Source organism: Delphinus delphis, chromosome 11, assembly GCF_949987515.2.
Source record: "Delphinus delphis chromosome 11, mDelDel1.2, whole genome shotgun sequence".
In the NCBI taxonomy this organism is placed as follows: domain Eukaryota; kingdom Metazoa; phylum Chordata; class Mammalia; order Artiodactyla; family Delphinidae; genus Delphinus; species Delphinus delphis.
In genome coordinates, this window is record NC_082693.1 from 40,483,994 (window position 1) to 40,554,427 (window position 70,434).

Consider the following 70,434-nt stretch of genomic DNA (forward strand, 5'->3'; position numbering starts at 1 on the left):
CAGCGTGACACACTTAAGTCCCACTAACACACTAACCCTACGAGTACCATGTGGGTGTGGCTTTTTAATCCTTTCACGTGTGTTGAAAGATACAACTCTTAACGCAGATTTCCGGGATTAACATTAGTCTGGGTGGTAAGAAAAGCTGAGGACAAGCCTTCAAGCTTCAAGTCACTCTGTCTACAAGAGGCGGGCAGGTCAGGCGTGGGTCAAGGCCGGGGAGGACTACACCTCTAGGCCACAGCAAGTAGGGGCTGAGCGCGACGCCCCAACCGAAGAAAACTGCCCCACACCGAGCGGTCTCCTGACACCCCGAGCAGGTGCCGGCCTCCGAAAACACGTGTGGGAGCAGTGAGGACAGAGCTCCTGAAGTAAAAAGGAACCGCAGGTAACTGTTACACCCCGCTCTCGCCAGAATAACACCTCCGCGATACTAACTCGCCACACCGGAGTGCCCCGGCACAAGATGGCGGCGTGTCACGTGCGCAACGCGGTGACGTAGGACGGCGGCTCGCAAGGAGCGACGGCCCTAACCTCACCCCCCACGCTTAGTTACTCAGTTTTGCCCCCCTTCCCTCCCCCGCCCCCGGCCTGGTGTAGATCATGCCGCCAGTGGCGGCCCTGACTGCCGAGGAAACGGTAGCCTAGGACAGTTAGCTGTTACGTGACACTGATTCTCCCCGCCCCGCCTGACCCCCGAGAAAGAGGCACGTCCCCGCCAAGTGAGGGGGTGGGGAAGTGGGTAGTGAATTCGGATCCACCTGGGAGGGGGGAGTGGAAGTTCCCACCCCGGACTGCGGCGAGGCGGCAGCCACAGGTAAGCAGGGGGCGGGGGTGGGACGGGCTCCCGTGTCCCCGGGCAAGGGGAGGGCGCGGGGGCGCGGCGCCGGCGGGGACGCCAAGCCGGGTTGCGCGCCTGGTGGGGGTCGCGCGGGGCGGCCAAGGTGGGGGAGGGGCGCGGAGGGCGCGCGGCGGAAGGGGGAGGGGCTGCTCGCGGTTCCGGTTCTCCTGCCTTGGCGCCCGGTGCCCCTTCAGTCGACGGTCTCCTCCTTCCTCCCTCTCGCCTGCTGCCCCCCCCAATGAAAAATAAACCGAAGACCTCCTGCCGCAGGGTGGCTTTCGCCTCTGAAGCCGCCGCTCTGTGGCCCAAGGCGAGCGCCCTCCGTCGAAGGTCTCGGGGTTGGGGCGGGAGCCGCGGGGAGGGCGGCGTGGCCTTGGCCTCCGCGCGTCTTCCGCCGAGCGCGGCCCGCGACCGGTTATCTCCGCCCGGGACCCCGCAGAGCGCGCCGGGCGCCCTCGGGGTGCGGGGCCCAGGACGCTCGCTGTGTGGGCAGAGCCAGCCCTTATCCGCTGGGAGCTTCCAGTCGAGTGGGGAGACGTAGAATAATCACACACACCCTAAATAATCACGGAAAGGTGCAGCCGGCAGGCGAGGAAGGGGAGTGTGGAGTGACAGAGCTCGTCTGTTTACCCCCGGACAGACGATCAAACTGAGCAAACGTTCTCTTTGATTTTCTCCTGTATCACGAAAGTAAGCATGGTATTTCATAGCGTCAACTACGCCGTGGAGCGTCCCCCTTGATCTCTTTACAGTTATTGTAGATGTTAATCACTAGTTGTTTTGTCAGCTTTTGAGGCGTAATGGGCTAAAATAGTCATTGGGAGCCTTTACGTTTCTGAGGCTTATTCATCATAGATTTGGCAAGCATCTGTCAAACTGGCCTCGTTTGTGGTTAAGAGTTTGTACACTATGTTTGCTTATGTTCGCAAAATTCGTTTTATCCTGAAAATTTCATTACCAACAGAAATATGCAGTTTTATTAAAATGCTGTTTTTCCTATAGACTTTATAATATGCAGTTTACTCGGTGTCTCAATTAGAATCACTACTGTGTTGCTAAGACGAGTATGTTAGGTCTGTTATTTGCAGTTGTCCTTTAAGGTTCGGCTTCGTCTGTGCTACATCTGTGCAGTACTACCGTATCGCCAGTAGGTGGTAGTACTTTCAAAAAATGCTTTTTTTTTTTTTCTCATGTCATCCCATTTATTTATACTAATGAATTTTCAGCTCTAAAGTAGGGTGTTGTGCCTGAATTTTCCTGTTCCTAAAGCTAGGCTGGAGTAATTGTCTAAAGATATTTTGTTAACCATTATTTCTATCAGTTTTAAGTAGGTAAACCCAACTAAACACATTGATTTATTCAGCAGTAGTTAAGTGCAAGGTATTATATTGGGAACAGGAAGTGGTCTTTGACTCCCTAGAGCTTGCATTCTGGTAGAGAGACAGAAAACAGGCCATTACTATACTGTGATAATAAGTGCCATGAAAGGTGGGGGAAGCATGTGCTGTGGGGATACAGCCAAAGCTTCTAGACCAGTCTAAAGGAGTCATGAAAGTTTGCCTGGAACTATAGCTTATAGGAATAGGCCGCTTGAAGAGGAATAGTGTTTCTGGCAGACGGAATAGCATACATGAAAGCCTGAAGGTGAGAGAAAGCAGCGCAGGCACATTTGAAGATCTGAAACAAATTCAGTATGACTAATAGCAATTTTGAGGGGAGATTGTGAGTTAAGTTGTGGAAATGTTGAGCAAGAGACTTCTTGCCCACAGGCTTCTACATCATCTGTAGGTGGAGAAACTTAAGACCCTCTTCATTCATCAGATGAGAAAACTATATTTGTTGATGTTTACTATTTTACTGCATACGTGACAGTCTGCTGGGCACAGAGCATACATTCACAAGATAGAGGCCCTGTTCTTAGGCACCTTAAGACTGGCGAAAACAGACATGCCTATAAACACAGTTCAGAATGTTAAGTAACCTCATTAGAAATATCTGCAAGGCACAGTGGAACAAGCATTAAGGAAGGAAGGACCTAGAGCAGTTGGGAACATAATGTTTGGGATGAAACTTTGAAAATGAGGAGTTTGCCAGGTGGACGAGTTGGGGATGTGAAGGTATTCTTGGAAGAGGGACAGTGTGGAATGAAAGAACATGGATTTTGGCTTAAAACAGTTCTGGCTTCAGATCTTGCATTCACATCTTACTGTGAGATCCACAGAAATGGCAATTCCTTTGATCCTCAGTTTACACATCTCTAAAATAGGGAATCCAAAAACATAATAATAAAGAATCCAGGTGATGATATATAAAGAACTCTTAGTTTAGTGCCTAGCATATGTTCGTTTCTTAACAAGCTTTCTTAAAGTGCCATGCCTTTACTTTAACATTCTTCATATGTCAGCAGGATCGCAGCCTGCTGTGATTTAGCTCCCCAAATTCATTCCCATTGATGGTACTTTTTTTTTCTTCTTTCAGTCTGTTTATTTTATTCATTTGAAATCCAGTTCGATTCTTTTTTTTTTTTTTTTTTGCCACGCTGCGTGGCTTGCAAGATTTTAGTTCCCCAAACAGGGATTGAACCCTGGGGCCACGGCGGTGAAAGCACCGAGTCCTAACCACTGGACTGCCAGGGAACTACCCCATTGATGGTACTTTTGAAGCTGTGTTTCACTGCCCACTTGTGATTCTGCCCAACTTGGGATTGTTTCATGTTAAGCTTCCATCTGCTGCCTTGGGCTTACTTTATTTTTACAGAAAATGTATGCATAAAATTCTGTGTTGAGCAAGTTTTTAACAGATTGTTAATCTTAACCTTAATTTTAGGAATAATAGCTTTAAAAAGTAAGCAAATAAAGGTTACACATTCTGATAACGTCACTAAAAAACTATGTATGTATTGTTAATAATGAGCCGAAGGTATAAAGGCTGCTTTCATTTTGGAAAAAAACCTGATTGGTTAATTCCTCTTTTAAAAAATCATAGAGGGCTTCCCTGGTGGCGAAGTGGTTGAGAGTCCGCCTGCCGATGCAGGGGACGCGGGTTCGTGCCCCGGTCCGGGAAGATCCCACATGCCACGGAGCGGCTGGGCCCGTGAGCCATGGCTGCTGAGCCTGCGCGTCCGGAGCCTGTGCTCCGCAACGGGAGAGGCCACAACAGTGGGAGGCCCGAGTACCGCAAAAAAAAAAAACAAAACAGAAAATAGACTGTCTTCTTTTCTGTAGGAAATATAGTTGTAGTAATTGTCCAAAGTGTTATTTGCTGACTGTAGTGGCTTTTACTATGAAATGTCAGATGTTTTGTTGATGATGTTAGTTTCCATTAGATATAAAATTTCTTAATAATATTCTTATGGGGGAAAATCAGTGAGTCACAGTGAAACAGAAAAGTATCATTTTCAGTAATTTAACAAGGTATTATAAAATCTTTTATAGTTTCTTTCAGTGCTTTAGCACTACATCTTTTTTTTTTCTCTCTGCTCTATATTCTTATGTCTTCTGAAATGGAGTGTTTAAAAAGGCATTTTCAGTAGCGATAGTATGTAGAAAGTATAAAATTCCATCTTTGATGCTGTCTGTATGTTCAGTCTTTGGAATTACACTTCTCTTAGTGTAGATTAAAAATCACTGCACTCTTCCTAAAGAAGGGACTATATATAGCTTAAAAGCAGTTCAAGCAGTTCCCTTAAAAGCAGTTCAAACAAGGGGAACACTAGATGAACTTGTCAAAATTTAAAGTTTTAAAATCATAGTTACTGGAAACATTTGTATCAAAATGAAAGAAATAAAATTTATATGAAGAAATAATATAGGGTAATAAGGAAAACACAAGATCTGATAGATGGATGGACAACTAATATGAACAGAGAGCTCACATAACTAATAGAGAATTAAAGAAATGTAAAACAATGTACCATTTTCCATCTATCAGGTTAGTCATGACTAAAAAATTCACTGGACTTCCCTGGCGGTCCAGCGGTTAAGACTTCACCTTCCAATGCAATGGGTGCAGGTTCGATCCCTGGTCAGGGACCTAAGATCCCATATACCTCGGGGCCAAAAAACCAAAACATAAGAAGCAATACTGTAACAAATTCAATAAAGACTTTAAAAAAAAACCCTGAATTCTTAAAAAAAAAAAAAAAAATTCCCATTGCTTTCTCATGTGCTTCTGGTGGATTGTAATTCTTTCAGAAAACCTTAAATATTCATTCTCCTTAACCAAGTAATTCTCATTTTTAGAATATATCCTATGGAAATAATTTTAATTACAGAAAAAGCTTTATATGCTAAACATATTAATCTCAGTATTGTTTTGTTTGGTAAAAAAATGTGAATTATGTACATTCACTGGATGGAATATTATGTAGCATTTAAATATGTTTCTATTTGAAACCTAGAAAATATTTGTGATAAATGAAAACAGGATACAAAATTGTACGTGCAGTATGTTTATGATTTTTTAAAAGTTGTGGAAAGAGAAGACTGAAAAGAAATTAGACAATATTATAATTAAGTTTTTATCATCCATTCTCTTTCTGTTCTATATTTTCCATGTTAGAAAAAAAGGCTCATGACATATTTAGAGGGAAAAGCATTAGAAGCACTTTATGTTTGAGGTGATTTTATACCTTTTCTCAATGGCTAAAAACAGTAGCATCAATCCAGAGTTAAGAATGAATTTATTTTCTGCTGTCCAAAACGGGAAAAAAAAAGAGAAGAAAGAATATGCAGGCTTAAACTTCACAATTATTAAATTAATGATGCTAAGGGCTAAGTACCTAGTTGCCCCCTCTCTCTCTAAAAATTCTTTGAATTGTGGTAAAATACACATAAAATAAAATTTACTATCATAACCATTTTGAAGTATACAATTCAGTAGTGTTAAGTACATTACATTATTGTGGTGCCAATATACAGAACTTTTTCATACCCATTAAACAACTACCCATCTCCCCTCCCTCCAGTCCCTATTAAGCACCATTCTACTGTTTCTATCGGTTTGACTACTAAGTACCTTAAATAAGTGAAAGCATTCAGAATTTGTCTTTTTGTGACTGGTTTATTTTACTTAACGTATGTCCACAAAGTTCATTCATGTTGTCACATGTGTCACAATTTCCTTTCCTTTCTTTTTAAAGCTGAATAATATGCCATTGTATATGTATATCACATTTTGTTTATTCGTTCATCCACTGATGAATATTTGAGTTGCTTCCACCTTTTGGCTATTGTTAATAATTCTCCTATGCACATAGGTGTACGAATATCTCTGTAAGACCCTGCTTTCAATTCTTTTGGATATACACCCCAAAATGGGATTGCTGGATCGTATAGTAATTCTATCTTTAATTTTTTGGGTTACCACCATATTGTTCTCCATAGTGACCGCACCATTCTACACTCCCAACCAACAGTGCACAAACGTTTCAGTTTCTCCACATCATTGCTAACACTTACTTTCTGTTTTTTTTAAAAAAAATATTAGCCATCCTAATGGGTGTGAGGTGATATCTTAATGTAGTTTTGATTTGCATTTCCCTAATAATTAGTGAAATTGAGCATCTTTTCATTTGTTTGCTGGCCGGCCCTCTCTCTTTTTATGTCTTTTCACATAATTAGAAAAACCTTAAATTCTACCCAAATCTTTTACCAGCCTCTTTCTACGTAGTTCTCCTATTTGACATATTCCATCTCTCATAACCCATTTATTCTCATTCTTACCCAGCCTACATGTCCTGCAATTGATTCTCTAGATCATCTAGATCTTCAGAAACTCCTTAGTTATGGTTTCATTTATTTATTTATTCTGTTCAACCTTTGCTCAATAAGTTCTCTATATTAAACTATGTATGCAATTAGAAACTGTTCCCTAGGGGACTTCCCTGGCAGTCCAGTGGTTAAGACTCCGCACTTCCACTGCAGGGGGCACAGGTTCAATCCCTGGTCGGGAACTAAGATCCCACATGTTGCAGGCCAAAGAAAGAAAAGAAAAGAAAAACTGTTCCGTAGAATGTAGAAAAGAATGCTTGGGCTTCCCTGGTGGTTAAGAATCCGCCTGCCAATGCAGGGGACACAGGTTCGAGCCCTGGTCCGGGAAGATCCCACATGCCATGGAGCAACTAAACCCGTGCGCCACAACTACTGAGCCTGCGCTCTAGAGCCTGTGCTCCGCAACAAGAGAAGCCACCACAATGAGAAGCTCGCGCACCGCAACGAAGAGTAGCACCCGCTTGCTGCAACTAGAGAAAGCCCACACGCAGCAACGAAGACCCAAGAAAGCCAAAAATAAATTAAAAAATTTTTATTTTAATTTAAAGGAAAGAAAAAAGAAAAGAATGCTTGTGTTCCTGCACAGAAGACTATCTTATGTATACCATTTATTAAATTTAAACATGTTCATGTGGATCAAAATTCAAAAAATTTAAAGGAAAATCTCTTTTCTCTCTCTGTACCGTAGCTACCAATTCTCTTCCGTGGAGGTAACCAAGTTACCAATTTTCAAGCAACTATAGAGTATACTATCCATATTCTGTAGCACTTTTTATTTTCCATTTTAAAAGCTCTTATCATAGGTCACTACACACCCAGAGCGAAGGTGTGGAAACATGAGTCTGGATAAATTGAGCTCAGCCCTTAGTATAGAAAAGCCTGTTTTGTTCCTCTTAAAAAGTGTGCATGTTAAGAAAAGAAATGTCTTAAGATTTTTTGAAAATGAAGTTAGAAAGCATCTTTTAACTTTTTTTTTCCCCTTACAGTTGATTATGGAAGATTCTCACAAGAATAACGCTTCAGAGACAGCACCTCAGTCTGGTTCAACAGTTCAGGGAGCTCATATTTCTCATATTCCTCAACAGGTAAGGCAGGAACGAGCCAAAACATTGAACCAGTTAGGAATATTTGTTATGCAGATTAAGCTGTTGTTGCAGATCACCAATTACTAACGTTCAAAAAAAGAACCAAGCAAAAGAGAAAAAAACCCCCGTAAAATGTTGAAATGTATGGAAGGAAGGAATTATCTGATTTAAATATCTTGTCAAGATCATTCAGTTTTATTTTCTGTTATAACATATTTAGTGTTTTAACATGTATATACTTCTCAAAACTTGGGGAGGTAGAGTTCATTTTATGCGGTACATGATTATTTTAGGTTTTTTTTCAGACTAATTTTGTTGCTGCATAAGACAAATGAAAAATTATTTGGCCCTTTGGGCTGACTTGAAATAGAGACTAATAGTTTCAGGAGGCAGACCATCTTCAATTCAACAGATGTATTGTGGATATAAAAGAAATATTTTTGCTGAACTGGAAAATAGGCATATTCATTAGAGAATTTAAATTGACAGACATGCATATTGCAGAACTGATGATATTTTTAAAATTTCAAGTTGTCTGATCCATGCACCTGACCCACTTCAGGGAAAACAACTGAAACTATGTATTGCCAGTGACAGGATTTGAACTTTCAAGTAAAAATTAGAATTTTGGATAACTTGTATTCACCATCATGAACTTGACAGCTTCCCAGTAGCTACCAACTTTTTCGTTACAAAATTGTGTTACAAAATCACGCATGGTATAAGATCCATTCAGAATGCGAGATACACCAATGGATTTTAATGTTAACAGAATATACAGAGTTCAAATTGTACATTGCAGACAACCTTTAAGAAACTGCAACCTGTCAAGTTTTAATGTGGTTTCAAAGGAGAATATCCATAGTTATCTGGAAAAACAATTAAAACACGTCCCCCCTTTTCTGACTACATACCTGAGTGAGGCCAGACTTTCTTCATATACCTCAACAAAACCACATATGGCAAATATTTAATGTAGAAGCAGATAAGAGAAATCAACTGTTTTCTATTAACTCAAACATTAAGGAGATTTGCAGAAATGTAAAACTGTCATTTCTGTCACGAATTTGGGGGGGTATATTTAGTCATATTAGTGAAAATATATCATTTATGTTAACATGTAATGGATTTATGATTGTTGTTTTTATTTTTTTATTTTTTATACATTTATTTTATTTTATTTTTGGCTGTGTTGGGTCTTTGTTGCTGTGCGCGGGCTTTCTCTAGTTGCTGTTTTTAAATGAACTGTTAAATAGTTTTAAAATTTCTGTTTAAATTTTAAATGTAAGTATTAGATTAAAAACTGACATAAATGAAATTTCTTTGGGGTCCTTAGTAATTTTTAAGAGTATAAAAGGGTCTTGAGATGAAAAAGTTAGAGAACCAAGCAACTAAAGGATTAATCCTTCAAGCTTGAGGTATCCTTCTCTTATTTGGCTATATCTGTGAAGAATAATGATATCTTCCCTAGATGGTACTGGAAAAACAATGATAGAGTCTTTCATTTACCTTCTGTTAATAGGGCCCTTCACAGAAATGTTTTAATTCAGTTGGCTTACATACACATTTCAGTTATGTTGGTTAGATGTGAATGTTTTACAGGTTTCCTCAGAAGCATATTTACAGAGATAGAATAAGTACATTTCTAGGCGGTAAATAATTTTATAGTGATTTTAAAAAATAATGTCACTGACTTGCTATCCAAATTCTTGTGGCTTGACTGCTTTATTAGAGGCTAACTTCTGTAAGGAAGAAGTATCTAATAACAGTAGTATTTATTCAGTCATTCAGTATAAGGTGGGGATATAACAGTGAACAAAAGTTTCAGCTCTCATGGAACATACATTCTAGTGTTGGGGAGAATAAAATGTATCAGTTCGTAGTATGTGCTGTGGAGGCTGATAAAGCAGGGTAGGAGGAATAGGGGGTTGTTGATGGGGATGGGGACTTGCCTTTTTATGTAAGGTGGTCTGAGAAGTCGTATCTGTGGAAATACCTCTTCAATTATATGCACCAACAGCTGTAAACTCTGAGACTGATATGTGCTTGGCATGGTTAAGGAACAGCAGGGCAGCCAGTGTGGTAGGAGAGGGATGAATGAGGGGAGAGGGATACAAGATGAGGCAGAGAGGTTTGGGATGGCAGAGGAGAGTGCCAGATAATGTAGGCCTTGTATGCCACTGTAAGATTTCTGGCTTTTAATCTGGGTGAGATAAGGAACCTTGGGAGTGGTTTTTGAGTAAAAACCTGATTTGACTGATATTTTACAGAGAAAGCACTTTGATATTTTAATAGGATTCCTCTGGCTGCTTTGTGGAGTGGAAGTAGGAAAACCAGTTAGGAGGCTGTTACATTGATTGTGCATGAGACAGTAGTGGCTTGGACCAAGGTGGTATTAGTGGTGGTGGTGAGATAAAGTTAGATTCTGGGGCTTCCCTGGTGGCACAGTGGTTGAGAGTCCGCCTGCCGATGCGGGGGACACAGGTTCGTGCCCTGGTCCGGGAAGATCCCACATGCCGCGGAGCGGCTGGGCCCGCGAGCCATGGCTGCTGGGTCTGCGCGTCCGGAGCCTGTGCTCCGCAACGGGAGAGGCCACAACAGTGAGAGGCCCATGTAACGCAAAAAAAAAAAAAAAAAGTTAGATTCTGGATATAATTTGGTTGTGAAGCCAACAGTGTTTGCTTTTTAAAAAAAAAAAAAATTTATTTATTTATTTGGTTTCACTGGGTCTTAGTTGCGGCAGATGGGTTCCTTAGTTGTGGCATGCGAACTCTTAGTTGCAGCATGCATGTGGGATGATCTAGTTCCCTGACCAGTGATCGAACCTGTGTCCCCTGCACTGGGAGCACAGAGTCTTATCCACTGCACCACCAAGGAAGTCCCCCAGTGTTTGCTTTTGGATTGGATGTAGGTGTAGAGGGAAAAAGGAGTCAAGATTGACTCTACAGTTTTTGACTTGAATAACAGTAAGAATGGAGTTGCTGTTTACTGAGATGGACAACATTGGCGCATTTTTTTTTTTCTTTTTGGGGAGATGTTGGCAATCAGGAATTTAGCTTTTGGGCATGTTAAATTTATGATACTATTTGTTAGTTTTCTTTGCTGCAAAACAAATTACCACAAATTTAGTGGCTTAAAACAATACAACACACATTTATTATCCTAAAATTTCTCTTAGTTGGGTTCTGTGCTTCAGAGTTTCACAAGCTGCAGTCAAGATGTTGGCTAGGGCTGGCTTCTTACCTGGAGACTAGAATGGAGAAGAATTCACTTCTAAGCTCACTCAGGTTGTTGGCAGAATTCATTTTATTGCAGCTGTAGGACTGAGAACTTTAATTTTTTTAGCTGGAGGCCACCCTCAGCTCTTAGAGGTCGCCTGCAATTCGCTGCCACCTGGTCCTCTCCAATAAGTAGTTCACAACATGGCAGCCTCCTACTTGAAGTTCAGCAGGAGAGTGAGAGTGAGTCTGCTGACAAGACAGAGTCTTATATAATATAATCAAGGGAATGATATCCCATTCCTTAGCCATAAAATGTGACATAATCACAGCGATGACGTCCCATCATCTTTGCCTTATTCTGTTGGTTAGAAGCAAGCCACAGATCCCTCCCACACTCAAGGGGAGAGGATTACACAAAGGCATGAACACCAGAAGGTGGGGACCATAGGGGCCGCCTTAGAATTTGTCTGCCAAACCATACAAGTAGATTTGTCCAATAGGTAGTTGGATATATATGGTCTGGAGTCCAGGGGAGAGGTCCAGACTGGAAATGTAAATTTAGGCATTGTAGATATATAGGTGGTATTTAAACTCATTGGGTGATTTCTGGCTTCTCTTTAGGACATAGAAAGCTGGAAAGCATATTGCTCCCACTGTAAAACAAGAGTAAGCTATAATATACAAAAATCATAACTTCTTTCAACACATTAGTAGTGGCATGTGGGCATGGCTCACCTGTAGCAGTAGCAGAGTACAGGAAGAAGGCAGGGCTGTCATACAGGGGGAAATAAGAATTTAGCTAAATTGAGGCTTTGCCGGTGGCACAGTGGTTAAGAATCCACCTGCCAATGCAGGGGACACGGGTTCAAGCCCTGGTCTGGGAAGATCCCACATGCCGCGGAGCAACTAAGCCTGTGTGCCACAACTACTGAGCCTGCGCTCTAGAGCCCGAGAGCCACAACTACTGGAGCCCACGCGCCTAGAGCCCATGTTCCACAACAAGAGAAGCTACCGCAATGAGAAGCCTGCACACCATAATGAAGAGTAACCCCCGCTCACCGCAACTAGAGAAAGTCCGTGGGCAGCAACGAAGACCCAGTGCAGCCAAGAATAAAAATAAAGTAGATACAACATTAAAGAAATTAAAAATGGTCAGAAAAAGAGAAGAATTTAGCTAAATTTTTATTGAATTGCTAAAGTCTAAGTGTAGGCTAGTATGAGAACATAGAACCCTTGGGAGCTGCAGACACAGGGTAGGTAACACCCACTCCAGGGATCCCCAAGAGTTGCTCATGAGAAAGATTAGGGGAAGCAAGGGAGACAAGAGAAAGCCTCTCTAGGTGGTACAGGCCTGCCTGGACCCTTCTTCCCTGTGGAAAAGAGCTTTAAGCCACTGGGGGAAGGGAATAAACCCCATTTTCCAGTGTGGGTAGAAGTGAAAAGAAAAAGAAAATACATAAACCCTGAGGGAAGGGCAGAAAATTTTCCTGGGTTCAGACCATTAGTTTTCCTACTACTTGGAGAAAGCCCTACCCCCTGAGACTGAGACTAGGCCAGGATAACAGAGCAACTTCTCAGGCTCCCCTTAGCTCCTCCAGCAAGTAAAGCAATAGCAGTTTATCCCTGGGGAGGACTAAGAGTATGGAGAGACACTCTGGGTCAGGTGCACAGAGAAAGCCTAAAGCTGAGGGTGGAGCAGGATCACTGAGAAAAACCCTCTGGCAAACCAGGCCCCACCCTAAGCAGAAGGTCACACTAGAGGAATTTAGAGCTGGTTGTGTACTTAAGGTAATCATAACAAAACCCAAACCCTGCTCAATTCTTGGATAGATTGACTCATCCCTCCCCCAGCCACCACCTGCACTAAAAGCCTAGTAGAAGAAGTACTGAAGAACTACCACGCCATTTTTAGGCATGAATACTGTTTCCTCAGTCTCTACTATCTTACTACATATGATGTCCATCATTCAGGCAAAAATTATGAAGCACATACAAAAAAGCAAGGAAATAATCACCCGCTGTCAGAAGTAAAAATGATCAGTAGACTCAGGATGACTAGTTGTTAGAAGTATCAGATAGTGAATTTAAAATAATAATAATATATTAAAGGCTATAGTGGAAAAAGTGGACAACATGTATGAACGGGAGGTAAATTTCAGCAGAGGAATAGAAACTGTATGAAAGAGTCAAATGGAAATGCTAGAAATAAAAATTGTGACATAGATGAATTATGTTTTTGGGCTTATTAGTAGATTTGACACAGCTGAGGAAAGAATCAGTGAACTTGAAGATAGGCCAACAAAAATTATCCAAACTGAAAAAAGAAAAAAAAGTGGGGAGAGAAACAGAACAGAGCATCTGAGAGCTGTGGGACAATATCTAAATATTTAACATAAGTGTAATTAAAGTCATGGGACTACATGACATTACTGGGGGTGAGTGTAGTCAGAGATGAGGTCAATGGATTTGACTCTGGGACTTTCCAACATTTGGGGGTTGGGGAGATTGAAGAGGGATGGCCAAAGCAGTAAAAAGAAAATCAAGAGAAATGGGGATCATGGAAATTAGGAACGAGGTGATGATCAACTATGTAAAATGCTGCTGGTAGGTCAAATGAGGAGTAACAGTAACTGTTATATAGTCTATCTTCATTATTCAAGGATTTTTTTTTTTTTTATTGGCTGCACCTTGTGGCATGCAGGATCCTAGTTCCCTGACCAGGGATCAGACTTGCACCCCCTGCAGTGGAAATGTGCAGTCTTAACCACTGGACTGCCAGGGAAGTCCCTCAAGGATTCTGTATTTGCAAATTCACCTACTTGATAAAATTCATTTGTAACCCCAAAATCAGTATGCACTCTTGTGGTCATTAGTGGACATGTGTGGAGTAGTGAAAAATTTAAGTCACTTTCTCAGTTGAGCTCGAACAATGCAATACTCTGTCTTACAATTTTAGGTCTCATACTATAAACAATTCTCCTTTTTGTGGTCTAGTTAGTGCTGTGTTTTTCACATTATTGTGCTTTTTGTTGGTGATGTTGCTGTTTAAAATGGCCTCTAAGCATAGGGCTTAAGTGTTAAGTGCAAGAAGGCTGTGATGTACCTTATGTAGAAAATACATGTGTTAGATAAGTTTCATTCAGGTGTGACTTGTAGTGCTGTTGACCATAAGTTCAATGTTAATGAATTAACAGTACTATATTCCAGACTACCAAAATAAAGCTAATATTGCAATAAAACAAGTCACACAAATTTTTTGTTTTCCACTACATATAAAAGTTATGTTTATACTATATTGTAGTCTATTAAAATGTGCCATAGGGCTTCCCTGGTGGCGCAGTGGTTGAGAATCTGCCTGCCAATGCAGGGGACACGGGTTCGCGCCCTGGTCTGGGAAGATCCCACATGCTGCAGAGCAGCTAGGCCCGTGAGCCACAACTACTGAGCCTGCGCGTCTGGAGCTTGTGCTCCGCAACAAGAGAGGCCACGACAGTGAGAGGCCTGCACACCACGATGAAGAGTGGCCCCCCCACTCGCCACAACTAGAGAAAGCCCTTGCACGGAAACGAAGACCCAACACAGCAGTCAATCAATCAATAAAAAAAATGTGCCACAGCATTCTGTCTAAACAATGTACATACTTTAATTAGAAAATACTTTATTGCTGGAATTTCCTGGTGGTCCAGCTTTCACTGCCGAGGGCCTGGGTTCAATACCTGGTCAGGGAACTAAGATCCCACAAGCCATGCGGCCAAGGGAAAAAAAAAACCTTTATTCCTAAAAAGTGCTAACTTTTTGTGCCTTCAGTGAGACTTGCTCTAAGCAAGGTTGCCGCGGACCTTCAATTTGTAAAAAATGCAGTATCTGCAAAGCACAATAAAGTGAAGTGCGATAAAACAAGGTATGCCTGTATTAAATAAGGTGTCTTTAAACAGAAACACACTTAAAACCAGGTTATACGTTAACCGGTTGATGAAAATATTGTGCCCAGAGGCTTGCAGCAACCTAACCCTGTATTTCCCCTAGGAACAATGGTTCAGCATTTGCTAATTCAGTGTACATGGCAGCTTCATAGAACATAACCACAAATAACAAGAGTTGACTGTATTTGGCAACATGGAGTTCATTGACAACCTTGACAAGAACTGTTTTCAGTCGAAGTGGGGATAAAAATCTAATTAGATCTAAGAGAACATGGGAAAAAGAAAAGAGGGGAGAAAATGAGTAGAGAGGAGTTTTGCTGCAAAGGGATCTACAAAATGAAGTGCTGGAGGGGGTTTTATAAGTCATGGAAGTTTTATTTTTATTATTACTTTTTATGATGGGAGGAATTAACAGCCTGTCTATATACCAGTGGGAGTGATGCAATAATATTTGATGACACAGGACATATAGAAAGGACAATCTGGGATGATGTCCTTCAGGAGGGGCGGGGATGAGCATTAGTCTGCAAGTGGAAAATTTATTTTACATGAGCATAGGTACCTCATTCATAAGAAAGCAATCAAATACAGGTTAGGTAGGTAGATTGGGAATGAGGTACTCTGAAAGTTTCCTTTTGATAACTTCTTTGTTTTTCAGTCAGATAAAATGTTTTGAGAACGTAAGTGGACTAGGGATATATAGTAGGATTGTTGGAGAGCATTAACAGTCCACTTGAGGTTACTGATCATGAACTTAAAGTGTGACCATTAAGTTCAGTTGTGTGTCTTTCTCCAGTCAGATTCAGGTACTTGCATACAGGTTACAGGCATAGAGTATGTGAGTTAACAGGTTGCTGTTTAGTCCAGGGACTACAGCAAAGCAAAAAAAGACAAGGACATTGAAGGTTATGTGATACAGTGATTATAATGCTGTACCATGAAACTTAAGCTGTATAAGGAAGAAGTGGGGACTTGATGGGGTCAAGAGCAGGGAAAAGATAGTAGACTCGATGGATTATAAGTTCCTGTGGAGTCCAAGAATTGTTGAGAGTCCAAATAGTAGAGGTAGTGAGTTGGAAGTAGGTGGTACTCAGAGAGAGGGATACTTGAATTTGAGATTATAGGAGGGGTTATTGGTAATGATAAGGTTTAGGTAAGTAGTTCTCAACTGGAGTGGTACTGCTTCCCCACTGAGATGTCTAGAAATATGTAGGGGGTTAGGGATGGTGGTTGCCACTGGCATTTAATGGGCAATTTAGAGATGCTAAATGTTTTTCATTGAGCAGGATATTCCTGCACGTGGAAGAATTGTCCTACCCCAAATGCCTGTTCAGAAACCCTGTAGGGTATGACAATGGGAGTGGGTGGCCAAGAAGGGTAGAAGACAGGGCTTTGGAGGAGAGAAATCAAAAACTGGCCCAGACATGGAAGGATACTGGATGTTGCATACTGAAATCACCACAAATTACATCAGGAATAGTATTGGAGAGAACAGAGTGATCCTGGGGCTAAAGTCTTAAAGAAATGAGGGGACATGACTGCCACAGGGACAGTCTACTGCTCTGAGCCTCAAACTTGGGAGTTTTCAGGTAGAACTTGGGACAGTGGCCTGGAAGTAGCAATGAAGAGCAAAGGAAATACCAACTCTGTCTGTAGGCTCATGGTATGAGTGCAGGAGAGAGGCAGTGTTCTCCAGAGGAGAGCAGAGGTTCAATTATGGCAAGAAGGTGAAGGGGAGGGACTCAGTACTTGATGAATTTCATTTAATTGCAAAGTATATATAGATTGAGAGGCAACCTTGCTTAAGACCTGGTCTGAATCCTGGTTTTGTCACTTAGTGACTCTGGAACATTGACTAAGTCACTTAACTTATTTATTAAATCACTTTTTTAAAAAAATTCATTTTATTTATTTATTTTTGGCTGCGTTGGGTCTTCGTTGCTGCACACAGGCTTTTCTCTAGTTGCGGCGATTGGGGGCTACTCTTCCTTGCGGTGCACAGGCTTCTTTTTACAGTGGCTTCTCTTGTTGCAGAATATGGCCTCTAGGTGTGTGGGCTTCAGTAGTTGTGGCACGTGGGCTCAGTAGTTGCGGCTCGTAGGCTCTAGGACGCAGGCTCAGTAGTTGTGGCGCACGGGCTTAGTTGCTCCGAGGCATGTGGGATCTTCTCAGACCAGGGATTGAACCAGTGTCCCCTACATTGGCAGGCGGATTCTTTTTTTTTTTTTTTTTTTGGCAGGCGGATTCTTAACCACTGCGCCACCAGGGAAGTCCCCACTTAACTTATTTAGACTTGATGTTCAGCATCTGGAAATAAAGGCATCGGACTTGGTGATCTGTAAAGTCTTTTCCAGCTCCTAACTTTCAGTAATTCTCATACCGTAGAGAAATTTGTGTACTTTAACTATGTGTGAATGGGGAAAACAATGTTGATAGTAATAGGTAACATTTATTGAGTATCCACTGTGTGCCAAGTGTATTGTAAGCATTTTACATGTTTTAATGCCTTCAAACCTCTTACCAACCTACTGTGCTTTTCTAATCCCCATTTTAGAGGTCACACAACTAGTAAGGCTAGAGACATGATTTGAATTCCAGCAGTTTGACTTCTCTTACAGCTTGGGTTTCCTGAGAAGCAGACAATGCGATGGACATTAGCATGCAGGAGGTTTATTAGGAGGTCCTCTTGGGATTGCCACCTGTGGAAGGGAAAGAAAGGAATAGAGGAAGCAGGATTGAACAGAGGGAAAAGTTGGACTTTGATTCAGTCTCAATGAAGACCTCAACTGACCCTATAGGGAGATTAGAAGCTGAGATAGCTCTTCAGAATTGGGGTAAGGGACCAGCCAGGCCTTTATATTCCTGCATGCACCAGGCATTGGATCTTGACTGACCCGGGAAGGGATACGTGTGACCTCAGGCAGAGTGACTCTCATCAGCCAGGGCAATTCCAAAGAGGGCTGACAACTGAACACTGTCAGCAGCTGTCTTCCAGCAGCTGGGGAATAAGTCTTTTACCAGAGAAAAGGGGATCTGGCTGTTGCATCATGGTGTCCACTACAACTGCAGACTTTATAATCACCACAGTCCTTTGTTGCCTCCAGGCAGTGGATGATGATAAATGAGGATAATTTAAGAAATTAACAAATAGGCTTGGCTCCAGAACACTTTTAAAACAGATTGATTTTCATTCCATTCATATTTTTGACATGAGAATTTAGCCCAAGGGTTTGTCCAGGGATAAGCTAAGAATGTGTGTGCATGTGCGTGCGCACCAGTGTTTTTGGTAATCCTTTCTTACCTGGCGATTATCTAATGTTTTGGATGTGCTTGGTCATATTGATTTTACTTTTTAGAAAAGAAAGATTCTTCTATAGAGAGTTAGAAATCTAGGTGAATTTATTTCGATGTTTCCAGTATGAATCATATGGGGAATAGAAGAATAATTTTTCTTTTTCATTTGCTTAATAGGGTCTTTCACAGAGCTAAAGGTTTTAAATTTTGATTAGGTCCAATTTATAAATTTTTCCTTTTATGGATTGTGCTGATGTTATCTAAGAGCTCTTTGCCTAGAACTAAATTTCAAAGATTTTTTTTCCCTGTTTCTTCCTAAAAGTTTTATGTTTTACATTTAAGTCCACAATTCATTTTAAGGTATTTTTTGTATAGATTTGAGGGGTTTTGTTATGTATGTACAATTGCTACAGCACCATTTGTTGAAAAGAGTATCTCTCCTCCACTGAATTGCTTTTGCACCTTTGTCAGGATCATTTGGGCATATTTGTCTGTTTCTGAGTTTTCTATTATGTTCCATTGATCTATATGTCTGTCCCTCTGTCAGTGCCACACTGTCTTACCATGTTATAGTAAGCCCTAACATCAGGAAGATGATTCCTCACATTTTATTCTTCTTTTTCAAAATTGTTTTGGCTATTTTAGGTCTTCTTCCTTTCCATATAAATTTTGGAATAAGCTTGTCTGTGTCTGCAAACCTGTAGATCAGTTTGGGGAGAACTGACATCTTGTTGACTCTTCCAGTCCTCAAATATAGTAAATCTCTCCAGTTATTCAATCTCCTTTGATTTCTTTCCATAGCATATTGTCATTTTCAACATACAGATCCCATACATGTTTTGTTAGACTTACACCTAAGTATTTCATTTTCTTTGGAGCAGTTGTAACTAATATTGCATATTTTCTTTGGAGCTATTGTAGATGATATTGTATTAATTTTGATTTCACTTGTTTGTTGTAAGGACATAGAAATGCAGTTGATTTTTGTTTATTGATCTTGTACCTTGCAACATTGCTGAACTCACTTATTAGTTCTAGGAGGGATGATTTGGGGGTTTTGTTTGTTTTTAATATTCCTTAGGATTTTTTATGTATAGTCGTGTCATCTGCAAATAAGAGTTGGTTTTATTTCTTTTCCAATCTGTATGCATTTTCTTTCTTTTTCTTGCCTTATTGCACTGGCTAGAACTTCCAGAATTATCTTGAATAAAGTGGTGAAAATGGACATCCTTTCATTGTTCCCAGTTTCAAAGGGAAAGCATTCATTCTTTCATCATTAAACCTGACATTAGCTGTAAGTCTTTTATAGATGCTCTTTTTGAGTTTGAGGAAGTTCCCTTCTATTCCTAGTTTTCTGAGAGGTTTTTTGTTTTTTTATTTTTCCCATGAAATGATGTTAGATTATCAGATGCTTTTTCTGTATCAGTTGGTGTGATCATATGATTTTATAACTGGAAGTTTGTACCTCTTGATCCCCTTCACCTATTTTGCCCAACCTTTCATTCCCCTCCCTGTGGCAAACCTGTTTGTTCTCCTCTATGAGTCTGTATCTTTTGTTTGTTCATTTTATTTGTTTTTATAGATTCCACATATAAGTAAAATCATATAGTATTTGTTTTTCTGTCTCACTTACTTCACTTAGCATAATACCCTCTAGATCCATCCACGTTGTTGCAAATGGCAAGATTTCATTCTTTTTTGTGGCTAATATTCCTGTGCGTGTGTGTGTGTGTGTGTGTGTACACGTACGTACCTCATCTTCTCTATCGATTCATCTATCGAAGGACACTTAGGTTGCTTCCATATCTTGGCTGTTGTAAATAATGCTGCCATCAACATAGGGGTGCATATTTCTTTTTGAACTAGTGTTTTTGTTCTCTTTGGGTAAATACCCAGAAGTGGAATTGCTGGGCCATATGGTAGTCCTATTTTTAATTTTTTGAGGAACCTCCATACTGCTTTCCATTGTGTTTGTACCAATTTACATTCTCAACAACAGTGCATGAGGGTTTCTCCTTTCCTTACATCCTTGCCAACACTTGTTATTTGTTGTCTTTTTGATGATAGCCATTCTGATAGATGTGAGGTGATATCTCATTGTGGTTTTGGTTTGCATCTCCCTAATGATTAGTGATATTGAGCATCTTTTCATGTGTCTGTTGGCGATCCTGTATGTCTTTTTGGGGAAATGTCTATTCTGGTCTTCTGCCTATTTTAAAATTTGGATTGTTTGGGTTTTTTTTGGTATTGAGTTGTATGAGTTCTTACTATATTTTGGATATTAACTCCTTATTGGATATATCATTTGCAAATATCTTCTCCCATTTAGTAGGTTGCCTTTTTTTTTTAGTTAATTAATTTATATTTGGCTGCACTGGGTCTTCATTGCTGCATGCAGGATTTCTCTAGTTGTGGATAGTGGGGGGCTACTCTTCGTTGTGGTGCATGGGCTTCTCATTGCAGTGGCTTCTCTTGTTGTGGAGCACAGGCTCTAGGCACACGGGCTTCAGTAGTTGTGCACACAGGCTCAGTAGTTGTGGCTCACAGGCTTTAGAGCTCAGGTTCAGTAGTTGTGGCGCACTGGCTTAGTTGCTCCACAGCATGTGGGATCTTCCCAGACCAGGGCTTGAACCCGTGTCCCCTGCATTAGCAGGTGGATTCTTAACCACTGTGCACCAGGGAAGTCCGGCCTTTTTGTCTTGATGATATTGTCTTTCGCTGTGCAAAAGTATTTAAGTTTGATGAAGTACCATTTATTTATTTTTGCTTTTGTTGCCCGTGACTGAGGAGACAGATCCAAAAAAATATTACTAAGACCAGTGTCAAAGAGTTTACTGTCTCTTTTCCTCTAGGAGTTTTATGGTTTCAGATCTGGCATTTAGGTCTAATCTGTTTTTTTTGTTTTGTTTTGTTTTGTTTTTGCGGTACGCGGGCCTCTCACTGTTGCGGCCTCTCCCGTTGTGGAGCACAGGCTCCGGACGCGCAGGCTCAGCGGCCATGGCTCACGGGCCCAGCCGCTCCGCGGCATGTGGGATCTTCCCGGACCGGGGCACGAACCTGTGTCCCCTGCATCGGCAGGCGGACTCTCAACCGCTGCGCCACCAGGGAAGCCCTAATCTGTTTTTTTATTTTTGTATATGGTGTAAGAAAGTGGTTCACTTGCATTCTTTCATTTTGAAAGCAGATTAAGAGTTATGAACAGCTTAGATTTTCTCTTCATCTGTCCATTTATTTTGCAGACAGTGTGAAATGAGATATTTTGTTATAATGGAATGACTCTTAGCTTGAGAAAGTATGAGAAAATGTATTTATAAGGAATAGCTAATTTCTTCAGTGGGATGTGAGAGTACATATAATTTACAAATATCATGCTATAATAAAAATTTTACCTATAGTAGACATTAGATACATCACAGTTATTATAATAACTGTGTCTGTAGTGTTAATAATACTCTGGACTTGGCCTATGGAACTATTAGATTACAGCCCCAAATTACGGAAAGTAATGACTGAACTAATAGACCAAAAGGTTCTTAATTTTAAGTTAATCAGTATATATGGAGGGGTTTAACATGAGAGGTCTCACTGAACAGTCTGTGGTAAGAGATGAATGTTCCGCAGAATATAGAGTGAATGTTCTAATCTACAACTGAAGTATAGTACGTAGTAGCAAAATAGTATTGTAATGTGTTGATAGACTTAGTGAGGTCACTGAAAATGTCTGAATGTTGGAAACCCAAGAGGTCTTGAGTATACATGAGCTTTTTCAAAGCAAATATGAGTACACACAGTAGCATTCTCTGTTGATGAAGGAGGTTTTTGTGGTAAAAGGACTAAGAAGAACGATTAAACCTTAGAAGAAACTTTGGTACATTATATCACATACAACTATTTGGAGGAAGCATGACCAGCAAGTTTCTATCATTAAGGGTAATAAGACTCCATCTTTGGTGAATTTGTTAAAAAAAATACTGAGTTTCAGGGAATTCCCTGGCAGTCCAGTGGTTAGGACTCTGCGCTTCCACTGTAGGGGGCATGGGTTCAATCCCTGGTCGGGGAACTAAGATCCCACATGCCATGTAGTGCAGCCAAAAAAAAAAAGAAAACTGAGTTTGTATCTCAGAATTTTCATACTAAGTGCATTTTTCTAAGTAATGATATAATTTTGAGTACTTTTTTTCTTTTTGGCTGCGCCATACAGCTTGCAGGATCTTAGTTCCCCAACCAGGGATTGAATCCAGGCCCCGGCAGTGAAAACACCGAGTCCTAGTCACTGGACTGCCAGGGAATTCCCTGTTTTTTTCTTGAGAAGCAATTTTGTGGTTTCTTGATATCTCTTCCCATGAAATAATAGAATGTGTGTGATTTTGGTCATAAAATTAATAAATTAGAAACTAATTTGCAATACAACTTTGCTATCATAGAATCTATGATAATTTTTAAAAAATGTTTAGTGTGCTCTTGAAAAGAAGGTATATTCTGCATTTAGATGCAGAGTTCTGTGTATTTATTAGTTCAGCTTTGTTGGTCATGTTGTTAAATATTCTGCGTCTTTATCACTTTTTGTCTGTTTGTTCTATGACTAATTTGAGAGCATTGCATTAATCTTCCATTATAATTGTGGACTGATTTTGCCTAGTGGTCCTTCAATTTATGCTGTGTGATTGAAAGTGTGCTATGAGGCTATGTTATTAAATGAATGCAGATTTTATGTATTTATTTTTAAAGAGTTCTACTGGGTTGGTTTGTTTTTTGGCTGTGTTGGGTCTTTGTTGCTGCGTACGGGCTTTCTCTAGTTGTGGCAAGCAAGGGCCACCCTTCGTTGCGGTGCGCATGCTTATTGCGGTGGCTTCTCTTGTTGTGGAGCACAGGCTCTAGTCTCATGGGCTTCAGTAGTTGCAGCGCACGGGCTTAGTTGCTCCACGGCATGTGGGATCTTCCCAGACCAGGGCTTGAACCTGCGTCCCCTGCATTGGCAGGAGGATTCTTAACCACTGCGCCACAAGGGAAGTCCCTAGATTTTAAATTGTATATTCCTGGAGAATTGTCCCTTTTGTGTCTTTATTTCTAGAAATGCTTTTTACTTTAGAGTCTAATTTGATACTAATTTGGCTTTAATTTAGTATGTTAATGGCATCTTTTTTTCCTGTGCTTTTATTTTCAAACTTTCTGTGTCCTTAGGTTATGTTTTAGGTGTATCTCTTGTTAACAGTATATAACTAGATTTAAAAAAAAAAAAAGATCTAGTTTCCTAGACTTTTTTCCCCTCAGTTTTTACATATTGTGAATTGTGCTTAGTGCACACACTTGTACATGTCTGTGCTGCCCATGAATTGGTCATAGGATATGCAAATGTTCAGTTATAGTAGATACTGCCAACAATTTTATAAACTTACACCAATTTACAACACCACCAGAAGTATATGAGAGCGCTGTTGATACATTTAAGTACCCAAAATTGGTATTGTGAGTTTCTTTAAGTTGTAACCATTCTGATGAATGTGTTGCAGTATCTCATTGTGGTTTTTGTTTTGTTGTGTTTGTTTCAGGTATAATTAACATATAACATTGTATTAATTTCATGTGTACAATATAATGATTTAATATTTGTGTACATTGGGAAATGATCACCACAGTAAGTCCAGTTAACATCCCTCACCACACATAGTTAGAAATACTTTTCTCCTTCTGATGAGGAGTTTTAAAAGGTACTCTGAGCAAGTTTCAAATAGGCAGTACAGTAATTGTTTTTATAAGTGGAAGTTTGTGCTTTTTGCTCACCCCCTGCCTTTGGCAGACACCAGTCTCTCTGTGAGGTGGTGGTTGTTGTTGTTTATACCACATATAAATGAAATCATGTGGTGTTTGTCTTTCTGTGTCTGACTTATTTCACTTAGCATAATGCCCTCAAGATCATCCATGTTGTCACAGATGGCAAGATTTTATTCTTTTTTATGGCTGAATAGTATTCCATTGTAGTCTTCTAGACTTTTAACAGAGCTTTGATCCATATACAGTTGACATAATTACTCATACATATAAATTTAGACCTACCATCTTATTTTTTACTTTTTGATCCACGTGTTCCATGTTTCTTTTTCTCTCCTTTCTTGTCTTCTTTTGAGTTATTTCTTCTCATTCCATCCTGCCATCACTTGTATCAATTTGGACTGTACATAAACTCAGCTACTACTAATTATAGCATGCCTACTTAGTAAAGTCCAAAGTTAATATGTTTCCTCTCAGACATTCCAGTAACTTTAAAACATTTATTTCCCATTTATCCTCTCACTTGTCACTGTTGTTAGGATTTAATTTTATCTTTTTCTCTTTTAATCCCATAAAACATCATAATTCTTTTATGTATTCATCATTATTTGCTTTTTTCCCACGTACTTATCATTTCTTTGCTCTTCATTCCTTCTTACATGTCTCAGCTTCCATTTAAGATTACTTTTCTTTTACTTTAAGTATTTGCTTTAGAAAAACCTTAGCACTGCAGGCATTTTGGGCTGCATAATTCTTTGTTGTGGTGGACTGTGCATTGTTGGCTATTTAGCAGCACCCCTGGCCTCTGCCCACTAGATGTCAGTACCAACCACCCCACCCCATTATGACAACCCGAAATGTCCCCAGGTGTTGCCAGATGTCCCTGGGGGGCAAAAATCATTCCTGGTTGAGAACCACTGCTTTGGAATTTACTTTGATGTAGGTCTGCTGCTCTATTTTTATTTGTTGAAAATACCTATTTCATTTTCATTTTTAAAAGGTATTTTCACTGGGCATAGAATTCTAAGTTATATTTTAGCACATTCAAAATATTCTGCTGGCTTCTGTCTTCCATTGTTGCTTTTGAGAAGTAAGCTTAAAACAGGACTGTTGCTATTTTAAATATAATCTGTTTTTTTTCTTTTGGGTGCTTTTATAGTCTTCTTTTTACCTTTCGTTGTTTTGTAGGTTCCACTGTGTTGTGTTTAGGTGTAGACTTCTTTTTCTTTTTTTTTTTTGGTTGTGTTGGGTCTTCATTGCTGCACACGAGCTTTCTCTAGTTGCAGCGAGTGGGGGCTGCTCTTTGTTGCAGTGGCTTCTCTTGCTGTGGAGCCCGGGCTCTAGGCATGTGGGCTTCAGTAGTTATGGCACTCGGGCTCAGTAGTTGTGGCGCACAGGCTCTGTAGTTGTGGTGCACGGGCTTAATTGCTCCACAGCATGTGGGATCTTCCTGGACCAGGGATCGATCTCCTGCATTGGCAGGTGGATTCTTAACCACTGCGCCACCAGGGAAGTCCCAAGGTGTAGAATTCTTTTTATTTATTCCACATGGGAGTTACTAGGATTCTTGAATGTATGGATTGGTGTCTGTCATGAGTTTTATAACACTTTCAGGCATTATATCTTCAGATTTTGCCTGTATCCTACTCTTTGTTCTTCTCACTCTATTCTCTGTATTTCTTAACCTCTCTTATATTTTCCATCTGTTTGTCTCTCTGTATTGCAGTTCAGATAATTTCTTCTTACCTGTCATCCAGCTCACTAAGTTTCCCTTTAGCTTTGTTTGGTATATCTGAACAATGACTTTTTTGGGGGGCGGAGGGCTGTGTTGGGTCTTCGTTGCTGCACACGGGCTTTCTCTAGTTGTGGCGAGTGGGGGCTGCTCTTCGTTGCGGTGCACAGGCTTCTCATTGCAGTGGCTTCTCTTGTTGCGGAGCATGGGCTCTAGGCACGTGGGCTTTGGTAGTTGTGGCTCACGGGCTCTAGAGCACAGGCTCAGTAGTTGGGGCGCACGGTTTTAGTTGCTCCGCGGCATGTGGGATCTTCCCAGACCAGGGCTCGAACCCATGTCCCCTGCATTGGCAGGCGGATTCTTAACCACTGCGCCACCAGGGAAGCCCTGAACAATGATATTTAAAATTTCAAGTATTATATCTTTATTTTTAGAAAATCTGGTTCTTTTTCAAATCGACCGTAGTTTTCTATTTACTGAAGACATTTTCAAGCTTGTCTTGAAACATAATCTGCTGTTTCTTTAAACATAGTAAGCATAATTGCTTTATAATGTCTGATAATGTCAATATCTAAAAATCACTTGGGTCTGCTTGTGCTGTCTGCTGTTTTTGCATCTTGCTCCTGGTGCCTTGTTGTTATTTTTTATTCTTTACTGTCCATTAATCTTGACAAACTGTGGGAATTTTTTGTGGCCAAGGATGAGTGTGCCTTTCTCCAGAAAGAATTTACTATTGCCAGGTGCCTGGGGAACCGCCTTCAGGGTTTGAGGCTCTTTTTGTCTTTTTGTACCACCTAGGTGATGTTAATTGGGCTCTGAGTCTGCTGGAGAGCTAGTTACATCTTCTTCAGCCCTTCCCTCCTCCATACCTAGGCAACTTTCCTTCTGTTACCTTACCCTGATGATGTGGCCCTTTGAAAGTCCCAGCTTAATAGGAGGTCCCCTATCTTTACCTAGAGAAAAATCTGGCCTCTTATTCCCGCCTCTCCTTTGAGAGCAGTTCAAATCTACCTTGATAGGTGATTTTGTTTACTCTTTTATTTGTTCTCATTGTACTTCAGATTTTGGCTTGGTGATTTAGAATCTATAGAGTCTTTAGAATATAAGAAGCAGAGGACAGAGAAGTGTCAAGAAATATGAAGCATCTAAAAATTTACCCTGTTTTTAAGTTAAAAATATATTTAGTAACAGCATTGTTTTCATTATATTTATTTTTATAGTTACCATATACTTACAGCAAGTGATACTAGTTTCTATTTATCATAGTGAAATAAGGTTTTCTTTTTCTTTTTTTTTTTTTTTAATGCAGTACGCAGGCCTCTCACTGTTGTGGCCTCTGCCGTTGCGGAGCACAGGCTCCGGATGCACAGGCTCAGGGGCCATGGCTCACGGGCCCAGCCACTCTGTGGCATGTGGGATCTTCCCAGACCGGGGCACGAACCCACGTCCCCTGCATCGGCAGGCAGACTCTCAACTGCTGTGCCACCAGGGAAGCCCTAAGGTTTTCTTTTTAAGTACTTTGAGTTTACAAAAGCAGATATATACTTTAAAGAAAAATAAGAAGTAAATAATAGTATAGGAGATACACTTTCCTGAAAGCATGCTGTTGAGTATGAATTCTTTACTTTGGTCAGTTTACCATGTATAAATCCTCTCTGTCCAAGGATCATTTGAATCTTTTGAGACCTAGGAAGTAGTGACATTTTGGGGCAAGTACAGCGTAGGCTTAACTATGGGGCAAAAAAATTAAAACCACAAAATTACAGTTAAATTATCTTTACATGAAATAATAAACTAAAAGATGTACAGCTCTGGTTCATTTTATTTTTCATTTGTATTTTGAAATAATGGCTCCAGTCCATTAATAACTGTGCAGGATACCCTGGGCTTAAGGGTTTGCCATAGTTGATACTGAAGTAAGTAAAAAATCATTATTCCAAATGTCAAAACAGTCTGTTCTTCCTTTTTCCTTGAAATGAAAAGGCAAAACAAATAAACTTGTTGTGTAGGAAGCAAATTGAGAACATACAGAGTGTGAGAGGTTTTAAAAGTCAGTGGTACCAGGAGGGATAAGATGTCTTGGAAAGAGCACTGGGCTCTGGAGCGACGCAGGACCACCCATTATTGTGTTCAGTATTTTACTTTTCAAAATACTTAATACAGAAAATTTCAAACATATTCAGAAGAAGAGATGATTAGGTTAAGCCATCATGGTTCCCGTCACCCTGTTTCAGCACGGCTCCTTGTCCCCCCCTAACCCACCACCAACTGGATTATACTGAAGCAAATCTAGGTATCATTAAAGCCTTCAATATTTCAGTATGTATCTCTAAAATATAAGAACTCCTTTAAAGAACATAACTACAATACTATTAACACACCTAAAAAAATTATTCCTTAATATTATCAAATGACCATTCACTGTTTAAATTTTCTAAATTGTTATTTATTGTATGTGTGTACACAATTTTTTTAACACACCTTTTGTTTTTAACTTATTATTTAATTTTCACTGTAACTCTGAAAAAGATATTATTAGTTCTGTTTACAAAGGAGGAAACTGAGGTCCTGGGAAGTTAAGTAATTTGTTTAGCATCACAGAGCAGCAAATGATTGCCTTAAGCTAAAAATCAGCCCAAGCCTGTCTGACTCCAAAATCTGTATGCCTTTCTGGATTTAGAAGACTTTGGATTCAAACTCTGTTAAATAGAGGTTTCTTTTCCCATGCCACTCTACTAACTTCCCACCCTCCCTCACCCAAGTGTTTGTGGTCCAGGGATCCCCTAATTAGGGAGCTAAGGAGAATGCTAATTTTTGCCCAGTCACTTGAATAAGAGTGAGCTCAGCTACCCTGTGGAGTGAGAGGCAATCAGGGGGCCTTAGTCCTACAGCTCCCAATTTAATCAGAGCAGCTCCAAAAAAAATCCTTTCCTACTTCTTCTAACATCTCCTAAGAGGGGTTCTGAGGTTGGTGCTATAGTGTACTAGCACGTGCTACAGCTCTAAGATCTCAGACTGCACTGTTCAGTATGGCAGCCACAAGTGGATATTTCAATTTTAATTTGAATTACTTACAGTTAAACAAAATTAAAAATCAGTCTTTCAGTCATACGAGCCACATTTCAAATGCTTGATACTGACTACTATATTGGATAGTGCAGATTTAGAACATTTCTATCATTGCAGAAGGCTCAGACAGCACTGAAAAGTAACAGGTGAAGGCAATCATCTGTGTTTCAACTGCAGATTAAAATTGGGGGGTGGGGAACAGCAGGTCCCTCTTTTCCTTCTTTGAGAAAGATCTCAGGATTTAGATGATCACATTTGAGAGTGGCAGTGGGAAGACACCAGGCTTTGGGACCCTGAGTGATGAGCATTTTGTGAGGTTAGAACAGTGATAATAAGGGGAAGTGATGACTGCTAGCTAAAACAAAATCTGGTGCTGTTTTTCCTTTTCTGCCTGCCAGATCCTCAGTCTGCACAAAATCACAAGGATTGCCAGAAACTCTGGAGGAATGATTGCTTTTATCCCTTTAGAAACGTAAATTAACCCCCTCACAAGCTCTCATTATTTGAGTGAGTGGCTTTAGTTAGGGTCTGAAAAGTAAGGGGACCTCTGAGTGTAATGATGACTCTAGAGCTGGACTCTTCAGATTCATGAATTCTGTTTATTTTTACTTATTAATTTCTGTGTCCCCATATTGGGATACTGTCAGTGAGAAACAGAGCCAGACACCTGTTAAAGGCAGCAAGATAGATTTCATTCAGACTAGTGCAGTAGGGAAGAGAGACTCCAGCATAAATTGAGCTCAACTCTGCTGAAACAAAAGGTGGGTCCCTTTTGAAATGCTGGAGTGTGCTAAAGGAAAAGTACTGAAGATGTTAGGTGGAGAGGTTGGTCACTGTGATTCAGCCATTTGTGTCCACTTGCTAATTGGTGCTTATCAAATTTAGGCTCCCATCCTCCAACAGAGACTGGTAGACAAAGGCCCTATCCTTCTTGATGACTACATTGCGAAGGGATGACTCCCAGGTCCTTGAGAAAGACATTTCTGGGTTGTACAAGATTTGTTTATCTCCAGGGTCAGAGATTGACAACTGCAAGTTTTCTAAAGTAAGTGCTCTAAGAAAAGTGAGGTCAAAGGCCTATAGTCAGGTTTTGGCTAGAACAAACAGTTAATTATTTTGGCAGCATTGAGCTTTCTCTAGGAGGCATTTTAAGGAGTCTGGGTCATCCTAGGGACTCAGCCTTGAACTGATAGAAGCTGTGATAGAGTTTGGTCATGTCTCTTAGTGTGTGTGAGGGAGGTTGAATGGAGTTGTTTGTGCTGAAAGTCTGCAGTTTTCAGTACCTGGATAAAGGTTGGTTTGTTTTGTTATTTGTTTTGTTTTTTTAAATTGAAGTATAGTTGATTTACAGTGTTGTTAATTACTGCTGTACAGCCAAGTGATTCAGTTATACATATATATATATATATATATACACACATTTTTTTATATATTCTTTTCCATTATGGTTTGGCATAGGATATTGAATATAGTTCTCTGTGCTGTACTGTATACCTTGTTGTTTATCCATTCTATATAGAAAAGCTTATATCTGCTAACCACAACCTCCCATTCCATCCCTCCCACAGCCCCTCCCCTCGGCAGCCACCAGTCTGTTCTCTCTGTTTGCAATTCTGTTTGTTTCATAGGTTCATTTGTGTCATATTTCCACATATAAGCAACATCATATGGTATTTGTCTTTTTCTGATTTACTTCACTTAGTATGATAATCCATTTGCATCCATGTTGCTGCAAATGGCATTATTTTGTTCTTTTTTATGGCTGAGTAGTATTCCATTGTCTATATGTACCACATCTCTTTACCATTCATCTGTCAATGGACACTTAGGTTCTTTCCATGTCTTGGCTATTGTGAATAGTGCTGCTATGAACATAGGGGTGCATGTATCTTTTTGAATTAAAGTTTTGTCTGGATATATGCCCAGGAGTGGGATTGCAGAACCATATGCTAATTCTATTTTTTAGTTTTGAGGAACCTCCATATTGTTTTCCACAGTGGCTGCACCAACTTACATTCCCATCAACAGTGTAGGAGGGTTCCCTTTTCTCCACACCCTGTCCAGCATTTGTTATTTGTAGACTTTTAAATGATGGCCATTCTGACTGGTGTGAGCTGCTACCTCATTGTAGGTTTTTTTTGGCCACACCATGTGGCATCTGGGATCTTAGTTCCCCAACCAGGGATCAAACCCATGTCCCCTGCAGTGGAAGCACAGAGTCCTAACCACTGGGCAGCCAGGGAATTCCCCTTCATTGTAATTTTGATTTGCATGTCTCTCTTACCAATGTTGAGCATCTTTTCATGTGCCTATTGGCCATCTGTGTTTTTTCTTTGGAGAAATGTGTATTTAGGTCTTCTGCCCATTTTCAGTTAGGTTGTTTGTTTTTTTGTTGTTCAGTTGTATGAGCTGTTTGTATATTTTGGAAAGTAAACCTTTGTCAGTCACATCATTTGCAAATATTTTCTCCCATTCCTTAGGTTGTCTTTTCGTTTTGCTTATGGTTTCCTTTGCTGTGCAAAAGCTTGTAAGTGTGATTAGGTCCCATTTGTTTATTTTTGTTTTTATTTTTATTGCCTTGGGAGACTGACCTAAGAAAACATTGGTACAGTTTATATCAGAGAATGTTTTGCCTATGTTCTCATGGAGTTTTACCGTGTCATGTGTTATGTTTAAGTCTTTAAGCCATTTTGAGTTTATTTTTGTGTATGGTGAGAGAGGGTGTGTTCTAACTTCATTGATTTATATGTGGCTGTCCAGCCTTCCTAGCACTACTTGCTGAAGAGACTGTCTTTCCCATTGTATATTCTTGCCTCCTTTGTCAAAGATTTTTCTTTTTAATATTTATTTATTTATTTGGCTGCACCAGTTTTTTTTTTTTAATTAATTAATTTATTTATGGCTGCGTTGGGTCGTCATTGCTGCGTGCAGGCTTCCTCTAGTTGCAGAGAGCGGGGGCTGCTCTTTGTTGAGGTGCATGGGCTTCTCATTGTGGTGGCTTCTCTTGTTGCAGAGCACAGGCTCTAGGCGCATGGGCTTCAGTAGTTGTGGCGCACGGGCTTAGTTGCTCCACGGCATGTGGGATCTTCCCAGACCAGGGCTCAAACCCATGTCCTCTGCATTGGCAGGAGGATTCTTAACCACTGCGCCACCAGGGAAGTCCTGCGCCAGGTCTTAGTTGCAGGGGATCTTTGTTGCCACATGCAGGATCTTTAGTTGCCGTATGTGGTATCTAGTTCCCTGACCAGGGATCGAACTCAGGCCTCCTGCATTGGGAGCCTGGAGTCTTAACCACTGGACCACCAGGGAAGTCCCTTTTATCAAAGATTAATTGACCATAGGTGTGTGGGTTTATTTCTGGGCTCTCTATCTGTTCCATTGATCCATATGGCTGACTTTGTGCCGATACCACACTCTTGATTACTGTAGCTTTGTAGTACTGTCTGAAGCCTGGAGGGTTATGCCTCCTGCTCTGTTCTTTTTCTTCAGGATTGCTTTGGCAATTCTGGGTCTTTTATGGTTCCATATGAATTTTAGAATTATTTGTTCTAGTTCTGTGAAAAATGTCATGGGGTAATTTGATAGGGGTCGCATTAGATTGCTTTCGGTCGTATGGCCATTTTAACAAATTAATTCTTCATTTCCAAGAGCATGGGATATCTTTCCATTTCTTTGAATCATCTTCAGTTTCCTTTATTAATGTTTTATAGTTCTCAGAGTATAAGTCTTTCACCTCCTTGGTCAGGTTTATTCCTAAGTATTTTATTTTGGGGAGGTGTGATTTTAAAAGGTACTGTTTTTTTACATTTCCTTTCTGATATTTGGATAAAGTTTTATATACATATTTCCCTGACCTGGGCATTTGGGAGATAATGAGACTGGAATTTAATCCAGTCTTGGGAAAGGGTAAAGAACCTTCAATGAAACAGAATAAGGCATTGTTCTGGGGGCCTGATGCAAACACAGAAAAGAGTCATAAAGGTGTTTTTCAGGACTTGAGAAGCAGCCTTGGATTTTATTTTGTGATTTAAGCCCAAGATGGATGGTATGAACCAGGATAGTGTAGAGGAAGGTGAGAGATCTGAAAATATCTGGGAAAGCTTCTTGGAATAGGTAGAACCTGAGCTGAGTCTTGAAGGATGACGGGTGGGCTTTTCTTGGTTTAGCATTTTATTGTGGTATTTCCATGAAACCCCATCTACTTTCCACAGAAATAAAATATTTCAAGTAAATAATTGAATCATGAAATTATAATTTATTTTTCTTTGAAGATACTGCCCAAAGTTGGTATTTCTCTCACTTTTTGATTCTTGATTTCTTAATTGTTTTTTAACCAGATATCTTCAGAATGACATGTTCTGAAGAGCCACCATGTTTTTACACAATCAGTTCCTCTGCCCCAAATACCTTCCAACCCTATCCCCCAAGCACACCTTCAGGGAATTGTATATCTTTCAAGACCTAGCTGAAGTAGCACCCTTTCTTTGCTCCCACAGTACAGTGCTGTCTACTTCTCTGCTTATATTATAGCTCTTATTGTTTGTTTAGTTTGTACTCTCAACCCCCTAATGCAGTCTCCTGCCCACAGAAGATACCTAATATGTGATTAATAGATGTGGTTAAATATAATAAGCTCTGAAATGTATTTTCCAGTATTAAGAACTCAGCTTTCTTACGTGCACAGGTATAATTATATTATGTTAATTGAATTTTTATTTGTTCTTAGATGTCATTAAGAGGATCTGCGCCAGTGACAATTGTACCTCTTCCTGGAGAGCAAGTACAGGTTCAGGGGGTCATCCAGACAGCTCAGTCTTCTGTAATTCACCCACCACACGTGCAAACGGTACAGAAATTCAAAGACTTAGTGGTTGAGAGAGGGGACTTTTGAACCCTGAGTCTCTGGACACACTGAAGTTGCTATAGTTATAATATTGTAAAACAAGATAATAAAGTTGTCTTAGAAATTAGATTTTAGAACTTCTAGCTTCATGTATATACTACCCGGTAAAAATATAAGGCAATTTTGGGAAGAAGTTATTGCTTAGAATTTAAGGAAATGAAAAATTTTCTGAAGGGAAAGCACCTTTTTATCCTAGTGGTATCCTTCATGAAAAAGAGAATTCTGAAGAAAGGGTGATGATGTGAGCATTTTAGCAAACTAAGAAAGTACCTACCTTATGCTTTGTGGCGATCAAATAAAAGAAGTTCTCTCATAGTGAAGTTCTTATTTATATCTATCTACCTTCATATTTACACCTGACAACAGTAGGGAGGAAAAGGCCATCCTGGGTTCCTTTTCTTTTTACTCTTTCTCCCCATTTTATCTTCTGGCTCCTGTGAGTCTCAGAATGCCTTTGGTCATCTCTCATTTTTAGAAGCAGCTATCCTAGAAGAAAAGCTGTATAACTCATTTTTTCCTCTTGAATGTATACAGTGTCTGGCAGTGTTGTCAGCTCTAGAGCTGCATCTTTATGTGTTTTTTGTTTTTGTCTTTGTTTTTGGTTTTTTTCCTATAGGAAAGGTGACTGCTGCATGGATTTTTGAGGTTTTATATGAAGATTTTACTCTTATTAGTTTTGTTATTAAAGAGAAATACTTGATCTTAGTTATAAGGAATCTCTTAGTTTTAGAAGTGATTTTCTTACTTGAGTTCAGTGGGAGGCTTTGGAGTAAATTTAGGGACAGACAGGGAAAACAGCTAATATTTAGATTAGAAATGGCATATCTGTGGTGCATGAGGAAATATAGAAGTGACAGATCTTCCTTAATTATTACTTTATTATTCGTTACTGCGATTATTTCTTAATTATTACAGATTGTGATCTTTCTTTCCTATCTAAAGACAAAGATTTAAGATACAAAAAAGTAGAAGTACACTAGACCTTGTTTTTGAAGGAGACTATAGAATGTAAAACAAGCTTCTCTGGAAATTTAAGATCTGAGTCTACATAGTTCAGGGGAAGGCCTTCTGTAGAGAGTAAGTAAGGTAGAGAATTTATGTCCGTTCTAGAAGCCTGTTTTGTTTATTTTTTTTAATGAAGATGAAGTCAGGTGTCACAATGCAACTTCAGAAAAATGCTGAGAAATTTAATACATTTTAAAAATTGAAAATAAGTCGTTTCCTCAATTGTAAGATATCATAACTTAAAACTTGCATATGGTTATTGTAGTAACTAGTTTTAATAGGTTTATTATTAATAAGAGTTAACATTTACTGTGTGCTTGCGCTGTGCCGTGCACTAAGTGCTTTACATGTATTAACTCATTCAACTGTGAAGTGAGATACAGCTTATTATTACAGATATTTAAGTTGCATGTGTTTGTACCTGCCCTTGCCAGTGACCTCCACTTTGCCAAATCTAATGCTTGTTCTCAGTCCTTGTTTTACTTCACCTGCTAGCAGAATTTGACATGGTTGATTATTCTTTTTTCCTCAATACACTGTCTTCGCTAGTTTTCCAAGGACACTTTGCTCATTTAGTTATTCCTCATGGTGGCTTGTTCTTGGTCTCATTTGCTGGTTCCTCCCGTTCTTTCCAACCTCTTACTGCTAGAGTGTCCCTGGGTTTTGTCCTATATTTATCCCCTTATTGAGCTCAGTGAGTCTTGTGGCTTTCAGGACTATCTAAAGAACTGTGACTTCCAATATATGTCTCACCCAGACCCCTTCCCTGACTCACAGGCTTGTATATTCAGCAGTCTCCTCAATTTCATTATCTAATAATTAGATATTGGTTGGATATCTGATAACATTTCAAAGTTAGCATGTCCAAAATCCAAATCAGACAGCATTAATGATTAAAAAAAAACTTTGAATAATGTGCATCAGTGTAGAGACTGATCTTTACAACTCTAGTGAAGTAGTATTGCTTTATTTGGGGGATAGACTTTCTTCTTAGTTCTGCTGTGTTGTATGTTCCTTTAGTTTGGGCTCCTGAAATAAACTTTCTCTTTTCCTTTTATTTCTTTCTTTTCGACCTTAGATTTAATGACAAAGGAATTTGGGTGGCAGAAGACAGATCATTTTTTCTGAAAGTAAAAATTAAATTTAATTCTTTTTCTACCTGCTTTGTTCATCATAGTAAAACCAGTTCTGTTTTTCAGGTATCATCTTTATCAGAAAGTGAAGAGTCTCAGGACTCATCTGACAGCATAGGCTCCTCACAGAAAACCCACGGGATCCTAGCACGGCGCCCATCTTACAGGTGAGTACTCGTGTCAAACCCTGCATGTGTTATATTGCCATATGAGTTGGAATGGTGCTGGCAAAGCAAATTATATCAAGAAGGAGCATGTGTTTGTATAGGAAGGGAAGTGTTAAGAGAGACAGGGCAAGATTTTGAAGGGCCCAAGTTGCTGTGCTGAAGAGGAATTTAGACTCATCTTCTGGCAAAGTATTAGATATCCATATTTACTAACTTTAATAGTAATATGAAAGAATTAAACTACTTTGTGTTCCCTTTCTTAGCTTCCTAGCTCTGAGCCTTTGTCTTTCCGTTGTGTGTGTAAAACACATTCTTCTACATTCTGCACATACTTTAGGCCTCATTTCCTCCTGGAAACCTTCTCTGTTTACTTTTTCTTCAGCCTCCCAAGACCAGGTTAGGTCTTTCTTCTGTGGCATCTTTTTACTCTAACCCCTATTATAGTACTTACCTCATGCTACTGGAATTCCAGTTTATTTATGGGCATGGCCAGTGCTTTATTATTTTTTGTCACCTCAGGGCCTAGCAGAATGACCAGATGAGAGTAGATGCTTAATAATTACTTGTTGAATGAAGAGAAAGCTGAAGTAGTACAACTAACTGACAGAAAGCTTTTGAAATAATCTGGGTGATTTCATATAGGTAGTGTGGTATCTTTGGCATGGCTGGATCTGAGACACTTCTGTGGTAGAACTGACCAAACCTGATGACTAGATGGTAGGAGGAAAGGGAGACAGAAAAGGATGAAATGCTCTTTTGAAACACATAGACAAATGCAGTAAGGTTTTCGATGTTACGAGAGAACTTTTTATAGGGTGTATTCATTCCTGCCTGATGGAAGAAGTAGGAAAGACTTCATAAAAGATGTAATTTAGGGCTTCCCTGGTGGCGCAGTGGTTGAGAGTCCGCCTGCCGATGCAGGGGACACGGGTTCATGCCCCGGTCTGGGAAGATCCCACATGCCGCCGAGCGGCTGGGCCCGTGAGCCCTGGCTGCTGAGCCTGCGCGTCCAGAGCCTGTGCTCCGCAACGGGAGAGGCCACAACAGTGAGAGGCCCGCGTACCGCAAAAAAAAAAAAAAAAGATGTAATTTAGTTCATCATCAATCTGATAAATTCTGGGAGCAGGGAGGGGTTTTGTAAGGCAGGAAGAGAGCTTCTTAGGCTGAGGGAACAGTGTGTAATGAAAGGTAGATTGTATGATATCAAAGAGGTTGGCCTGTTCTGGGAATTGGCAATTTTAAGGTACAAGGAAGAAGGGGTGGTTTAGCAAGAAAAGGTAAACAGGAGCCACATTACTTAGAACCTTGTTACCATGTTAAGGAATTGGGACTCTACTGAATACACAAAAAATTTTGTCTGTGAATTTTTGGGGGAGTGAAAAATAAGCCTACTAAAATGAGTTCAATTTGAAACTATAAAAAAATAATCCAGGGACTTACCTGGCTGTCCAGTGGTTAAAACTCCGTGCTTCCACTGCAGGGAGCATGGGTTCGATCCCTGGTCAGGGAACTAAGATCCCACATACCACGTGGTGTGGCCAAAAAAAAAAGTAATCCATTATGAATTTCTCAGCCTTAGAAAGCAAGGTTCCAACCATGTAAGTTAATCTAAACCTACATCTAGATATATCTTATGAAGCAAAATTGGAGGGCACCAAAGATAAAAATAAGATCTTAAAAGCTTCCACAGAGAAAAGACAAATTACCTAGAAAGGAGTGACCATTAGGCTGACAACAGATTTTTGAATGGTAATATTAGAAGACAATGGACTAAAATCTTTAAATGCCAAGAGAAAGTAACAGTTGGCCTTGGAATTATATACCCACCTGAACAATCACTCATAAATAATGGTGAAGTTAAAATCATTTCAAACTGATTTAAGAAATTACTAAAGGGTACATGTCAGGAAGAAGAAAATGAAACCAAACAAAAGGAACGTGAATATAAGAAAGAATGGTGAACCAAGACATTCATTTAAGTTACCATTGACTTTTTAGAATAATACTAATAATGATTGATTAATTTGGGTAGTTTAAAAACAAATGGAAAGAAATATATCAGGCAGAAATATATAAGACAGGAATGGTCTACTAGAGTCTTACATCGACTACCTTTAGACTTACCTCAGACTGTTAGAGGTAACTGGCAAAAGAATACAGATAAAAAGTTTAATTTCCAAATAGTGGGGCTCTTTTGGCACAAAACAGTTATTTAGCTCCTAGATAAATACTTGTTAATGAATTGTGCATTTATAGGAAATAACAGAAATGTCTTATCAGCCTACTCTAATAAACGTAAAACCATATACATACAAATACATGAGCTGAAACTAGAATGGGAAGCAGAAGCAAGCATGAAGACCAAGGTACACCCATTACTTTAGGTCTACTGCAGGAAGGGACTACGAACCTGAGATTTTTGTGTTAAGCTGAGATCCCTACAGCAGGCTAGAGCACCTGAAACAAAGTTTCCCCAAGTTAAGCTTTCCGAATTACCAAAGATAGGATCAACCAAATATGAATTTACAGTCACAAATCATCAAGCATACAAAGAAATAAACCATTATAAGTGAGAATCAGCAGAAACAATATACAATGAACTCAATAAATGCAGAAAAGTATTTGATAAAATTCAGCACCCACTCAAATTTTTAGCAAATAGGAATAAAAATGGACTTTCCTAGCATATACAGACTTTGAGAACTGAACTATACATAGGACAGATCATAGCTCAAGTTCCAAACATGGTACACACGTGGACCAAATCTGAATAGCACTGCATAGTCTTTGAAAACTAAATTGATGGAACCACGACCCACAGAAGGCTGGTCAGAACTTGCAGCTTGGACACAACCAGGCTGATGATAGCCTGCTAAAACAAGAATATCAAGAATTCTCCATAGGATTTAAACAGGAGTCTAATATAATATTGAAAATGTCTACCATTACATGGCATACAAAGAACTTGGAAGAATCTTAACTTGTAAGGGAAAAGATTATAAGCAAATGCCATCTCCTACATGACCCAGATGTTGGAATTATATGACAAAAACTTTAAAAGAGCTATTACTGAAATGTTCTAACTAACAAGTAAGGGTGAATTCTCTTGAAATGAATGGAAAGATAGGAACTCTTAGCAAAATACAGAAGATATAAAGAGAACAAAATAGAAATTTAAGAGCTGAATACACTAACAGAAACAAAACCTCACTGGACGGATTCAATAGGAGAACAGAGATAAAGAGTTAGTCAACTTCAAAGATAGTTCATTGGAGCTTATCCAATCTGAAGAATAGAGATTGGAAAAATTAACTAGTTCTCAGGGACTTGTGAGACAATATCCAAAGATCTAAACTGTGTCATTTGAGTTACAGAACAGAAAAATGTTGCAGAAAAAATACTTGTAGAAATAATAGCTGAAATGTTCCCAAATTCGGTGAAACCTACAAATTGAAAAAGCTTAGCAAATCTTAAAATAGATAAAATGCAAAGAAATCCCTGCCCAGACATATATCATAATCAAACTGCTGAAAAATGCATAAATATTGTGAGCAGCCAGAGAAAAATGACACTACTTATAAGGGCATGATGTGAATGATTATAGATTTCTCATCAAAAACTGTGCAAGCTAGAAGAAATGAAATAGCATTTTTAAAGTGCTAAAGAAAACTGTTAATCCAGAATTCTCTATCTAGTGAAAATAACCTCAGAAATGGAGGTGAACTAAGTATTCTCAGATAAAGGAAAACTAAGAGAAATCATTGACAGCAGACTTGCTCTAAAATAACTGCTAAGAAAGTTAAGACCAAAAGAAACTTGGAAGGTTAGGAATGAATAAAGGCAGCAGCAAGATCTGGGCAAATATAATGGACTACTCTCCTATTAAATTCTTTAAAATATGTTTGATGGTTGAAAAAAATGACACTGTCTGATGGGGTTTCCAGTGTAGGCAGTTTTAATATGTAAGACAACTACAACATAAATGGAGGAGGATAAAGAGATTTAATATGGTGGTAAAGTTTCTAAGGTTCACTTGAAGGGATAAAATAGTGACTATAAGTAGACTAGGCATCTATACTGTAACACCTAGAACAACTACTAAAGAAACTACAAAGAGATTTAGTCAAATACACAATAGATATATTAGAGTTTTGAAAAATCTTAACCCAAAAGAATGCAGAATTTTTTTAAAAGATAGCAAATAATAAAATGGTAGATCAACCAATATCAGTAGTTATATTAAGACAGCATGACTTAAACTCACTAAAAGACAGATTATAAATAGACACAAAAATCCTCAAGAAAATATTAGTAAACCAAGTACAACAACATATAGATGGTATTATACACCATAATTGAGTAAGATTTATCCCAGAGTGCAAAATTGGTTTAACATCTGAAAATCAATTAATGTAATACATCGTATTTATAGAATAAAAACAAAAAACTTATAGTCATCTGAACAGAGACACAAAAAAGCATTTGATGAAATCCAGTACCCTTTAATGATAAAAATTCTCATCAAACAAATTGATGGGAGTTTCCTCAGCCTGATAAAGTCCATCTACAAAAGCCCAGAGCTAACATCATATTTAATGGTGGAAGACTGAATGTTTTCCCCCCTAAGGTCAGGCACAAGACAAGGCTGTGGATGTCTGCTCTCACTATTTTTACTTAACGTTTTACTCAGGAAATCAGGTAAGAAAATGAAATGAAAGGCATATTGGAAAAGAAGAAATAAAAGTTTGCAGATAACAATGATCTCATATATAGAAAATCCCAAAGGATCCACTAAAATAGAACTAATAAATAAGTTCAGCAGGGTTGTGGGATACAAAATCAACTGGTTTTCTACACACTAGCAATAAACAATCCAAAAATAAAATTAAGAAAACAGTCCTACTTAAAATAACATAAAATACTTTAATACTTGAAATTAAATTTATAAATTCAAATTATATAAAACAGAAGTATAATACTTGTGTATTGAAAACTACAAAACCTTGTTGAGAGACATTTTTTAAAAATCTAAACAAAAAGACATCACATGTTCATCAGTTGGAAGACTAAATATTGTTAAGACAAATAACCCAGTTAAACAATGAAGAAAAGATTTGAATAAACATTTCTCCAAAGAAGATATACAAATGGTCAATAAGTATGTGAAAAACTGATCAACATCATTTGTCATTAGGTTAATGCAAATCAAAATAATGAGATATGACTTCAAACCTAGTAGGATGCCTAAAAAACAAACAAAAAACCCATAACAGGTGTTGGTAAGGGGGGCAGTGGCTGTGGAAACAATCTGGCAGTTCTTCAAAATACTGAACATACATACCTTATAAGCCATTACTACTATTGCTATATATATAAGCAAGAGAAATAAAAACATAATCAAAAGAAAATTGGCTATATTAATATCATACAAAATAAGACTTAAGGGCTTCCCTGGTGGCGCAGTGGTTGAGAGTCCGCCTGCAGATGCAGGAGACACAGGTTCGTGCCCCGGTCCGGGAAGATCCCACATGCCGCGGAGCGGCTAGGCCGGTGAGCCATGGCCGCTGGGCCTGCGCGTCTGGAGCCTGTGCTCCACAACGGGAGAGGCCACAACAGTGAGAAGCGCATGTACTGAAAAAAAAAAAAAGAAAAGAAAAGGAAAAGAAAGCAAACAAAATAAGACTTAAGAGCAAAGAAGATTATCAGAGATAAAGAGGGAGTCAGTTCACCAAGAAGACATAACAGTCCTAAACAGGTACACATCTAACAACAGAGCTTCATAATACATGTATCAAAAACTTACAGAACTGGAAAGCAAAATAAATCCACAGTTATAGCTGAAAATTTGAGTACACCTACCTCAGTATCCGACAGAACTTGTAGCCAGAAATTCAGCAAGATTATAGAACAACTGAACAATGCAATCAATCAGTCGTATCTAATTGACATTTTCAGAACACTTTACCCACGTGCACAAAGAACATTCACCAAGAAACACCACATCCTGGATCATAACAAACCTTAACAAATTTAGAAGAATTGAAATTGTGCAAAGTTCTTTTATATTTGAATTAGACTAGAAGCCAGTAAAAGAAAGATAACAGGAAAATCTCCAAACATACAGAAATTAACACACTTAGAAATAATCCATGGACCAAACAGAAAATCTTAAGGGAAATTAGAAAGCACTGTGAACTTAATGAAAAATGAAAATATCAAAATCTGGAGCTGTAACCAGTGGGAAATAATTAGAGGAAAATTTACCTTATTAAATAAAAACTTATAAAAGAAGGAAAGTCTCAAATCAACAAGTTTCCACTTTAAGAAACTAGGGGAAAAACAAAATAAGGTCAAAGCAAGCAGGAGAAATGAAATTATATAGAGATTAAGCGCAGAAATCAGGGAATTCCCTGGTGGTCCAGTGGTTAGGACTCTGCACTTCCATTGCCAGGGGCCCGGGTTTGATCCCTGGCAGGGGAACTAAGATCCTGCAAGATGCATGGCACGGCCAGGGGAGAAAAATAGAGCAGAAGTCAATGAACTTGAAAAGAGAAAACTAATAGAGATAATATAACTGAAAGGTGGTTCTTTGGGGGAAAAAGAATTAGTAAAATTGATAATCCGGTAGCAAGATGGGGGGAATGGTGACTATAAAGGGGAGAGTGGTCAGAGATGAGGTTGGGGAGGTCACAGGGACAAGTTATGGCCTTGTAGACTGTGTCATTTATTCTGATAGGGAGCCACTGCAGATGAGTGACTTGATCTGACTGACATTTTAAAAAGATGACTGGTTGTTGATGATTGGTGTGGAGAATGGAATGTAGCAAGAGAAGGGTAGACTAAAGGAGGACCTGTTAGAGGCTACTACTATTTAGTCAAGAGGGCGGTGGCATGGACTGGGGTGTAGCAGTGGAGGTGATGAGGGTGGGTAAGATTCTGGATATATTTTCAAGATAGAGACAATGGGATTTGTTTATGAATTGGATAAAGGTTGTGAGAAAGAGAGAATGACTCCAAAATTTTTGAAAAACAGTCGATATTTACTGACGTGGGTAAGACTGCAAGCGGTGGAAGGATATCTGACATTAGATTTGGAGGTATTAAGTTTGAGGTGCTATTGAGTGGAAGTATTCAATACACAATTGGATATAGGAGTTTCGAGTTAAGGAGAGAAGTTGAGGAAATATCATTTGAGGGGTCATCAGTATACACAAGGTATTCAAGCTTATGGGACAGATGAGCTCATTAGAAAGAATACAGATAAAGAGAAGTCCAAAAGACTAAGGTTCTCCAAGAATGAGGCAGGAGGATGAGGAAGAATGCAAAACAGTGGCAAATAATATCTCAAAATATAGTAAAAATAAAGTAATATATATGGGAATGGTAAACAACAATTTAGATAATGGTACTCTTTAAGGGGGGAGAAGAGCAGGGAAAGGAATTGGTAGTGACATTTTGGTGTATCTGTAAGTTAATTCCTATTAAAAATGAGATATCTAAAGCAAACATGGCAAAATACCATCTAATGGTTCTTGGTACATGGTACATTGGTGTTTTATTTTCTGTACTTCTCTTTATGCTCAAAATGTTTCGTAACTTAAAATTGAAAAAGAAATGGCCACAGCGTTCCACAGTCTCATGCGAGGCTGGCTGCTTAAGACCATGCAGGCAGCTTGTTAAATGGATTCTGGAGCTCTGTCCACTCGATCATTAGGGTTACCAGTTGGGAATCTGAATTCAGTAAACCTCTCCAGCTGATTCTGGTACATAAGCAGGTTTAGGAACCACTGTGACAATTCTACAGATGGCTAACACAGAGTCCTATAGGACTGCCACCTCTCTTGCTCTCTGTATGGGACTTCTGTTAGTACAGTCTACACTTGCAGGTCTTTGTGGGAAGACTGTCCAGAGTAAAGAGACCAAGCTGGAGAAGGATCTTCAATGTGTGGTAAGAGAACAGCTGAAGGATCTAAAATTATTTGGCCTCCAATAAAGAAGACCTGTAGCAGTTGTCAAATATTGCAAAGAAGGACATGGATATATTGGGTCGGCCAAAAAGTTCATTCGGGTTTTCCTGTGAGATGTTATGGAAAAACCCGAATGAACTTTTTGGCCAAACCAATTAGGGTAAAGCTTAACTTTCTCTAGCTTCATTGGGTGGAATTAGCTTTGAGTCTAAGTAAGGATGAGCTCTAACCATCCAAAAATTGAATAGTTTGCTTTTTGGAAGTTGTAGATGAATTATTCCTGGAAGTAGAGGCTGTTAGCAATGCTAGAGAATTCCTCCACTGGCTGGAGGGTTAGCATAGATAACATGAAAGATCCCTTTTAATGCTGAGGGGTTTTTTTTTTCCTTTGTGATTCTTTTTTATTATTGTTTCCACACAAGTAGTTTAGGTTTTCTGATTTTTCTACAATAAACACAGAATTCTTGAGTAAACATTTTTTTCCTTTTCTTTTTTCCCCAGAAACAAAATTACGCTCCCTCCATCCCCAGCTGTGTTTTGGAAGACCTTTCTTTTCAGCAAGGCATCTTTTTCCATCCCCTTATTCTTGCCATGAGTCCCTTTTTTTTTAAACCAAGTCTGAGGGGTGCCTGTGGAATCAAATGTACTTCTTGTTAAAATAAGCAATTTTATTTATCACTGATAACTGCATTTTTATAGTAGTTTTTTTTTGTACTTTCCATCAAAGTTAGGAAAATGGGGTTTTCCCCCCAGTTATACATACATATATACCTTCTTTTTCATATTCTTTTCCATTATGGTCTATCACAGGATATTGAATATAGTTTCCTGTGCTATACAGTAGGACCTTGTTGTTTATCCATTCCATATATACCAGTTTGCATCTGCTAACCCCAAACTCCCAATCCATCCCTCTCCCACCTCACTCCCCCTTGACAACCACCAGTCTTTATAGTAGTATTTTTTTTTTTTTTTTCATTTTAATTTTTTGGCCACACCACGTGGCATGCAGGATCTTAGTTCCCCAACCAGGGATCGAACTGTGCCCTCTGTAGTGGAAGCGCGGATTGTTCTACTGGAACTACTGGACCCGCCAGGGAAGTCCAAAATTTAATCTTTTTAATAAAGGTCACTGACACTATTTAGAAAATGAATAGTACTTTGTTAATTAATGAAATACCTCACAATGGAGCCATCTCTCCTGTAGGGGAAGGAGACATTTTATACCTCTACAAGGGCCTTGTATATTGAAAGGCACTCTGTATGGGTATTTGCTCAGTGTCTCTTTTCATGTCGTCATAAACTAAAATATAACCAGCCTGCTAATAAACAAAGTCTAGTTTGTGCTAAAATACAGTATGTGCTAAACAAAGGATTCCTTGACATAAGAGTTTAGGTGTCTACCAGATTACTGAGATTTAAAAGGTTTAGTAATTTCTTTGTAAAGCTGTCCTCATCACCAACAGTAATAATAGAGTTCTATTTTTCACAGAAAAATTTTGAAAGACCTATCTTCTGAAGATACACGGGGCAGAAAAGGAGACGGAGAAAATCCTGGAGTTTCTGCTGTCACTTCTATGTCTGTTCCAACTCCCATCTATCAGACTAGCACCGGACAGTACAGTACGTATAGGAATAAATTTCCCACCCGATAGACACACAAAAACTAACCTTTCTGTTTGAAGAAGTGGTGTGTAAACTGTCATACTTTATAGTGATGATTATTAAAGGATAACATTTTGAGCCAGAAATAATGCAAAGTTCTTTTTCAGTATTATCTCATTTATTCCTTACAACTTTGTTGTGAGGTGGGCAGTTATCAATTTATGAGGGAACCGAGGCTTAGAGAGATAATATCCCTGAAATCATACAGCTTGTAAGTGATACACGGCTTGTAAATGATATACTTACTTTAGGGTATAAGTCTGTGAGTTTTGACAAATGCATGGAGCTGTCTTAAGCACCACCACAATCAAGACACTCCATCACCCCAAGAAATTCACTTGTGCTGTGTCCGTTTGTAGATAATCTCTCCCTCCTCTCCTAACCCCTGTTCTTCAAGTTTTATTGGCGTCCCATCTGACCACCTGTCACCATCTCCAGTCATCCTCTCCACCACCTCAGTCTACACTCTCATCTGAATTACTGCAGTATCTGATTGGTCATCTTGCTTCCATTCTTGCTCTAATACTTTTCCATATCTCAGCCAAAGCAGTTTATTTAAAATGTCAATTAGATCACACCATTCTTGCTCAGAATCTTCCAGTGACTTTAGAATAGGTCCCACAAAGCATTACATTCAGGATCTGGCTTTGCCTGCCACTCTGATCTCATCTCCTACCACTTGATGCCATTCTGGCCACACAGACTTTCTTGCTGTTCCTTAACACATGAAGCTTGTTTCTACCTCAGGATCTTTGGAGGTGTCATCCCTACTACCTGCGCGTTCTTCATCAGATCCTCACATGCCTTACATCCTCACTTTTTATAATTACGTATAAATGCCATAAAATATAGTAGCTTAATTACAGAATGTATATAATTATAGATTAGCTTATTTATGATCTGTTCTCAAGGAATGTAAGTTCACAACTATGACCCTGGCATACAGGGCCTGGCGCATGTAGGCTTTCATTAAAATGTGTTATGAATATATGATTTTAAGAATATATGTAGAATATTTCTGTGAGGACACATAAGAAACTGGGAATAGCAGTTGCAAGGAAGGAAACTTAGGAGCAGAGATCAGAGGCAACTGGGAGGTTCACTTTTCATTTTAAACAAAACTGAATTTTTTTTTTTAATCATATACATGTATTGCTATTTCCAAAAAAATTTTTTTAAGGCAGCATATTAGCAAGTTAAAAGTTATGATATATTAAATGGTTTATTATTCTAAACCCATTAAAAATTAGAATTATGAAAACTACAAAGAAACTTGGGCTAATATTTCATATGTTACAACTGAAGTAAGTACAGTACAAGTCATATTTAGGGCAGCATGATCCAGTAGAACTTGATGATGCAAACGTTCTGTATTTGCATTGTCTAGTACAGTAGCTGCTAAACTATCTGAATACTGAGCACGTGACATGTGGCTGGTGAGACTGAGGAACTGAATTTTTTATTTTAATTTTAGTTAATTTAAATAGCCACGCATGGCTCATGGCTACTGTATTGAACAGTACAGTTGAGTTCTTCAAAGAAGTAAATTCAACCAGGTAAATATACATTTGTTAAGCAAGTACAGGAAGATATGTTGCAAAAATGAAAATATTCTGTATTAACATATATATTTAACATCAAAAGATGTGTATCTATAATGTGTGTAAATAAACCTATTTCGATATTTATATATCTATCTGTGTGAGCATAGGAAAAGATTAGGAAGGTTGTGCACCAAAATAATGTTTACTTCAGGAGGGGGGTGGGGAGTGGACAGTGGAATAAATAGGGATAATGGGACTTTTTATATATATATTTATATATGTATGTAATGTGTGTTGCAGGGAAGGAGATTGAAAGTAATTCCTAGTATAAGTTTAAAACGAATCTCTGAATCTAAAAAATGTTTTGTTTTTTTTTTTGCGGTACACGGGCCTCTCACTGCTGTGGCCTCTCCCGTTGCGGAGCACAGGCTCCGGATGCGCAGGCTCAGCGGCCATGGCTCACGGGCCCAGCCGCACCGCGGCATGTGGGATCTTCCCAGACCGGGGCACAAACCCGTGTCCCCTGCATTGGCAGGCAGACTCTCAACCACTGCGCCACCAGGGAAGCCCCTAAAAAATTTTAATGTCTTTACTTCTAAAGTCATTTTATAAATTAAAGTATATGGGAATATTTGTTGTGTGGTAGTAGGGAAAGGATAAGGGTAATCAGAAACAGTGGTCACCACTAGAGAGTGGAGCTAAGAAAGAGTATGAGGATTTACTTTTTCATTATGTAACCTTTTATCCTTTTTGAATTTTCTTCCATAGGCACACTTATCTATTCAAAAATACTTTAAAATACAATCTTTTTAATGCTTTTAAATAAAAATTATAAACTATGTTAATATTTCCTACTACTTATTTTTCCTTTAAAAGTTTGTCATCGGTGGTACCCTCTTCTAATGGCCCAAAATTGCTGTGACAACATTAACAGCATGGAATGCTCTATAGAGCCCCAAATGGGTTTTGACCAGTCAGTTATTGTACAGTTTGAGACTAAATTTAAGATTAGTGCATCTGAAATACAATATTTTCTGAAGAAATGCCGTTTTACTTGTTTTACATATAGCTCACCCAAAGTAGTCAACAGTTATCAAGTGGAATTGCATTTAAACCTGTTTTAATAAATAGCAAATTTTTTTTTTTTGCCAATCCTTTGTCATTAGTGTGTTGTACAGCCTTATATTAGCTATGTTCTCTCTTTGGTTTAAGTTGCCATTGCCCCAAATGGAGCCTTACAGCTGGCCAGTCCAGGCACAGATGGAGTACAGGGGCTTCAGACATTAACCATGACAAATTCAGGCAGTACTCAACAAGGTACAACAATTCTCCAGTATGCACAGACCTCTGATGGACAGCAAATACTTGTGCCCAGCAACCAGGTGGTTGTACAAAGTAAGTTTGCTTAAGTATCTATGGAAAGCATCACAAAGTACTTTCAAAGACACTTACAAATTAACTAATTCTTTTGACCACACAGCTGCATCAGGAGATATGCAGACATATCAGATCCGTACCACACCTTCAGCTACTTCGCTACCACAAACCGTGGTGATGACATCTCCCGTAACCCTTACATCTCAGACAACTAAGACAGATGACCCCCAACTGAAAAGAGAAATAAGGTTGATGAAAAATAGGTAGGTAGTAAAATTATACTATCAGAATGGGTAATGTTTTTATAAACCTCAAAATATAACCAGATATTAACTGAGATTGTATATTAGAAACAAGGAGAGGGGATTATATCAACATTATTTTAAGAGTTTTAGATTATGTCTAGTACATTTCCAGTGGATCAGTGAGTCCCTTTGCATAGTTTCTTTATTTAATATATAACCTAGAGTTCTTCTATTTTTATTGTGTCCTTTGAATAGCACTGTTAAGCAAAACTTTTCAAACAATATATTTTGTTCTTATTCAGATGACAAAGTTAAGTGAAAATAATAATTTGCTGCTTGCTGTTGACCAGAGTAAGAATAGGCAAGAATTAGTAGGATTCTGCATAATACCTAATATACTTCTGGATACAGAATTGCTCTTAAAAATGAATTTTGATCATGAAATATAGTAGTCATTTAACCCCCAGAAACATTTGTTTGTTTTAAATGTATTTTAAACATTGCTATATGCACTACATATACATCAGGCATTAAAAATCACTAGTTCTTTGAGAAAAAGAATATGATGGGTAGCCTTCTGCAGTGTGTTCAAGGGAAAAGAAAAGACACCAGTAAACTATATTAGAAACAAAAAAGGGTAAATAGCCACAGATACAACAAATTTTTAAAATTATAATAAGGTTCTATTTTCAGGTCCTCTCCAGTAAGTTAGAAAATTAGAATAAAGGATAATTTTCTAGAGCAATAAAAATTACCATAAAAGGACCAGATGGATACATTTAATTACTTCAAGATAAAATGTTTCTTTACTAAAAACAAGAGGAAGCATCACTGTAAATGACTTGGTAACAAGGCAGGGACCATCTGTTGTTTTGGAGGTTCCAACAAATACAAGTAAATGAAGTAAGTTATGTAAATTATTAGAAAAGAATTGTATCTTGTTGCTGATGATATGACTGTGTACCTAGGAAACCCAAAAGACTTGTTAAAAATTACTAGAGTGTGACTTCTCTTTCTGACAATGTAACGTCAGCTACATAATAAAAGCTTGATGAAATATAAAAACCATCCTTTTAAATGACTGGATGAGCATGCAGAAAGTAAGAGAAATCTATTGAGGTTAGACGTGCGAACCAGAAGCCCAGGACCATGATGTTAAATAAGCACTTAAGCAGCCCCTGTATATCCTAGGGATAAATTCAGATCTTTGTGATTGGTATAGCTTTGGTATGCAGAGGGGACTCGGGACAGAGCCTGGGGCCTCTGCAGGCTGGAGAACTGGATCACAGATTATTTTTCATGAGGTCAAGACCCAAAAAGTACTACATCCATAAGCTGAGAATTGTAATTTTAAAAATTAGTGCCCCCAGTTGGAGAAAGCAACTTCAACACAGGCTCTAATGAATTCCCATACATTGAGTTCTAACAAATATAAGTTGAAAAATCAGACTACCCAAGGAATTAGGCTTCCATTATATGTGCCAACCCCTTAGGCAACTGTCACAAAAAATTATTTCCATTTTTTTGAGATGAGGAAACTGAGGCCTAGAGAAGTTAAGTTACTTGACCAAGGTTACACTGCTTAGTAACTGATAGAGGTAGGGTTTAAATTCATGGGTCCAAGTTTTAGAGTCCAAAGTCTTAGGGAATCCCACACTGCCTTTCAGGAGCAAGAGTCAGCAGAAAGAGCAGACGACAGAATGAGTTTTGTGAAGTCTTAGTAATCGAGTGGAGAGAGGGAAAGAAGTATGTCTTTTGTATTTAAAAAAAAGGATGTCATTGTAAATCATCAAAGCTCAAGAGACTATAAAAATGATAAAAATTGGAGAGGAAAAATAAAACTATTATTATTAGCAAAGATATATTCATCTGCTTAGAATATTCAGGAAGATCTGTCTGCAAACTATTTGAAATTGAAAATCAACATTTGTACCAGAAGCCCTTGCCAGTTTAGTAAAACAGGAAAAGGGAGGGGAAATTACAAGGATTTAAATGAAAAAAATAGAAACTATTACTATCTTTTATACGATTGCTTGATTTAAAAAAAAAACAAACCAAATGGACTTAGAGAAAAATTATTGTAAGTAATGAGTTTACTAGATATAAAATCAGTTTAGAGAAAAATTATTGTAAGTAATGAGTTTACTAGATACAAAATCAGTTTTCAAAAATCAACTGTAGGGCTTCCCTGGTGGTGCAGTGGTTGAGAGTCCGCCTGCCGATGCAGGGGACGCGGGTTCATGCCCCAGTCTGGGAAGATCCCACATGCTGTGGAGCGGCTGGGCCCGTGAGCCACGGCTGCTGAGCCTGCACGTCCGGAGCCTGTGCTCTGTGGCAGGAGAGGCCACAACAGTGAGAGGCCCGCATACCGCAAAAAAAAAAAATCAACTGTATTTCTTCACATCATCAATAAAGAGTTTGGTAAATAATTATTTAAAAGATATCATTTATATTATCAATAAATAAAATATGTGAGAATAAATCTAACAAAAGCTGTCCAGGACATTTACAGAAAACATTGTAAAATGTTTTTGAAAGACATTAAGGAAGATCTAAATAAATGGAGAAATATACTATGTCCATAGATATGGAAACTCAGTATTATAAAGATGACTATTTTTCCCCCCAATTGATCCATAGATTCAATGCAGTTCCAATCAAAACCCAAACAGGTTGTTTGAAGAACTTGACAAGTTGATACTAAAATTTGTAGAAGAGTAAAGGGCCAAGAGCAGCCAAAATATTCCAGACAAGAATAAGGTGAGGAGATATCAAGTTTTGTTTAAAGCTGTGGTAATTCAAATCATGTTATATTGGCATTGAGATAAACAAAATCACCAGTGAAATAGAGTAGGGAGCTCAGAAACAGATCTGTGAATACATGAAACCCTGGTAGGGCAGATTATTGGGGGAAGGAGGGACTCCAATAAATGGTACTAAGATAGTTATTTATATGTGAAAAAATATATTGGATTTCTTCCTCACACCATACACAAAAATCATACTAAATGGATTAAAAACATATATGTGAAAGGTGAAATTTTAAAAACTTTTAGGTGAAAATGTATAACCTCATGGTTTCAAGTACAAGGAAGATTCCTTAAAACAACACACATAAACACACAATAATTAACATGAAAAATTGATGAATCCTCATTAAAATGAGTAAGTTTTCATCAAAAGACAAAGTGAATGAAAATATAAGCTTCAAACCTATAGAAGATATTTGCAACATGTCTAACCAAAAACAACAGATTTGTTTGAAAAAATATAAAGATCTTCTGAATTAATCAGAAGTACAACCCAACTGAAAAAATGTTGAATATATTTTTGAAATGATACTGACACAACTCCACATCTGGAGGAAAATTAAATTGGACCCCTATTTTATACCATATACAGAAGTAATTACAGATGGATTAAAGACTTAACTGTGAAAATTAAGCAATAAAATCTTTAAGATAAAATTTAGAGAGAAATACATAGTGTATCACATTTTAATTTAAGCCAAGAAAGAGTTTAAAAAAGAGCATTTATTGCATTAAGAAATAAAAATATCAGAAATCAAGTGGTAGATTAGAAAATAATGTAGAAACAGATAAAGGGTTACTGTGTATAATGCACTGAGAGTTCTTAGGTTGTTCATCTTTCAAATAATTTCTAATCATAAAATGGGCAAAATGTATGAATGGAAAAGGGTATGAATAGGCAAATTATGTAAGAGCAGATCTGAAAGACCGTTAAATTTTTGAGAATATGCTCAATCACACTAGTAGTTAGGGAAGTGAAAATTAACAATGAAATGTCCACATGCAAAGAACTGTGTACCAGTATATCAATAGAAACATCATTAAAATAGTATGTGTAAAAAAAGCAAGTTGCAGATAATATCTACAGTCCGTAGTATAAAAAATACTCAAAGTAATACTTTTTACTTCTATATGTATGGAAAACTTGAATGTAAATCCATAGAAATATTCTAACAGGACATGTACAAAACTGAGAATGAAATCACTGTTTGTAATTAAAACTCAATAAATAAAAATTAGAGAGTCTATGTGCCAAAAGTTAATAAGAGGACCCATAAATTTCATTTCTTGGTATTTATCCAAGAGAAATGGGACATATGTTTACAAAGAGACTGGCACAAGAACATGCATAGCAGCTAAAACTAGAAAACAGCCCAAGAGAATGGATCAGCAAATTGTAATGATGTTCATACAGTGGAATATGCCCAACAATATAAAGGAGCAAACCACTGCACAGTAACACAGATAAACCTCAAAAATATACTGAGTGAAAGGAGATGAGACACAAGAGTACATTCTGTATGACTCTGGTATCTGAAGTTCTAGAATAGGAAAAATTTCATCTATGGTGATAAAAATCAAACCAGTAGTTGCTTGGGGAGATGAACGGGCATGAGGGAACTTTCTGGGGCAATAAAAATGTATGTCTTGATGAGTGGGTGGGTTATACAGGTATATGCATTTGCCAAAACTGACTGAATTCTGCACTGAAGATCATTGTGTTTCACTGTATATAGATTATACCTTAATTTTTTTTAATGAGGAAAATGACCAGGGAAGATTACTGAAGTGCATTTACCATTTAAGGAATGTGAACTTTTTTCTAACATTGGTTTTTTTAATGCTTACATTTAGAGAAGCTGCTCGAGAATGTCGCAGAAAGAAGAAAGAATATGTGAAATGTCTGGAAAATCGAGTTGCAGTCCTGGAAAATCAAAATAAAACTCTAATAGAAGAGTTGAAAACTTTGAAGGATCTTTATTCTAATAAAAGTGTTTGATGCTTAAGAAAGAAAATATTTTTGTGGACTTGCCTAAAAATTAGACGGAATTTCTTTTCTTTTTTAGTGGAGTTTTATGAATTAAAAGGTCAAAAATGAAGCTTTTTATTTAGGCTTTTGCAACTTAAAGATAAATATCTTATGCAAGAGATCTGGTGACAGAGGATAAAGTGGAAAAAGACCTCAAGGAGGTTACTGGCACAACTGGAAACTGTAAAAATTAAACATACTCAAGAAACAAGAAATAAACTTTCACAAATTCAAATTTTCTAAATAACAATAGTTGTCATATTCCAAAAATGACAGATAAGATGAAATTTGATAAATCAGATTTTTAAAAATAAATCAATTTACCCTATAGGTTTGCATTTCTTACCGTTTCCTAAAATTTACCTTTTTCAATTGTGTGTGTGTGCAACTTCTGCCAATAAATTCTAAATTACAAATAGAAAAAAGCTAATATACAACTAAATATATAAACTATGTGTTCTGATTATGTATACTTGCTCTATCATCAGGTCTTAAATGGGTGTTTAAAAGTTTGTTTATTGAACTTGAGAGGATTTTTGAGACTGGGTTAACTATTTTTGAGGCCTTGTCCTAAAAGGCATCTAAGGTACATGAATGGAGTGTGGTGATTTTTGTAACATTTTTTTTATCAGAATGGAAAGAGAATTGTTTAAAAGTTTGATACTTTTAAATCGTTTGTTTTTTGGTTACTCTGGGAATGGTGATTTTCTACAAATATTTAATAAATTGTTTTTTGATTCTATATTCTGTATGCAGTTAAATATACATTACTTATTCTGTTGTGCTTTAATAGAATGGAATGTTTACAGGCCCTTGAGATGTTAGAGTGTTTTAAAAACCTTCTGAAGATGCATACCAAAGTTTTCCAAGAGGATTTTATAATTGGTTTAATGTAAGGTTTATCAGATTCTAAAATAGTACAGTTACTAAGGCAATTTTATGTGAGAGACTATTTTGTAATGTAGTGAATGGTACATTTATAAGAAATGTGACTGCCAATATATTTTTATAGCTAATCTTTATAAATTCTAAAGTTGAGTTTTTAATGATTATTTTAAATGTTTATATAGTTTGTTAGTAAAAAATATTTTGCATCTCAAAGTATCATTTTTATATTATAGGAAGTAAAGTTTCCAGGTTGGCTAATATTTGAATTGTAAGTTTTGTATGCAGTTTATCCAGAGTTCAAAAATGCTGTCAGCACACCAGTGTTTAACCTCTGTATTCCAATTTGTATACACTTTGAAATTGTACTGCAAAACTATTGTGTGCTTCTTATACAATATGTATCATATTGTTGTCTATGAAATTAAAGGACATTTGATAAAAATTAAGTTTGCCGAATGTAAAATATATTGCTTGATATACGAATGACAAGCTTCCTGATAGCCACTGTGTTAATTATACTAACTATAGTGCATTTCTAGTTTTAAAATGAGGATAAATTTAAAAATCTGGGCTACACTACCTATTTTAAGAAGGGGATATGTTTATATGTTTTGATTCAGTCAGAACCAATTATAACAAACTGAAGATAGCTAAATATTTTGTTCTACAAGTGTTTAGGACATGGTTAAGGAGGCTGTCGTGTAGAAATCTTAACCTAACAGATAAATTTGTGATTAATCCTAGTAAAATTTTTCATTAACGGCATCTTTTAAAATGGGATTTTGTTGACTTGGCAGCAGTTTATGTAAAGAAAGATAAAGTCTGATCACCAGTGGGATTACTTATATCCCTGTCCTGTGTAAAGCCTGAGTCTCAAAATAGTCACCCATTAGGCTAAAGAATATTAGGAGGTATGGGGTCAGTGGATTATATCCAGAGTGTTTTAAAAGATAATATATTGGGTAGGTGTTGTGTTTGGCTCCAGTAGCCTAGCTCTTAGTACCTTAACAACTGGACATCCACACATATATGTAAATTCTCCACAGCCTACACATTGCTGGTATAGGGCCTTGCTCACTAGATAATGTTAACTAGTTTAGCTATATGTAACAGGCATGGGCAAGCCACTGAGGATTCCATAAATGCATACCAAATTATCTTCCTAGATGTTTTTCTAATTTGAATTCAGTGTGGGGCTTATGACACTTTAAAGGTGATTGTGGTACAAACCTGAAATTATTAGACTTCAGAAATTCATCAGACCAAAGAAATTAGTTCCTTAGTTCAATTTACTATTTTAAATAATCAATTCACTAATTTGTTATATCGACGGAAATACATTATTGCCCAGGAACACATCTTGAGCATATAAAATATGATAACCCTTTAATTTTATTGAACAGAGCAGGGGTCCCCAACCCCCAGGCCATGGACCAGTATGGGTCCATGGCCTGTTGGGAACCAGGCCACACAGCAGGAGGTGAGGAGCAGGCCAGCGAGCGAAGCTTCATCCGTATTTCCAGCCACTCCCCATCGCTCACATTACCTCCTGAGCTCCGCCTCCTGTCAGAATCTAGTGTGGCAGCATTAGATTCTCACAGCACAAACCCTAATGTGAACTGCACATGTGAGGGATCTAGTTTGCACGCTCCTTATGAGAATCTAATGCCTGATGATCTGAGGTGGAGCTGAGGCGGAGATACTAGCGCTGGGGAGTGGCTGCAAATACAGATTATCATTAGCAGAGAGGTTTGACTGCACACAGACCATAATCAATTGCTTGCAGACTCATATCAAAACGGTATCAGTGAGTGGCAAATGAAAACAAGCTCAGGGCTCCCACTGATTCTGCATTATGGTGAGTTGTATAATTATTTCATGTATTACAATGTATTAATAATAGAAATACAGTGCACAATAAATGTAATGTGCTTGAATCATCCCAAAACCATCCCCCCCAGGGTCTGTGGAAAAATTGTCTTCCACGAAACCAGTCCCTGAGGCCAGAAAGGTTGGGGACCACTGGAATAGAGCATAAAGAATGGGCATGTTTTAGAGCTTTGGAAATCTTACCATATACATTTAGTCATTCAGCAGTTATTATATTGAAGTTACTAGTTAAACCTGTGTTTTTCTCCAGTTAAAATGTATTATGCCTTGGACACTACATAATGATTAAGACATAACAATTGTAGATATTTATGCACCCAACATAGGAGCACATCAATACATAAGGGAAATGCTAACAGCCATAAAAGGGGAAATCAACAGTAACACAATAACAGTGGGGGACTTTAACAGCCCACTTACACCAATGGGCAGATCATCCAGACAGAAAATTAATAAGGAAACACAGCCTTAAATGACACACTAGACCAGATGGACTTAACTGGTATCTTCAGGACATTATATCCAAAAGTAGCAGAATACATTTTCTTCTCAAGTGCACACGGAACATTCTCTAGGATAGATCACATCTTGGGTCACAAATCAAGCCTTGGCAAATTTAAGAAAATTGAAATATCAAGCATTGTTTCCAACCACAACACTATGAGATTAGATATCAACTACAGGAAAATAAAGTGAAAAAACACAAACACATAGAGGCTAAGCAATACGCTACTAAGTAACCAAGAGATCACTGAAGAAATCAAAGAGGAAATCGAAAAATACCTAGAAACAAATGACAACGAAAACACACGACCCAAAACCTACAGGATGCAGCAAAAGCAGTTCTAAGAGGGAAGTTTATAGCAATTCAATCCTACCTCAAGAAACAAGGAAAATCTCAACCTAACCTGACACCTAAAGCAATTAGAGAAAGAACAAAAAACAAAGCAAAAAAAAAAAACACCCCCAAAACAAAACAAAAAAACCCCACACAGTTAGTATAGCAGGAAAGGAATCAAAAAGATGAGAGCAGAAATAAGTGAAAAAGAAATGTAGAAAACAACGGCAAAGATCAGTAAAACTAAAAGCTCATTCTTTGAGAAGATAACTAAGTTGATAAACCATTAGCCAGAATCATCAAGAAAAAAAGGGAGAAGACTCAAATCAATAAAATTAGAAATGAAAAAGGAGAAGTTACAGGGCTTCCCTGGTGGCACAGTGGTTGAGAGTCCACCTGCCGATGCAGGGGACACGGGTTCGTGCCCCGGTCCAGGAAGATCCCACATGCCACGGAGCAGCTGGGCCCATGAGCCATGGCCGCTGAGCCTGTGCGTCTGGAGCCTGTGCTCCGCAACGGGAGAGGCCACAGCAGTGAGAGGCCCGTGTACCGCAAAAAAAAAAAAAAAAAAATGAGAAGTTACAATGGACATCACAGAAATACAAAGGATCATAAGAGACTGCTAGAAGCAACTATATGCCAATAAAATGGACAACATGGAAGAAATGGACAAATTCTTAGAAAAGTACAACCTTCCAAGACTGAACCAGGAAGAAATAGAAAATATGAACAGACCAACCGCAAGCACTGAAACTGAAACTGTGATTAAAAATCTTCCAACGTGGGCTTCCCTGGTGGCGCAGTGGTTGAGAGTCCACCTGCCGATGCAGGGGACATGGGTTCGTGCCCCGGTCCGGGAAGATCCCACATGCCACGGAGCAGCTGCACCCGTGAGCCATGGCCACTGAGCCTGCGCGTCTGGAGCCTGTGCTCCGCAACGGGAGAGGCCACAACAGTGAGAGGCCCGCGTACCGCAAAAAAAAAATTAAAAATTTTCCAACAGGGGGCTTCCCTGGTGGCGCAGTGGTTGAGAGTCCACCTGCCGATGCAGGGGACACGGGTTCGTGCCCCGGTCCAGGAAGATCCCACATGCCGCGGAGCAGCTAGGCCCATGAGCCATGACCACTAAGCCTGCGCATCCGGACCCTGTGCTCTGCAACGGGAGAGGCCACAACAGTGAGATGCCCACATACCACAAAAAAAAAAAAAAAAAATCTTCCAACAAACAAAAGCCCAGGGCCAGATGGCTTCACAGGAGAAGTCTGTTAAACATTTAGAGAAGAGCTAACACCGATGCTTCTCAAACTCTTCCAAAAAACTGCAGACAGGAAAACTCCCAAACTCATTCTATGAGGTCACCATCACCTTGATACCAAAACCAGACAAAGATACTACAGAAAAAGAAAATTACAGACCAATATCACTGATGAACACAGATGCAAAAATCCTCAACAAAATACTAGCAAACAGAATCCAACAACACAGTAAAAGGATCATACACCATGATCAAGTGGGATTTATCCCAGGGATGTAAGGATTCTTCAATATATGCAAATCAATTAATGTGATACACCATATTAACAAATTGAAGGAGAAAAACCATATGATAATCTCAAAAGATGCAGAAAAAGCTTTCAACAAAATTCAACACGCATTTATGATAAAAACTCCAGAAAGTTGGCATAGAGGGAACCTACCTCAACATAATAAAGGCCATATATGACAAACCGACAGCAAACACTATTCTCAATGGTAAAAAAACTGAAAGCAAGTCATCTAAGATCAGGAAGAGGACAAGGATGTCCACTCTCACTGCTATTATTCAACATAGTTTTGGAACTCCTAGCCACAGAAATCAGAAGAAGAAGAAATAAAAGGAATCCAAATTGGAAAAGAAGAAGTAAAACTGTCACTGTTTGCAGATGACATGATACTATACACAGAAAATCCTAAAGATGCCACCAGAAAACTACTACAGCTAATCAATGAATTTAGTAAAGTCACAGGATACAAAATTAATACACAGAAATCTCTTGAATTCCTATACACTAACAACAAAAAAAATCAGAAAGAGAAATTAAGGAAACAATCCCATTTACCACTGCAACAAAAAGAATAAAATACATAGGAATAAACCTAACTAATGAGGCAAAGGACCTGTATGCAGAAAACTGTAAGACACTGATGAAAAATATCAAAGATGACACAAACAGATGGAGAGATATATCATGTTCTTGGAGTGGAAGAATCAATACTGTGAAAATGACTATACTACCCAAAGCAATCTACAGATTCAATGCAATCCCTATCGAATTACCAATGGCATTTTTCACAGAACTAGAACAAAAATTTTTACAATTTGTATGGAAACACAGAAGACCCTGAATAGCCAAAGCAATCTGGAGAAAGAAAAATGGAGCTGAAGGAATCAGGCTCTCTGACTTCAGACTATACTGCAAAGCTACAGTGATCAAGACAGTATGGTACTGGCACAAAAACAGAAATATAGATCAATGGAACTGGATAGAAAAGCTGAGAGATAAACCCAAGCATCTACGGTGACCTAATATATGAAAAAGGAGGCAAGAATACACAATGGAGAAAAGACAATCTCTTCAATAAGTGGTGCTGGGAAAACTGGACAGCTACATGTAAAAGAATGAAATTAGAATGCTCCCTAACACCATACACAAAAATAAACTCAAAATGGATTAAAAGACCTAAATGTAAGGCCAGACACGATAAAACTCTTAGAAGAAAACATGGGGACTTCCTTGGTGGCACAGTGGTTAAGAATCCGCCTGCCAATGCAAGGGACACGGGTTTGATCCCTGGTCCGGGAAGATCCCACATGCTGCAGAGAAACTAAGCCCATGTGCCAAAACTACAGAGCCTCTGCTCTAGAGCCCACAAGCCACAACTGCTGAAGCCCACACGCATAAAGCCCGTGCTCCACAACAAGAGAAGCCACTGCAATGAGAAGGCCAAACACCGCAAAGAGTAGCCCCTGCTCACTACAACTAGAGAAAGCCTGCGCGCAGCAGTGAAGACCCAACACAGCCAAAAATAAATAAATTATTTTTTTTAAAAAAGAAGAAAACATAGAACACTATTTGACATAAATTGCAGCAAGATCCTTTTTGACCCACCACCTAGAGTAATGAAAATAAAAACAAAAATAAATAAATGGGACCTAATTAAACTTAAAAGCTTTTGCACAGCAAAGGAAACCATAAACAAGATGAAAAGACAACTCTCAGAAAGGGCGAAAATATTTGCAAATGAATCAAACGACAAAGGATTAATCTCTAAAATATACAAGCAGCTCATGCAGCTCAATACCAAAAACTCAAACAACCCAATCGAAAGATGGGCAGAAGACCTAAATAGACATTTCTCCAAAGAAGACACATAGATGGCCAAGAGGCACATGAAAAGATGCTCAACATCACTGATTATTAAAAAAAAATGCAAAACAAAACTACAATTAGATATCACCTCACATCATCAGTAAGTCTACAAACAATAAATGCTGGAGTGGGTGTGGAGAAAAGGGAATCCTCTGGCCCTGTAGATGGGAATGTAAATTGATACAGCCACTATGGAGAACAGTATAGAGGGTGCTTAAAAATCTAAAAACAATTACCATATGACCCAGCAATCCCTCAGGGCATATACCCTGAGAAAACCAAAATTCAAAAAGACACATGCACCCCAATGTTCATTGCAGCTCTATTTACAATAGCCAGGACATGGAAATAACCTAAATGTCCATCGAAAGACGAATAGATTAAAAAAAAGTGGTACATACATACAATGGAATATTACTCGGCCATAAGAAGGAATGAAATTGGGTCATTTGCAGAGACATGGACAGACCTAGAGACTGTCATACAGAGTGAAGTAAGTCAGAGAGAGAAAAACAAATATTGTATATTAATGCATATATGTGGAATGTAGAAAAATGGTACAGATGAACCAGTTTGCAAGGCAGAAATAGAGACACAGATGTAGAGAACAAATGTATGGACACCAAGGGGGGAAGGGGGTGGTGAATTGGGAGATTGGGATTAACATTTATACACTAATACAGGGGTCCCCAACCCCTGGGTCATGGACCAGTACCGATCTGCAGCCTGTTAGGAACTGGGCCACACAGCAGGAGGTGAGCAGTCGGTGAGCGAGCAAACCTTCATCTGCCGCTCCCCACTGTGCACATTACCGCCTGAACCATCCCCCCTGCCCTGTGGAAAAATTGTCTTCCACGAAATCGGTCCCTGGTGCCAGAAAGGTTGGGGACTGCTGCACTGATATGTATAAAATAGATAACTAATGAGAACCTGCTGTATAGCATAGGGAACTCCACTTCGCTGTACAATAAAAACTAACACAACATTGTAAAACAACTATACCCCAATTAAAAACAAAAAACAGAACCACGATGAGGTATCACCTCACACCGGTCAGAATGGCCATCATCAAAAAATCTACAAACAATAAACGCTGGAGAGGGCACTTCCCTGGTGGCGCAGTGGTTAAGAATTCACCTGCCAATGCAGGGGACATGGGTTCGGCCCCTGGTCCAGGAAGATCCCACATGCCGCGGAGCAACTAAGCCCGTGTGTCACAACTACTGAGCCTGCACTCTAGAGCCCACGAGCCACACTACTGAGCCCCCGTGCCACAACTACTGAAGCCTGTGTGCCTAGAGCCCATGCTCTGCAACAAGAGAAGCCACCTCAATGAGAAGCCCACGCACCGCAACAAAGAGTAGCCCCCGCTGGAGCCAACTAGAGAAAGCCTGTAGGCAGCAACAAAGACCCAATGCAGCCATAAATAAATAAATAAAAATTTAAAAAGAAAACAATAAATGCTGGAGAGGGTGTGGAGAAAAGGGAACCCTCTGGCACCGTTTGTGGGAATGTAAATTGATACAGCCACTATGGAGAACAGTATGGAGGTTCCTTCCTTAAAAAACTAAAAACAGAACTACCATATGACCCAGCAATCCCACTACTGGGCATATACCCTGAGAAAACCATTATTCAAAAAGATACATGTACCCCAATGTTCACTGCAGCTCTATTTACAATAGTCAGGACATGCAAACAACATAAATGTCCATCAACAGATGAATGGATGAAGAAGATGTGGTACATATATACAATGGAATATTACTAAGCCATAAAAAGTAACAAAATTGGGTCATTTGTAGTGATGTGGATGAACCTAGAATCAGTCATACGGAGTGAAGTCAGTCAGAAAGAGAAAAACAAATACTGTATATTAACGCATATATATGGAATCTAGAAAAATGGTACTGATGAACCTATTTGCAGGGCTGGAAAAGAGACACAGATGTAGAGAATGGACTTGCAGACATGGGAGTGTGGGGAAGGGGAGGGTGGGACAAACTGAGAGAGCAGCAGTGACATATATACACTACTGTGTGTAAAATAGCTAGTGGGAAGGTGCTGTATATAGCACAGGGAGCTCAGCTCGGTGCTCTGTGATGACCTAGAGCGGTGGGATGCAGGAGGTGAGAGGGAGGCTCAAGAGGGAGGGGATATCGTATCCATATAGCGGATTCACTTTGTTGTACAGCAGAAACTAACCCAACATTGTAAAGTAATTATACTCCAATAAAAAAATATGTATTATAGGGCTTCCCTGGTGGCGCAGTGGTTGAGAGTCCGCCTGCTGATGCAGGGGACACGGGTTCGTGCCCCGGTCCGGGAAGATCCCACGTGCCGCGGAGCGGCTGTGTCCATGAGCCTTGGCCGCTGGGCCTGCGCGTCCAGAGCCTGTGCTCCGCAGTGGGAGGGACCGCAACAGTGAGAGGCCCGAGTACCACCAAAAAAAAAAAAATTAAATAATTAAATAAAGTAACAACAGATATTTTAAAAAATGTATTATGCTTTGGAATATAAAGTTGTCGTAAATGCAGTTCAAATTCCCAGAAAAGATGCTGAAATGATATAAAGTGAGTGAATTTGACCAGGGACTTGATAGCTAAGTTAAAGGAAAAGTCACAGGTTATAGTGAAATGAAATAATGTCAAAGTATACCACAATCTAATTGCAGTAATCATATAACATTATTTACTCTGTTATACAAAGTAGGTTTTTATTTTTAATAAATACTGCTTGTTTTTTTGCTATAAAACAAAGTAAAGGAACACTTATATCAAGGTTGTAGAATTCAGGAGGCCACTCTAGGGAGTGTTTGGCAAGTCTTTTTTTTTTTTTTTTAATCAAACCCTCATCCCTTGCAGTGGAAGGGTGGAGTCTTAACCATTGGACCGCCAGGGAAGTCCCTGGCAGAAGTCTTTGAGGGAGTCAGTTGGAGGAGGTTTAGGCCATTTAACTTTTTTTTTTTTTTAAGAGAGATTCTGATAACTCAATCCCCTTTTATCAGTGTAAATTTCTTTATAGCAAACATAGATAGGCATTAGAGGCCAAGTCTTTGCCCTTTCATGGTTGAAATCCTTTTCCTCAAAATTGACTGGATATATTTAATAGTTTGCTGCCTTCAATAAGTATATATGTTTTTAACTTAGGTAAATATTTGTCAATTTAATTTATTATAAAATCTAGGGTTGGACTTCCCTTGTGGCACAGTGTTTAAGAATCTACCTGCCAATACAGGGGACATGGGTTCGAGCCCTGGTCTGGGAACATTCCACATGCCACAGAGCAACTAAGCCTGTGTGCCACAGCTACTAAGCCTGCGCTCTAGAGCCTGCGAGCCACAACTACTAAGCCCACGTTCTGCAACTATTGAAGCCCACGCGCTCTAGGGCTCACGTGCCACAACTACTGAGCCCGCGTGCTGCAACTACTGAAGCCCACAAGCTTAGAGCCTGTGCTCCGCAACAAGAGAAGCCACTGCAATGAGAAGCCCATGCACCGCAACGAAGAGTAGCCCCTGTTCACCACAACTAGAGAAAGCCCGCACTCAGCAATGAAGACCCAGTGCAGCCAGAAAAAGAAAAATCTAGGGTTACCTATGTACATAACATACACAGCCTTACTGTTTCCTTAATATCTACTATTTATTGAGTATCTACTATGCATAAGAAACTGTAAAAGTAATGACATTCATTCATTCAGCAAATATTTATCGAAGGCCTTTTATATGCCAAGCATTACTAGGAGGAGTGACAAGGCAGACTTATATCTCTTGTGGAACTTGGATATTAATGTCATCCTGTGAGATTGGTACTTACCTAAAGTTATATGAGTATTAATAACTAGGGATCTCAGATATAAACCTAACCTCTAACCATTCAATATGAAATAGTAGCACATCCCCGCCCAACACACTCCTTTACCAAACGTGAAGGGGAGACTCTGTCTCTTTCGTGCTTTTCTGTATCCCCACAGTCTAGGGCAGTGCTCACCTGGTTTAAAGGAGTGCTCTATAATGTTTGTTAAAATGAATGAGGGTCTGGGGTTCAAACTCACTAAGGCACAGAGAGGTTTGATACTTTGCCTAAGGTTAAATGGTAAATAACAAAACTAGGGTTCGGACCTAGGTCTGATCAACTCCAAAGTTTGTGGTCTTAGCCACCAGAGTGTACCTTCTGTCTTGCATGTGTTACAAAGTCTGAAAAGCTTTTTTCATTGAATCCTTCTGCACTCAACATCAAAGGTTTAAAAAGTTCTATTTAGGGCTTCCCTGGTGGCGCAGTGGTTGAGAGTCCGCCTACCGATGCAGGGGACACGGGTTCGTGCCCCAGTCCGGGAAGATTCCACATGCCGCGGAGCAGCTGGGCCCGTGAGCCATGGCTGCTGAGCCTGCGCATCTGGAGCCTGTGCTCCGCAGCGGGAGAGGCCACAACAGTGAGAGGCCCGCGTACCGCAAAAAAAAAAAAAAAAAAAAAGTCCTATTTAAATGTGTCCACTAGATGGCAACCTCCATTTCAAAATCACGGAAGTTTTACAAACTTTTTAAAATAAATATATAGAAAACTACAGAAGTTAACATATCAAATCCTGTACATGCACAATCCATAATTAATAACTGTTAACATTTTGTTGCCTTTACTTCAGATCATTTTCTGAAGAGGAAGGATGTACAGATAAATTCCTCACCTTTCTTTCCCTAGTCCAATTTCCCTCCCTGATGGAAACCACTATCATGAATTTAGGATGGAACCAGTCCATGTTTTTATATTTATTGTATGAATACATAAATAACACATATCAGACTGTAGTACCTTTTTTACAAGCTTATAAATGGTACCTTAATTCAGACCAAAGAAAATTTAGGATTTTAGCTATGGTAACAATACTTTGTTTTGGAAAAAACCTGAGCATCAGAGCATTATTTTTTCCAACTGACAACTCTTAGAATTTAATATCACATCTGGAAAAACTGCTTGCCAAAAAATTTTTTTAAATTAATAAACACTCATCAATCCAAAAGATAAGAAAGGAGAGAAAAGAAACAGGCAGGACAAATTGCCCAAAATAAAATTATAGAAATCTATGTGTATTAGTAATGATAATAAATAAAAATGCACTGGATATTAGTTAAATATTAAAAATTGTCACATTGGATTAGAAAACAAAATCCAGCTATATGTTGTTTATATAAGGGGTAAATCTAAAATATAAGGACACAGCAAGGTTGAAAGTAAAGGCATGGAAGAAGTTATACCAGCCAAATATTAGCCAAAAGAAAGCATCAGTATAGCTATATTTATATTGAACAAAATAGACTTTAAAGGAAAAAATTATTATTTGGGACAAAGATGGTCACTATAAAATGAAAAAAGATTTAACTCACTTGGAAGATAAAACACATCTAAACTTGGATACACCCAATAATACAGGATCAAGATGTTAAGCAAAATGCAGAAATATAATGAGAAAGAAAAATTCACAATCTTAGTAGAATTTAGCATACCTCTCTCATAATTGATACAAAAAGCAGGAAAATCATCAGTACAAAGACTTGAACAATAAAAAAACTTGACCTAACATACTAAATTTCATCAACTGTAAGCCACCGCTGATTGTAAAGCAAGCTATATCTTAAGTACCACTAAGAAAGAAAAGCCACTGCCAGTTAAACTACGCCATGCCATGGATGGCCAGATGCATACTGATTTCAGAGATGTTTAAATGTGAAAAACAGACATCTTTTAATCAGTGAAATTTGATGTAGAAAATACAACTGTAAATAACACATAAGAGTATTTATGAAAATAGAACCATATAATTTGGGCAGTAAAGTCTCAACAAATTTTCAAAGGACTGGTTTTATCCAGACTATGTTCCATTGATCTATGTGTGTCTCTCCTTTCACCAAAACCACACTGTCTTGATTACTGTAGCTTCATAGTAAGTCTTGAAATCAGGTGGTATGAATTCTTCAAGTTTTATTTTTTATTTTTCCCCTAAAATTGTTTTGGCCATTCCAGTTTCTTTGCTTTTCTATATGAATTTTAGAATCAGCTGGTCTGTATCTATAAAAGAAGATCCTGCTGGGATTTTGACTGGGGTTGTGTTAAAACTATACACAGATCAACTGGGGAAGAACTGACATTTAACAATATTCATCCAATTCATAAACACAATATATTTCCACTTATTTAGTGTTTGATTTTTTTCTTCAGTGTTTTGTAGTTTTTGGCAGAGACCATGCACATATTTTGTTAGATTTATACCTAATTACTACTTCTTTTTCTTTTTTCTTATAGGTATTTTAAATGTTTAAATTTCAGTTTCCAACTGTTGGCTAATATATAAAAAGAGGAATTTTGTCCTGTAACCTTATTATAAATTGACTTATAAGTTTGAGGAGTTTTTAAAATAGATTTTCTTGGGGGGGAGGGGTTCTATTGAGATAGTGGCATTTGTGAATAGAGACAGCTTTATATCTTTCTTTAAAGTCTGTATGCCTTTAGTTTTTTAATAAATTTATTTTATTTATTTATTTTTGGCTGTGTTGGGTCTTCATTGCTGCACGTGGGCTTTCTCTAGTTGCAGCAAGCAGGGGCTACTCTTCGTTGTGGTGTGCAGGCTTCTCATTGTCTTCTCTTGTTGCGGAGCATGGGTATATAGGCACATGGGTTTCAGTAGTTGTGGCGCATGGGCTCAGTAGTTGTGGCTCGCGGGCTCTAGAGCACAGACTCAGTAGCTGTGGCGCACGGGCTTAGTTGCTCTGTGGCATGTGGGATCTTCCCAGACCAGGGCTCGAACCCATGTCCCCTGCATCGGCAGGCGGATTCTTAACCACTGCGCCACCAGGGAAGCCCTGTATGCCTTTATCTTGCTTTACTGTACTGCCTAGGATTTCTAGTATAATGTTAAAGAGAATTGGAAAGAGTGGACTTTTTTTTTCTTTGCTGCACCGTGCAGCTTGTGGGATCTTAGTTCCCCAACCAGGGATTGAACCCAGGCCCTGGCAGTGAAAGCGCCAAGTCCTAACCATGGACTGCCAGGGAATTCCCACCACTGCTTTTCAACATCATACTGTTAAGTCCTAATGCAATAAGATAAGAAAAGGAATTAAAGGTATACAGATTGAGAAGGAAGAAATAAAATCGTCTTTGTTCACAGATGATATGTTAATCTATTAGAAAATCCAAAAGATTTGACAAAGAAACTCCTGGAACTAATAAGTGATTACAGCAGGGTTGCAGGATACAAGGTTAATATACAAGAGTCAATCTCATTAGAATATACCAGCAATGAACAACTGGAATTTGAAATTAAAAATACAATACTTTTTACATTAGCACCCCCCAAAATGAAATACTTAGGTATAAATCTAACAAAATATGTACAAGATCTATATGAGGAAAATTACAAAACTGATAAAAGAAATCAAACAAGAACTAAATAAATGGACAGGTATTCCATGTTAATGGATAGAAAAACAACACTGTCAGGATGGCAGTTCTTCCAACTTGTTCTACAGATTCAATACAAGCCCAATCAAAATCCCAGCAAGTTATTTTGTGGACATCAACAAACTGCTTCTAAAGGTTATACACAGTGAAAAAAGACTCAGAATAGACAACACAATATTGAAGGAGAAGGACAAACCTGGAGAGCTGACAGTACCTGACTTCAAGACATACCATAGTGGGACTTCCCTGGTGGTCCAGTGGTTAAGACACCACACTTCCACTGCAGGGGCCACAGGTTCGACCCCTGGTCAGGGAACTACGATCCCACATGCCGAGTGGCCAAAAAGAAAACAGTTAAGAAAAAAGACATAACACAGAGCTACAGTAATCAAGACAGGGTGATATTCGCAAAAGAACAGACAAATAGATCAATGGAACAGTACAGAGAGCCCAGAAATAGACCCACAGGGATACAGTCAACTGATCTTCAACAAAGGAGCAAAGGCAATACAATGGAGCAAAGACAGTATTTTAAATAAGTGGTGCTGGAACAACTGGACATTCACATTAAAAAAAAAAAAAAGAATCTAGACACAGACTTTATATCCTCCACAAAAATTAACTCAAAATGGACCACAGACCTAAATGTAAAACACAAAAGTATAAAACTCTTAGAAGATAACATAGGAGAAAATCTAAATGACCTTGGGTTTGTCGATGACTCCAAAAGTACGATCCATAAAAAAAAGAACTGATAAATTGGACTTCATTAAAACTAAAAGTTTCTGCTCTGTGAAAGACAAAGAAAAAGGCAAGCCACAGACTGGAAGAAAATATTTGCAAAAGACATATCTAATAGAGGACTGTTATCCAAAAAATACAAAGAGCTCTTAAAACTCAACAATAAGAACCTGATTAAAAGACGGGCCAGGGCTTCCCTGGTGGCGCAGTGGTTGGGGGTCCGCCTGCCAATGCGGGGGACGCGGGTTCATGCCCAGGTCCGGGAGGATCCAGCGTGCCGCGGAGCAGCTGGGCCCGTGAGCCATGGCCGCTGAGCCTGCGCGTCCGAAGCCTGTGCTCCGCGATGGGGGAGGCCGCAACGGTCAGAGACCCGCATACAGCAAAAAAAAAAAAACAACAAAAAGATGGGCCAAAGACCTTAACAGACATCTCATCAATAAGATATATAGATAGCAAATAAACATGTGAAAAGATGATCCACATCGTGTCATCAGGGAGATGCAAATTAAAACAATGAGATACCACTAATACACCCATTAGAATAGCCAAAACCCAAAACATTTGTAACACCAAATGCTCATGAACAACATGAACTCTCAGTCATTGCTACTGGGAATGCAAAAGTGGTGCAGACACTTTGGAAGACAGTTTGGCAATTTCGTACAAAACTAAACATACTCTTTTTTTTTTTTTTTTTTTTTTGCAGTACGCGGGCCTCTCACTGTCGTGGGCTCTCCCGTTGTGGAGCACAGGCTCCGGACGCGCAGGCTCAGCGGCCATGGCTCACGGGCCCAGCCGCTCCGCGGCATGTGGGATCTTCCCGGACCAGGGCACGAACCCGTGTCCCCTGCATCGGCAGGCGGACTCTCAACCACTGCGCCACGAGGGAAGCCCTAAACATACTCTTATCATATGATCCAGCAATTGCACTGTTTGGTATTTGCCAAAGGAGCTGAAAACTTATGTTTACCCAAAAACCTGCACCCAGATGTTTACAGCAAATTTATTCATAACTGCCAAAACTTGGAAGCAACCAAGATGTGCTTCAATAGGTGAACGGATGAACTGTGGTATATCCAGATAATGGAATATTATTGATCACAAAAAAGAAATGAGCTCTTAAGCCATGAAAGGACATGGAGGGGGACTTCCCTGGTGGTCCAGTGGTAAAGAATCCTCCTTCCAATGCAGGGTTCGATCCCTGGTCGGGGAACTAAGATCCCACATGCTGGGCTTCCCTGGTGGCGCAGTGGTTGAGAGTCCGCCTGCCGAAGCAGGGGACACGAGTTCGTGCCCCCGTCCGGGAAGATCCCACATGCCGCAGAGCGGCTGGGCCCGTGAGCCATGGCCGCTGAGCCTGCGCATCCGGAGCCTGTGCTCCACAACGGGAGAGGCCACAACAGTGAGAGACCCGCGTACCGCAAAAAATAATAATAATAATAAAAAAAAATAAGATCCCACATGCTGCGGGGCAACTAAGCCCGCACACCACAACTACTGAGCTCACGTGCCTCAACAATAGAGCCCACGTGCTGCAAACTACAGAGCCCAGGAACTCTGGAACCCGCACGCCACAACTAGAGGGAGAAAAAAAACCACACCACAACTAGAGAAAAGCCCGAGCGCCACAACGAAGACCCCGCGTGCCGCAACTAAGACCCGA

At 38.9% G+C, this 70,434-nt stretch overlaps 1 protein-coding gene across 6 annotated transcripts; it reads left to right on the plus strand.

The window, feature by feature from the left end:
- The first annotated feature begins 590 nt into the window (after window positions 1-590).
- ATF1 (activating transcription factor 1) lies at window positions 591-54,888 on the plus strand. Of its 6 annotated transcripts, none has more exons than XM_060024764.1 (8): window positions 591-817; window positions 7,599-7,697; window positions 33,432-33,551; window positions 35,813-35,913; window positions 45,373-45,503; window positions 48,302-48,484; window positions 48,570-48,729; window positions 53,376-54,888. In XM_060024764.1, exons 2-8 carry the CDS (start codon window positions 7,605-7,607, stop codon window positions 53,518-53,520), a joined length of 933 nt encoding a protein of 310 aa, XP_059880747.1. In that variant the 5' UTR covers window positions 591-817; window positions 7,599-7,604; the 3' UTR covers window positions 53,521-54,888. The 6 variants fall into 6 exon arrangements, with proteins under 6 accessions (XP_059880747.1, XP_059880750.1, XP_059880746.1 ...); XM_060024763.1 differs by lacking the exon at window positions 591-817 and adding an exon at window positions 1,036-1,151; XM_060024765.1 differs by lacking the exon at window positions 591-817 and adding an exon at window positions 1,173-1,531.
- Window positions 54,889-70,434: the final 15,546 nt, after the last annotated feature.

Coding starts and splice junctions, on each gene's coding strand:
- ATF1 (XM_060024763.1), top strand. CDS start 1,080: ATGAAAAATAAACCGAAGACCTCCTGCCGCAGGGTGGCTTTCGCCTCT. Junction 7,698..33,431: donor TTTCTCATATTCCTCAACAG/GTAAGGCAGGAA, acceptor ATTTGTTCTTAG/ATGTCATTAAGAGGATCTGC. Junction 45,504..48,301: donor GACTAGCACCGGACAGTACA/GTACGTATAGGA, acceptor CTTTGGTTTAAG/TTGCCATTGCCCCAAATGGA.